We start from the raw sequence: 72,089 nt of genomic DNA, 5'->3' as shown, positions 1-72,089 counted from the left end.
CTCTAATTCCCTTCCCTATTCACCACTCAATCGACAAATAGAGAGCCTCTTACATCTCTGCATTGTACTCTCCTCACTGTTAAAAAAAACTAAATAAATAATAATAAAAACTCATTATCCCCAATTTCAATCTCTTATTTCTTATACGATTCCTAAGTTTAGTTGCGCCTCTGCTTGAGAGTTGTGTAGAGCATCATCATCATCATGTGCATATACTAATTGATATAAATCTTTCTTGTCATTGCGCGGAACTCAGATGGTGGTTCCCCTGAACACATGGGTGCTGATCTCCAACTTCAAAGTGGCCTACAACATGCTGCGCCGGCCGGACGGCACCTTCGACCGGCACCTCGCCGAATTCCTCGACCGCCGCGTCCCCGCCAACGCCCTCCCCACCAACGGCGTCGTCTCCTTCGACCTCCTCATCGACCGCCCCACCAATCTCCTAGCTCGCATCTACCGCCCCGCCCCCAATTCAAATTCCAATTCCAATTCCAATTCCAATTCCAATGATGATCATGATCCTCCTTCCTCCCTGCTGGCCCCCACCGCTCCGCTGCTCGCCGACCTCCACCGACCGCCGTCCCCCGACCCTTTCCCCGTCATCATCTTCTTCCACGGCGGCAGCTTCGCGCACTCCTCCTCCAACACCGCCATCTACGACTCCCTCTGCCGCCGCTTCGTCTCGCTCTGCAATGCCGTCGTCGTCTCCGTCAACTACCGCCGCGCGCCCGAGCACCGCTACCCCTGCGCGTACGAGGACGGCTGGGCCGCGCTCAGATGGGCCGCCTCCGAGCCCTGGCTCCACAGCGGCAAGGACGCCGAGCTCCGCGTCTTCCTCTGCGGCGACAGCTCCGGCGGCAACATCGCCCACCACGTCGCCGCTCGAGCGGGCGAGGCCGGAATCCGCATCTCCGGGAACATCCTCCTCAACGCCATGTTCGGCGGCAACCGCCGCACCGAGTCGGAGCAGCGGCTCGACGGCAAGTACTTCGTCACCGTCCAGGACCGCGACTGGTATTGGAAGGCCTACCTGCCCGAAGGCGCCGACCGCGACCACCCCGCCTGCAATGTGTTCGGCCCCAGCAGCGTGCGGCTCGACCGCCTCCCCTTCCCCAAGAGCCTCGTCATCGTCTCCGGCTTGGATCTCACCAGCGACTGGCAGCTCGCCTACGCCCAGGGCCTCAGGGACGCCGGCCACCACGTGAAGCTCGTTTACCGCGAGCAGGCCACCGTTGGGTTCTATTTGTTGCCCAACACTGACCATTTCTACGAAGTCATGGAGGAGATCAAGAACTTCGTCGGCTCTAACTGTTAGCAGGCGCGCACCCGCACCGCACCGCACCCCGCCAAAAAACAAAACCAAAAAAAAAAAAAAAAAAAACATATACTGCACTACTACTCCATTCGATCCATTCGATACCTTCTTCTTCTTCTTCTTCTTCTTCTTCTTTTACCTACACATATACTTCTCCTATAGATAATATCTAAAGCTTGACTTATACTGGCTTTGCCTGCGATCCGGGAGCAGAGGAGTTCATCGGTCGCGGGCGCAGCGGTGTGCGCCCGCGCAGCGAGTCGTCGATTTTAATGTAGTGTGACTCCCGGTAGAAGCTGCTCGGGTGGGATGAATTTGCGAGCAAATGACTGCTGCAGTAAGAAGCTTCGTGTGTGTTCGGGTTCTGATCACAGGTAACTTGGTCTCTTCGGAGGAATCAATCAATTCATCGGGGCGGCGGGTCGATCCGGAAAACGGCGTCGGATTATAGGTGACTTACAATATATATATATATATATATATGCGGAAGAAGAAGAAGAAGCAATATTTGCTCTTTGCTGATGTTCTTTTCAGTGAAAGTATCCTTCTTGCACCATGTGTATGTATTATAGTGAGGTGAGAGAAGATGATTTAACTAATGCTCTGTAATTTGTGTTGATTACTATACCCCCTGATGCTATTGTGAATTAGTATATTTGGTATCACCAATGAGATTATTAGTAACATAAAAAAGATGCTCCCTCCCCGCCTCCCTCTTTTTCTTCTTAAATTTTTGTCATCCTTATGGTATACTCTGATACACTGTAACTGTTTCTGAATGTGATCTTAAATCTAATGCGTTGCTGAAGCATTTGTACTTGGATTGTACTTGCCTGTTAGACTCCTTGGTATCTGTTACTTGAACATGATCGTTGCATAACCCTTCTCATTTTTTTCTATCGTCTTTAGCATAATCCTTTCGTACACTTACAACTAGTTTGGTTCTCTATGAAAATGTGTTTCTCTCTCACCTATAAGAGAATCTCTCTCTCTCTCTCTATTACATCTCAGTGCGGCCGATCGGCTCTTTTCGAGCTTTTTGCAGTGGTATCGTTTGAGTAGAGTTTTTCGAAGAAGCTCTTTGACAGCTTTCATCAGAATCTACGAACTTGAGCTTCTGCAGTCGGAAGCTTCACAAATTATTTTGGTTAAGTGCCAAGGTCTGCTTCGGGAAACTATTTTAGATTCTGGATGGAGTTGAGTGGAGAGTATTGTTCTCTGAAATTGATTTCCCATCCTTGCGGATGGAATCGTCGACAAGATTAAACCTGAGACTTCTCTTTCTCCGGTCGTTGTTTCTTCGAACACTTCTGCACTTTAGGCCGCAATTTGCTCGAAACATCGCATTCAGATGCATCCAGAAATTTGAATCTCTTACTCTACGCATCTTGCCTAATAATTGACAGGAAGCCTTAAAAGCATCCTGGCCGGTGGATTCGCTGCACATCTAAGCGTGCAGGAAATCTTTTCACGCAGCAATCTTACCGTCCATCTAAGACACGAATCGGTTGAATTAATCAGTGTGCAGAAATTTTCTGATCACGTGATCTACGTAGAATCCCCGCCCGAGTTTGCGGCTAAATTTGATATCATGCAATGGGTGAAAAAGCGAAGCTCGTGAGATGCCTTAATGGACCCATGGACAAACCTCGTGATCCCTCGGAGTCGAGCATATAGCTCGAGCTCTAGGAATTAACTGGGCTTGCGCAATAATCTTACAACTTCAATTCCACACTTCTATCTAAATTTAGAACTGCATGTAAATTTTCTTTATAATAATTATTTCAAATTAAAAATTTAACGGAAACTAATTTTATAATTTTAAATTGAACCGCGTGGAAGAATCCTAAAAACCAGGGAAAAAGGTCAAAAAAAGTGTGTTAAAAAGAGGAGGAAAAAGAATTAAAAAAAAAAGAAAAGAAAGAAAGAGAGAAAGCGTGGTTGGGACAAAAATGTCACCACCAAAAGGTTAATTTAGCTCTGCTCCGTTACCTTTTCTTTCCTCCAATCTTATTTAACACACTCGTTGTCCAATTTCAAATGGGAGGAGTTTTCGTTTAAGGGTTTTTGTGCTGCTTCGCTGGACCAATCGTTTTCTCCCTGTCGGTCCCACCAATCCTTTTTTGGCGCCCTCTCGGGGCTCCAAGTATATACAGTGCTTTTATTAAATATTATTATATTATGTATTATAATATAAATATATATGTAACAATATATATATATATATATATATATATATATAGTTCAGCTATGATGTTTGTGAAAGCACCAATCACTTTGTGCTTGTAGATTTTTAATCGTTAGATCAGCACTGTTGATCATTTACACCCGTTGGATTATATTATTCAACCAACCACCCACTCAACCCTATGGGGCCCACATCATCCTAACCANTCCGCAACGTAAACTAAGCTCACAATGCTCTCACTCCTCATCGTCATCATCATTTTTATCATTTATTATTATTACTATTTCCCTTAGCTTTAGCTTAGAGACACACTTTGGTGTTGTGCATATATATCCATATATAGAAACAGTAAGAAAGAGAGAGAGAGAGAGTAAATACGTAGTAGAGGACGTAGGAGTTTTTGGAAGTTTACGTACCGATCGTTGTGAACGAGAGGGGAAAGAAAGAGAGAGAGAGAGAGAGAGAGAGAGAGAGGTAGAGAGAGAGAGAGAGAGAGAGAGAGAGAGAGAGAGAGAAGGGGTTTTTGTTTTCATGTGATGGAGAATCCAACTAAACGCTTGGAATTTATTGCGTACGCTTCCTCATTAAGGACAAAATGAGATGTGGCTTTTTCTCATCCCCTCACCCCGTTGTTATTAAATGCGCGTCCGCAAAGCTCTCTTTCTTTTTTGTTGGTGGGGACGTGGAAACCTCCTCGTTTGACTTCTCCTCCCCCTCCTCTATATTGCATGTTGGTTGCCCCGGCTTTGGGGTTTTGATGGTTTAGTTTTGTCCTTTACACACCGGCTAAAAACTTAATAAAATTATTATTAACATTATAGATATAGATAGATCAATATTTAAGGAGTAGTGTATTTAATGTCCATGTTATTGTTAATAATAATAATTTAAAATGAAACAATATATATTATCTGTGCACTCAAAAAAGAGTGTAGTAATAGTTCTTCTTATTATTATTATTATTATTATTATTATTATTATTATGCCTCTTCATTTTAGAGTTAATTTTTTTTAAAAAAAATGGATAAATTTCTTTTACTAGTCAGAACAGGTGACTAGTGAACCCGTTCCACTTATTGGATGGGTTAGAGTGTATGATATTTATAGATCCCGATTGCCGTGTATATGTAACATTTTTTGAAAAAAAAATAAAAATAAAATAAGAGGCCATTATGAGCCGATGAGTAAAAAGATATATGATTTATATTGACACGCCAATAATTTCAGATTAGATAAGAACGGAACCGTGATTGAGAATATAAAAGACAACACATCCTAATAATAATAATTGAGTTTAAGTATTTTAGGTCAATAGTTTGATTCCAACGAGTTATTAATGTTAGCAGATTGGTTTGTAACAGCTCTGATTAAAGTGGTTAATTGCATCTTGATTGTATATATCCCTTCAAAGCAATCAAATTGTATATTAATTATATTTGTTCCTGTAAAGTTGTGTTGTTTGCAAATGTATCTTTTTCTGTTAGTTGACTAGCTAGTTAAATTGGTTTCTTTTTTTTTTTTTTAAGAATGACAAATATATTTTTGGATAAACATCCTTTTAAATATACTAGTGNATATATTTTCTATCAACTTATTGTTTAACAATTTTGCATACATCTAAATAACTATAAAAGAAATTGAAAAAAGCTAATAGATAGGGTAGTTAAAAAAAAAACATTAAAAAAAAAGTAAAATACAAAAAATTCCTGATTACTTGATTATCACCATATATATATATATATACTATCAATAGTAAGTTGATTATATATCCATACACTCTCTTCCATTTCTATCGTCGCTACCGCCGCCGCCGCATCCAATATCTTCATCTTCTACCACCACTGCCATCCCGACCAAATACACGACGGGATCTGCGGATTCTATGAACTTGATGCGATGCGACAGTAATGAAAGCGAGCGACTTTTACGGGAGAGGGAGAGGATGAAAGAGATTTAGCAAAAGTTGAAGAACGAAGACATTAATGGAGACATGGGGGGAAGAAAAAATTAATTATTAATTAAATACAATAATAAAGAGAGAAAAGTGGGGTTATTGGAAGGTAAAGAAGTGAACGTTAAAGAAGAGAAGAAGATTTAGAACTTTTGGAAGAAAAAATTAATTTTGAATTAATTACAATAATAATAAAAAGAGAGAAGGTGGTGTTATTGGAAGGTAAAGAGTTAGACGTTAAAGAAGATGAGGAAGAAAAAATTAAAATTAAAAAAATAAAAAAATGAGAGCTTGCCACATCATCATTGATATTGGGGATTCATATAAGAGTATAGATATTTAACATTATTTACCATCTCTATGACATTGTTATCCCTATTGTCATATCATTTTATGTGAACCTTAAATTATAAATCTAAACAAATTTTTAGAGAACTATATTTTATTTTGCAAGAAATTAAGGGTCCAAAGGGTAAAATTTAGCAGTCAACCAATTGTAGCTAGTCAATCTGCATTTTGCAAGAATTGAAGCTTTAGGCCATACTTGGATGTCGGAACAAGCTATTCAATGATAACTTATTTAGTGTGAGGATATTCTTATATGATTGAAAGTAGGGAGTTTGATTTTTTTCGCTTCTTGTAATTTATGATTTTGGAGAATATATAACATATTTCACCCTTAAGATGTGATTTGTCTTATTCAGAAAGAAAAAAAAACTTGAAAATAGAATATCATATTCCCTTCCCTTTCAAACATTGGTCATACTTCTCTTCTACCAAATGCAACAAATTTTTTGAATATATCAAAGTAGTATGCTGAATAAGACCTTCACATATCCAAACAGGCCCGAGAGGAATACCGTTTGATTATTCGCACTTCGCAGGGGTAAATACGTAATTTTAAAACTTCCCAGGAATCCATATTATGAATTTATAAATGAGTAAAATATGCTTATTAGAATATGTAGATGCTAATTAAGGTTATTAATTAGAATAATGCTAACAACAAAGCGTAAATTAAGTAAGACATTAATTGTGCATATATGCTGTCTTTTGCATTGGACTGTTAGTGTCGTTTCTGGAGTCAGGTAGGCCGGTTAGCCTAACTCGGAACGTCTGTATCTGCTTAGTCATTATCAAGCTCTCACATGAAGAGCATTAAGCTTACAAGTACCCTATTCATTCATGTGAGAATATTCAATCAAATGCTTTTTTGGGAACAAAAAAAAGATTGTAAATTAATTGCAGCACGATAACCACTTTCTCGTGTATCGATACTGGTCAAGATTGCGTCGCGACAAATTAACTAACTAACTAAGAGCTTGTTTGGCCTATCATCTGTCAGCCGTTGCAGAAGTGCTGTTCGAAGAATTTGCTGTACGTGAAATATTGTAATCATCAGAGCTAGAAATGTTTTTTGGTTCACCTCGTTGAAGAGGTTGTGTTTGATTCGGAAATCAAGTGATTTTTTGTGTTTAAATGAGTTGCCGATTCTTTGGAATATTGCTGATATTGTTGAAATGGACATTTTGTACATTGAGGAGAGCAATTGTGGAGAGAGAGAGAGAGAGAGAGAGAGAGAGTATAGGGGTATTGATCATTCAGAGATAGAGAGAAAGAGATTTTGTATCAATTTTATAGTAAAATTAATTATTTTTGAACTATTTTTTATTATATAGTTTTTTGGGTTGACACGTGATATCTAACTTTTAATTTCTGAAGCCCGACAACCACTATGTAATATATCAAACTGGAGCTGATATCATGCTACCCATAAGATCGATCAAATAGATAAGAGTTATATAGAAATTAACTTTAATAAAATAAAGTACTATTTTATATATAATATCAAATATCTAACTAGTTTATCCCATTAGATTAGAGAGAGCCCATCCAACAATGCTAGAGTATATCCTCACTTGATCAGGTTAATTACTTAATTAGTTTTTCATCCAAATTAAGCTGATCTTATCCTGACTCAAGCTCAAATTTGGGTCTCCACTTGCTTGGTTTGGGTCAAAAATACATTCACCTTTTGTGATTTTGAAAATATGTAGAAAATCTCTCTCAATCCTCATGTTGTTATTGCTTAATCCCTCTTTATTATTTTATCATTCAAAAAATAGTAGAAAATTCTTAAAATATCATTTCAAATACAAACTACAGAGTTTGTATATATGATGGAAAAGTCTTATTCTAGCATTCTATCTTGCCCTTTTAACTAGTATAAATTATAGTCAGCTTTGGCTCTACTTTCGCTTTTGGTTTGAACTATAGCCACCACTGCATTTATATCTGAATCCGAATATATCCGTCAGATTTTTATTTTTTATACCGTATTCGAAACCATATTTATTTAGTATCAAATAAACCTGCTCAGTTCGTGCTCAGGGTCAGATAAAATTTTTGCCTGTTGAGATTCCTAACGCCACCATAACCAACTAATACTCTATTTTTCTTGAGTAAATTATAAAGTATATGTATTTCTGAAAGAAAAGATGAAGAATAACCACTATCTAGGTTTTGTAAATATAAAAATAGAAAAATCATTATTCTATACCGCCTTAAGTTTTCGAAGAAAATAGTTGTTTCACATTATTTAACATAATATCGAAATAAAAGTTCATGAGTTTGAGTCACGTCATGATCCTAGCATAATTAATTAGGTGGATTGTTAAATATTAAAAATATAAGAATATCATTATGTACTAACTTAAAGAGCTGGTTGAAACGGCGATGCAGATTCAATTGAAGATAGATTATGAGTACCAAATGTGGTTGTAATAGTATATTATTCAGTACCAAATGTTGTTGTAATAGATACAAGAATTCGAGGAGGAAGCAACAGAAGAGTTTAGTAGAATCATGCATCAACCATCTGGAAATTATAGGCAATTTCTGAACAATAAATCTATGTGGAATCTTGCTGCATCATCATGTGCACAGGGGGAGCAGTTTGGAGGGAAGGTGAGAATGATGCAATTTGGTCATCTATTTTTGACTTTTTGAATTAGAATTTTAAATTTCAAAATTTTAAACTTTGATTGTTTCGGATTAGTTTGGGTTAGCTTGTCGGAAAAGAATGGCTTATTTTTGAAATTTTGAACTTTTAGCTAAATTTTTTTATATCAAATATACAATAAAATTGTCTACGTACCCAACAGTATCTCAATAATAAGACACATGGGTAGAACAGAATGTAGATAGTAGTCGATCTAAACTCTATCGTTAGGTTTGCAGAGAGCCATACTCCAATTCTTACATAAAAGGTAAAAAAAAAAAAAAAAAAAAAAACAATATAATTTTATTAGTTTGGAGATTAAATTGTCGGTAATTTTAACAATAAAAGTTTGAGTACTTAGAGAAGTTCTCCATGATTCGTCCTCTCGCTGAGTTATTCTCTTACAACAAAATAAATGACCTTCAAAGTGGAATACATTATCTCACATAATCGTTGCTAGTCTCGAGCTCTTCTACGTACGCACACAGTTCACAATAAGAGAATAATAAATTCCTTATTATTATAGCAAATGCTCAACAAAAAATTTCATATGATCACTCTTAAAGGAAGAGAAACTGGTTATATAGAGCAGTTGTTTTCTTTCTTTTCAGATTTTTTGTGTACCCTGCTCTTGTAATATTGAAGATAAGTTTTTCAAATAAAATTTTTTATTTTCTTTGTCGATCGATACCCCACGTTGTATCTGTAGAGAAATCTTGTATGATCGCTGAATCCTAAATTATGCAATTTGATTATTTATCGGGTAAAAAACTGAAACCAAAGTACTTCATAATATTTTTTGTTTTTGCTTTTTAAACCTGCAACCCTCTTTGGGTTGTAGATCAAAATGCATTTTTTCTATCTTTACTGCTTTCAATCTAGGATTTTCTTCCGAATGAATTTAAAATAAATTCTGGTTTACAAAATAAAATAAAATTTAATTTTTTAAAAATATATATTAGAACTAACACATGATAGCAGATCGGAAGTTTTCCGCCTTGATATAGAACTTCCATTCTTTTTTTTCTTTTCTTTTTTTTTTTTTTTTGTTTCCTAGTAACTATAGATTAATTAGTCACAGCATAAACACCCACACATAACAAAAGTGTAGCAACTGGTTGATGAACATGCATGCATCTCTCTTTTACTCCTTTTTTTTTTAATATTTTTTTTTCATTTTTATATACTGCATGTGTTCTGATCTGTTAAATTTATAGACCCAATTAATCGAATCATTTTTTTTTTTATAATAAAGTGGGCACGTGGCTACGTGCAGATTATGGCACATGTGGTCAAATGATAGCTAGCACAAACTCGACACGCACCAGGGTGACAATTTGCAATTAATGCTTTGGAATATTAATAATAATAATAAATAATATAATATATATATATATATATATATATATATNGAAAGTGTGAAATCACAAAAATGGTATATGAAGTTTTCCCTCAAAAATATAAATATAATATACACTGTAGTACCCACTTTCCACTTATGAACAGAAGTTGCTGTTGAATGATCACTACAAAAAGTTTGATGGGTGACTCTACACCATTAGTCACTAACCTTTTTCTTCTTTTATTTTTTTTATACTTTGGTTAGATCTGAGCCGTCCAAAATTCGATCAAGTTTGATAAAATAAGCAACATTACGTACACCAATAAATTTACCCATGGTTCAATAGTTTTTTGATTAATTTTGACGCTAACTTTTTCGAGTTTTTGAACAAGTTTGGATAGCACATAAAAGTGTTAGGTAATCTAAAAATTTTTTTGATAATGCAGTGGTTAATTGGTGTTTTAAAATCTAACTAGCCACTTCCATCAAAACAAGTTTCTATGTGAAATATAAAATATGTGTAATGCAAATCGATCGTATTATAGAATCTTATTCATCCGATATATAGAAGCCTAATAATTTGGGTTGATTTGAATTCCAATTTTTCTCTTTTCTTTATTTTCATTACTACTGTATCTAATAAGAATCTATAAATCTAAATGAAAGCACAATATTTCTTGCCACGTGGCAAGCTACCCTTCATCCTCATAAATAAATAAATGAAACCCCTTTCTCTATCTAAATATCAAATTAACAAAATAACGCACTTGGTATTAATTTTATTGCTAATCAATGTAGATTCATTGAACCACTAAGTAATAGTGACATTAATCCTAAAAAAAAATGCTTTGTATTTTCTTTACTCTTGAACTTTTACATTATTAAACCAACCCTTTGCCTTCCCTTTACATATAACGTTTAGTTAATGCGTCAACTCAATTTAATCATATCTAAACCGTAAACTTAGAAACCCATCCAAAAGGCCTAACTCTTTGCCTTCCTTCCGCATATAACGTCTAATTAATGTGTTCACTCATTTTAACCCTAATATTATCGTAAATCATAAAAACTAATGCAAAAGCTCTATTCTCTCTTATGCATGTCATGAAAATGAAAGCCTATTTTGTTTCTTTTAATAAATTACAACCTTCTTCATTTAGCAAGATGTATTAAATCCATTTATTTTTTTTCTTTTTTTTTAAATTCCTAATTTTGATATATTATCCTCTTCTCATTTAGTATGAGGTGTGGGAGATACTTCAGGTCATAGCGTTGGCAGAGACGGTAAATGTCATGGCAGTGGAGACCAAGACGGCTGCGGAAGAAAGCACGGACAATGACAGTGGAGATCGAGGCGGCAGTGAAAGCAGTGGCAAGCCTCGCTCTCTTAGAGACCAACATTAAGTGAGAGTTTCTCTATTTTTTATTTTTTTCTCTCTTCTTATTTTCTATTTTTTTTAATCTAATTTTAATCTATTTTACAGTATTTTTTGTAATTATTTGATAGTTTCTATTTAAAATGAGTTGGATTGAATTAAAAATCTAATATTTCGATAATATCTGCCTGCAGCATCGCGCGGGTAACTATACTAGTATATAATAAAGGAGGTGTACTAGGAGGTGTCCTCCTAAAACACCATGAATTTCGTTTTTTTCGAGAGAGATGGATAGCACACTACCCGTTTCGTTTATTTCATTTAGAAATAAACTTAACTGGAAATGTGAATCAACTATAATTCGAACTTGGATCTCGGATACCAACTACCAAACCCTTTGCCACTTGCTCTAGGGACGGTCAATAATTTCGTAAAAAAAAATATTATTGTATATCTTTCACCATATTGCTATTATATATATATATATATATATATATATATATATATATATAAACTTAGGAATATTATCTTATTTTTGCCTGCATGAATGCCAATGTGATACGTAATCTATTTCCTCCCGTGAAGCTAGTGATGACCAATAGTGACCGTTAGTTTATGTAGAATTTTCAAGGTGGATTTTTCAAAGGTGGAAATGCTAACACATCATCATGGGGTGCATGCCATTATATTCATACTAATATTAATAAATAATTTACTAACTAAATTAAATATTTTATACATCTTGTATTGCCAAATAAACTGTTCATTATGTTTTAATAACCTATATAAAATAAGGTACAAAGAGAGCTTATTCTTTCATATATGTTTAATTAATGTTTTATGTTCATAATTTACTATCCGTATATAACACTGAATTTTTATTTTTTTTTATTTTTGAATTTTTTGAATTTCACCCGAACCTTACCAAGTAGAGCCCCAGAATTTGGGTCTATGGTTATGGCCTATATATTTCTAAGAAAATAATTATCCTCCATATATTGTGTATAGCCCATCATCAAGCTATATATATATATAGTTGAATTAACCAACATCAAAAGTTTCACTCTACTAATTAAAAGTAAATTTGTTATCGAATTAGAAATAGAGTAAGTAGTTTATGAAAGTCGCAATCCAAAAAAAAGTAGATAAAGGAAGAGAAAAGACACGTTAGGTCCTTAATAAAAGGACGGTTTGCCATTTTGGATGCGTAGTCGCATTTACTTAAATTTCTAATGCATATATGTTTGGTTGAAGAAGCCACCAAATTAAACAATAAAAGAACCAGCATGTACAAAGAAAAGTTGATACATTAATTATTGTGTCCGAGCTAGTAATTGACTTACATATACAGCGCATTAATCAAATTGTGGCCTTCAATAGTTGCTGCACTTATAGAGTGGACAAGAACCATATTCTTTGGGTCGATGACATCAAATTTCTAGCAATTTTCACATTTTGTTGGTTAAAAAAGAATTATATAAATACGTGCAAACATATTATTCNAAAAAAAAAAAAAAAAAACTAGAATACAAACTTGGGACCTCGGGTACCAACCACCAAGCTGTTATATAGTGTTGGTATGTCGACACTATAATTCAAAGGTTTTTGATTGATTTATGTGTGTAATCCAACTGTATCAAAATTAAAGTATCAATATGTTATATCAGTTATAATATATGCGTCGAAAGCACGCATTTTCCTTTGAAAATTGGATTAACTATTTTAAAGATAGGGTAAACTTCAAATACCACTCTTGAGATTTTGTACTTTCTCATTTTTGTACCTGTGGTTTAAAGGATATCAAGTTAATGTCCTGTAGTTTCATTATTATTTTTTGTCAACTTTTTTGTTAATATTTCGTTAGATTATATACAAAAAATTTTTAGGTACTCTATCTAAATTTATCAAATATTTATTTTAGTACTCTTTAGTTTTAACTTTATCACTGATTTAACAAAAAAATTAGTAAAATCGATAATAAAAAAATAAAAATAAAATCACGGAATACTAAAGTGAGAAAGTGTGAAATCACAAAAATGGTATATGAAGTTTTCCCTCAAAAATATAAATATAATATAAATGTTTGATAGAATAAGACAAAAAAGAACCAAATTCGAAAAGCCTTTCCATAATCATCTTTGGGAAAACTTCAAATACCCCCTTTATAGTTTCACTCTTTCTCACTTGAGTATTCTGTAGTTTAAAGTGTATCAAGTTAATACCCTGTGGTTTCACACTTTTTCATTTTAATATCCTATGGTTTAAAATGTATCAAGTTAGTACCGTATTGTTTCACACTTTCTCACTTTAGTACCCTGTGGTTTAATATTTCATTAAGGGCCTGTTTGTTTCGAGGGAAGTGGGGTGGAAGTGGGACGGGGAAAGTGATTTTCGGTGAAAACTGACCACTTCCGTTGTTTGGTTCACCGTAATTTTATTACACCCGAAAGTCCAGTTCACCTAAAATAATGAACTTGACTTCGCCCTCCCATTGGGCGAAGTCAATTCCGGTGAAGTGAAAAAAAGGCAAGAATGGATTAATGTGTTAGGGTTACCTCTTCTAAAATATGATCAAATTTGATTAGGTAAGCTTTAATATATTTTTTGTTTAATTTGTACATTTAGAAAATGATGAAAAATGAATTTGTTAAATGTTAATAATTTTTTAACTTTAGAATTTTATTTGTTGCATTATTATAATTTATATGCAAACAAATAATATAATATTTTAAAATTTTATTTTATAATTATACATATATATAATTATATACATATATAATTATATTAATTTTACAAAATAGACAATAATATCACTTTAAAGGTAAGTATACCGGGGGTGGAGAGCTACACTTTTTACGTCATCTAATTCCTACCAAACAAACAACAGAACTCGCAGAACTGCACTTCCATGGTTAGAAACAAACAGTAGAAGTGAACTAATTTTCACCCCAACTCCACTTCAACTCAAAGTCCACTTCCACCCCAAGTCTACTTACGTTGAAACAAACATGCCCTAAGAGAAAAATAAAACCACAAGGTACTAACTTGATACAAAAATAAAATCGCAGGATACTAACTTGATACAAAAATAAAATCATAGAGTACTAACTTGATACACTTTAAATCATATGGTACTAAAGTGAGAAAGTGCGAAACCACCGGATACTAACTTTATATATTTTAAATCATAAAGTACTAAAATGAAAAAGTACGAAATCGCACGGGGTCTGTGAAGTTTTCCCATCATCTCTCTTTCAGTTTCCGTCCTCAATTAGCCTTCTCAGCTAAATACGTAGACGGAAAATCCGCCAGGTGACAAATAATAATATAAAAAAATGAAATAAAAAAGCTCTAATTAACAACAACTTTGTCCATATACAAATACTATTTATTATTATTATATATAAAGTAAATGGGTGACTTGTGACTTAATTTATATAATAATATTGTTTCCCAATCTATTTGTCTTGTTCCTGATTCATTTTGCAACTTTACTTGGTGGTGCATGAATTTGTATGCGTCACGAGATAATTATATTCCAGATTAATCTACGCACAACTAACATATGTTTGAGATGCTAACTTTTTGCGTGCTCACGGGAAATTGCCCATAAAATGACAAGGGGAGAATAAAAAGCTGAAAATAACCTCTTTTTTTTAAAAAAAATCTTTGTGTGTGTGTGTGTGTTGTGTGTAAACGTGCTTGATCTGAATGAAAAGAAACTCAATTATCAGATGCACTACTTCACATGGGAAAAGGAAAAAAAAATAATAAAAAAAAAACTCACTGAGTGCATCATTCTAAATCATGTGTTATTCTATTCTAAACCATGCATGCTCGGTGGAATCGTCCTTCTACATCTCCCTTGCTTTTTAGAAATTTGCTATATATGCACATAGCGCAATTAATTTTGTGCGCAATAAAATTATTTATATATCCATATGATTTGGGAGGCTGAGATTCACTAATAAGGGATTCTTTGATTTCTCAAAAAAGTATAAAAAAAATTTCAAGAAAAAAAATTTTCATGAAAATTTGCCTTTCCAATTTTTCGTCCGTTTGAATCTTAAAAAAAACTAGTTTTTATGAAAAATCTTTTTTTTTTCTTCATATTTTATGCACAGCTAGTGTTTTTGTTTTTTCTAATATAAAATTTAGAAAACAAAAATACTAATTTTTCATAAAATATAATTTTGTTCAACAAAAATACTAAGAGCCAGTGTGACTTGGATACCATGTAAAACGACTGAGAAGAAATTAATAATGCTAGGAGCCAGCATGAGTCGAACTGAAAACCTCTTACTCCGATACCAAATAAGTTATCCTGCAGCTTCTGAACAGGGCATTCGACACTATTTGGATGTCAGATTAAGTTGTCCAACAACAACTTCTTCAGTATGAAAATTTTCTAGTGTGATTGTAAAAAAAAAATTTGATTTTTGCTTCTTGAAGTGTCTTGAGATCCATTATTTAGTAGGATCGTACATTTCGCCTCCGAGATTATTTATTTTTTGAAAAAATAAAATAAAATAAAATAAAGACCGAATATGGTATCTAATTCTAGACATTTAGTGCTCTCTTCCAAATGTATAAATCTCTCAAGTAAATTAAAAAAACATACTGAACAAAATATTCATACGTCCAGAAAAAAAAAAAAAAAAAAAAGCCTTCAAGAAGTAGAAATCAAACTCTTCGCTTACCATCACACAACAAAAAACCTCGTACCAAATATGTTATTATTGAATATCTTATTCGGACATGTAAATATTGAACTCAAGATACCTTTTAGAAAAGAGAAGCCTTATGACTGAATCATGCAATGTAACCCAACAGATCGTTCTGGTAACTGACAAGGATTTACACAAATAGTCTTCTTACAATTGTAACATACAAGAAGACACCATAATAGTTGTAACTCTGTATAGTTACTGCCGACCTCACATAGACTTTTGACTTTTATAAGGGAAAGCAGATTTTGGCTTACATGACTCACCGCCATTGTTATGAAAAGAGAGATAATAATAATAATAATAATAATAAAATAAGTGAAAGGGGGGTTTAACCTTCTCAAAGGATTAATACTGTCCTGCACTAGTGGATCCTCAACAAGAAGGACACCAGGCAAAACAAGACAGAGGATCTATCTATGCAATAGCTGGCCTTTGAAAAGTGCCATGAGTCATCCAATTAATGAGACAAAGAAACGTAAACCCTAATGTTTGGCCCTTTCTCCTCTGACACATCTTATCACAGGAACAAAAATATTAGGGTAAATTGTACTAGTAGTCCCTAAAATTTCTATTTTTGAGTTTTGGAATTCGAATCTCTCAATAATATTTTATTTACTATTATTGTAGTTCTTACCTTATAGATTCTTTGTTACATCCCCTACACCATATGTCCATCAGTCCCCTATCCATCTTTATCCATCTTATATTAAGTTTAATTCCAAGATCCAACTTTCACATAAAGAAAAAAATTGTAACTCAACAGCTCTCTAGCAGTAAGTATGCATGAGGAGTAAAACAAAGTTCTCAACTTTGAGGATCAAAGTGAAGCATTTGTTCAGGGACTAGCCGTGTGAATTAACCCAAAATATTATGCAGGTTATAAACAGAAACAAACCAGTCATAAGAACAAGAACATATACTTGATAGACAATTTTAACAACAAATAAATCAATATTTACTAATTTGAACAAACATACAAATCAAAATCTATGTTGCATTGCATACAACTACGGGTGATGATGTATTACAAGAAAACAAAAGGCTATTACAAGCACGAAGACACTTCGAATACATTGGGCAGTAATGTAAAAGAAAAAAAAAATTTGATTGTGTAGTTCTGGTAATTTGGTTATTAGTGTTTCCATCTAGGGTCCAATGTTGTAGGGAAAAGAAAATTGGACCTGGCCGCCAAAGAATAAATGGGATGAAGAAACCATGTTTTAGAACTGCTTTTCCCGCATGCTCCACCTCTCAACCGAAAATTTCCAAACCATGCATTATGGGAGATGTTAGCCTTCAAGCTGATAGAAACGCACAACAGATATTTTTAGGGGGGAAAAAAAGAATAAAAGGATTTAGTTTCTGAGTACTGGAAGATGAGTGGTGCAACGCCAAACATGATTAAATTGAACTACTTGTGCCAGTTTGGAATCAAGTAGTTAGTTAAATAGAAAGACAATATAGACAAGTTCTTAAGATGATACAAATCCAGGCCAACCGCGGCCTAGTTTAAAAATGTGTTATTTAGACACAACCGAGTCGATGCTTTAAGAGTTCCAAAAGCTCTTTGAGGTTTCATTACTTCAATGCCATGAAATAGCAGCAAGAATCTCCACCGCAGAAGCATGGCATGATGCTTCTCCAGTAAAGGTTCTTGCCGCCATTTTGTAGCATTGGAGCCAATCTTCAAAGCACTTCTGGAAATTTTTTTGGAGCTATCGGCGATTTCATTTGGAGAAAACATTCCGGAATAGGGATACATAATGTCAACCTGCATCAGTTCAATCTTAATCCCATGCTAGGTTGGTCAGAAATATGAATTTTCAGAAGAAATTATAGGTTTATAATAATTGGTGCTAGAATAGTTATGCCAGAGGGATGCCAAAAGCTACAAAAAGATCAGCCAAAACAAAAACAAGCAACCAGTCTCGCAACATTCCTCGATTCTATGATAAAAAGATTACAGTAAACAAACTAACCCAATTGAAGTATCAAGTAGCGAAAAAAAGATAATATGTCAAGTTACGGTTTGCTATTGAACTGTAAAACGGATTATCGTGGTACTATAACAGGAAAGAAGAATCACCAACACAAAATTAATTCTGAGCCTTTGACAAGTACGGTAAGGGTTAGCAGGGTGCATGTATTTTCAGGGCGATGACATAATAATCCTAAAGCAAGAACAGTTTGAATCCTGACTCCATTCAACCCAACACTATCTTTAGTATCCAAACACTGGTGCTCATTGCTAGTATGGTAAAGATATACTGAGACTGCCTCAACTATAGGCCCTTTAGAAATAAAGTGCTATCTTCATTTTTTTCTTTTCTTTTTTTGACACCATCAAATTTGGATTCAGGATATGTTTTTCTAATAGCAATTAGCTGTTGATAGTTGGTGGAACCTGCAATTCTGTGTTTACTTAATGGAAACATTATCAGGTTTTACAAAATCACCATTTTAACGGACTACATTATCTCAAATCAAACCAATCAAAAGTTGGGGAAAGGCAAAATTAGGGGTCTGTTTCACAATGGCCTATAGTAAAGGGTGTATGTACAGTTTTACCTAAAAAAGAACTAATTCAGAATGCAGTGATTTGTTAGCAGGGTGCTCAATATGATCAAATAGTTGAGATAATCATTCCAATATCATTTAGATCATGCCTACGGGATAATGGTTCTCAGCTAACACCATCTTCACTGTCCTAGTATAAAAACCTGAATAGCCGCTTATTGTACTAATAAAAGAAGCTTGAAGATTTGCAAAATAAACATATTAACTCTAGCCCTTCAAGAATTACATATTGTTGGCACGGTACCGATCTTTTCAACTCCTTGGTACCAATACACTATCAGAATGCTTAGATCCTTGCCTTTTGGTATCTGGAAAGTTTCATCTAACTCAGATATGTAAAATCGTGAAAGATACTCCATTGAGCATAAATAACAACCTATCATTAAGTTTGTATCTGGAAAAGTCTGACCTAACTCAGCTATCGTGAAGGATCCTTGCCTCGTGGTATCTGGAAAAGTCTTAACCTAACTCAGCTACATAAAATCATGAAGGCTACATCAGCCACAGATGACAACCTATCTTTAAGTTTTCATCAGCCGCGGGTGCATTTGCGGCGTGCGACTCTGCAAATAGAGGGTTTTGCGAGAGCTCTGGTTTGGAGCTTTCCCAAAAAGCCCTCCGGTCTGGGCTACTCATTGACCGCACTGCAGGGCCAAACAGGCCCTTAGCTAGTGTAGTCAGCAGCGATAACTCTTCAGAATCAGAATCACAGTCAGCTTCTTTAGCACAAGGAGTGTACTATGGAATATTCTATCCAAGTAATCAATATTTTCTGAATAATATAAAAATCTAAGAGATGAAATCATATTGGTTTGTAAGTCTTAATAGAGTTCTCAGTAATCACTGGTTATCTAGGAACCAAGAAATATAACTGCTTGAAAATAAACCGCGTCAAGGCCATGAACCATTTATTGAATAGTTGGATGGATAATTGAATTGTCATTTTATCATATGAGAATCGAAATATGTCCCTGACGGTTTGTATGATAATCGAAATACGTCCATGATGGTTTGTATGATAATAGAAATACATCCCTGACAGTTTGGTTAGACAAACCCATCAAAAAGTGGGGGTCTAATTGGACCATGTTTATCACGAAGACAGCAATTTGGTTTAAACGTACCAGATCAAGCCTTTCACAAAGATGGCGATCTAGAGGAAGCGAACCCAAATTGAGCTGAGCCTATCACGAAGACAGCGAGTTTAAGTTGAACCAAAATTAAGCCTATCATGGAGACAGCGATTCAGTGGAAGTGAATCCAAATCAAGCCTATCAAGAAGATGGCGATTTGGTTTAAACGAACCGAATCAAGTCTATCACGAAGACGGCTCAGGTGAACTAAACCCAAATCAAGTCTATCACAAAGATCGTGATTTGGTTTAAGCCAAACCCAAATCAAACCTATCATGAAAATGGCGATTTGGTTTAACGAACCAGGTCAAGCCTATCACGTAGACGGCGACCTAGTAAAAGTGAACCAAGATTAAGCCTATCACGAAAACCGCAATTGGTTTAAGCCGAACCAAAATCAAGTTTATCATGAAGACGGAATAGGATCAAGCCTATCACGGAGACAGCGATCAGGTGAAAGCGACCTAAATCAAGCCTAAACGAAAACGGCGACTTGATTTAAGCCGAACCCAAATCAAACCTATCACAAAGACAGCGATTTGGTTTGAGTCAAACTAAATCAAGCCTATCACGAAGACACCGATTATGTGGAAATGAATCCAAATAAAGCCTATTATAAGATGGCGATTTAGTTTAAGCCGAAACCAAATCAAGTCTATCACGAAGATGGCGATACAGTGGAAGCAAATCCGAATCAAGTCTATTACAAAGATAGGATTTGGTTTAAATGAACCAGATCAAACCTATCACAAAGACAGGGATCCGATGGAAGTGAATCCAAATCAAGCCTATCACGAAGACGGCGATTTGGTTTCCTAGATCGATCCTATCACGAAAACGGCGATTTGGTTTAAGCCAAATCGGATCAAGACTAACAAAGACGGCGATCCAAGACAAATATTTATTATTTCATTTTTATTTTTATTCATTTTATTTTATTTTATATATGTTTTGAGGTCCAAATAAGGATTTGACCGTGTCGAGAGCCTATCACAAAGATGGCCGCTTGGTATAATAAACGTAAACATGGGTTCGACAAGGGCAATGATCCGATATCGGATTTGATCGTGTCGAGCCTTATCACGAAGACGGCCGCTCGATCACCCTGACATAAGGATCGTCATCATACCGTTTGTGTGCACATGTTGATAATAGTGGGGTCGATATCAGAATCACGACTACTTGATGATAGTGAATGCATGCTTACAACAATAATAATGGCCTAATATCGTTTTTTATCGTGTCAAGCCTATCACGATAATGGCCGCTTGATCAAACCGACAATAGGATAGTCACTATATCATTTTCATGCATTCACCACCCCATTGTTGTCGTGGTGGACGAAATAGCCTTGGAAAGCGGGAAAAAAAGGACAAGAGAGGCAGGAACCACCTTCCTACACGTGTAGAAAAAAGCCTTGTTTTCTCTTTTTATTGCTCATCTTTTTTTTCTCTTTGTTGGAGATCTCTTTTTTTTCCTTCGATCTTTACTATTCTTCTTCTTCTTCTCTCCTCTTTCTAATTTTCTAATCTTTTTTTTAAGCCCATGTTTAATTTATAAGAGTTCCAGAAATTATTCCTTCTAAAAAATAAATTAAAAAAAATCTAGTAAAGAAAAGGAACTTCATTATCCTTATAGTTTATAAGGCATTTGATGCCAATCAAATCATCTATACCAAATTTTTTTATGCATCTTTTCTTTTCAGATAAATTTCAGAAAATCCTTTACCCTTTTTGCACTTTCCCTTCCCGACTTTCAAAAACCTACATTTTGCCCCCTTAAAATTTCAAAAACGTTTTCAGGGGGTATGACGTTAATGCAGAAGGCAAAATGACCAAATTGCCCTTACTTCTTCTACAAGTAAAAAAATAACTTTTTAATATATTTCTATCATTTTAAAGGGCATTTTTGGTATAAATTATAAGAAATAGGTGTAGGGAAGTAAAATGGGCCGCTCGGCCTAGCACGGCTACTGTAGCATCTATGCCGAGCCGGACCTGCCCGACTCGGCTCTCCAGGCCGTGTCGGGCCCAGCTTTTGCGGCTCGTAGGCCTAGCACGGCACGGCCCGTGTCGGGCCTAGGCCGGAAGGTTGGCCCGCAGCCCAACATGGCAAGGCCGGCATGGGCCGTGCCTGTCGGGCCGGCCCTATTCAGTTTTAAATTATAGACCTGCTAAGCCAATCCTATATAGCCTGACTTAGCCGTACCTAATTTATTAGGATTGGGATAGACCTGCCCCTGGAGGCCTAACATACCCTTGGAGGCTTGGAGGATGGGCCCAACAGCACTTAAGCCATTGGGTGCCTTTTTTTTTTTGAAAAACATACTTTTTATTTTTGTTTTTTCAAAAAAGGGTTAAAAAATTAAAAAAGATATTTTTTTATCAAAATGACCACAATGCCTTCACTAATATTCAAAATTTTGACAGCTAGAGAGGGCATTTTGGTCAAAAAATTAAAAATATTTTTATATTTTTTAGAAAAATTAAATTTCTTTTACATCTACAAATACTCCTATGAATCACCAAATTCATTACAACAAATAATTCTTCATTCATTTTCTTCTACAAACACTAATTCTTTCTACTCCTACACTTTTAATCTATACTTTTTTTCCTCTCTCAAGTTTACTTTGCAAATATTTTTAATTTTTTCCAACAATTTTTTTCTTTTACAAAGTCTCTCCACAATCTCACCACACAAAATTTCAATTTCAACACAATAATTAATCTCTTATTTGTCAGTTTTAATTTTTTAAAAATATTTTTATTTAATTATTTTGAGTATTGTTTTTTTTATTTTTTATAATAATGTCAGGTAAATTTTCTCATATAGATTTTTCTTGCACTAATTATACTCCTGAGTATTATATTAGTAATCAATCAGAAATTGTAGCCGGTGGCTCTACACAAAGTGACGAAAGGCTCACAATCTAAACAAAATTTAGACGCAAGTTCTAAAAAAGCATCTAAACGAAGAACAAGTGAAGTATGGAAGTACTTCAATATAAAAAAAAATTGAAGGACAAGGTTTGTGAGCTGTTTGTACTATATGTAGGGTTCATTATTCTTGTGATAGTTCTAGTGGAATAGGTCATCTCAACAGGCATATTGAGAAACATCAGGTAAAGAAGGTAAAGAGACAAAACAGTCACAACTTACCTTTACTTCTAGTGGAATCAGCACATTTCAATATTCTCATGAACATAATAAAAGAGAACTTGCATTATATATTGTAGGAGCTGAACAACCATATACATTTGCCGAATGTCTATATTTTGAACATTATGTGAAAACATCTTTGAATCCCGCATATAAAAACTTCTCGAAATACTAGTCGCAAAGACTCAATAAAAGCATTTCTTGAATATAGACAAAATTTAATTTTAATTTTAGAAAATTTGAATTTAAAAATTTCACTCACTTCCGATATTTGGACGTCAAGAAATGAACGTAGATTTATATGCACAGAGTGGGTACATCGATTCAAGTGAAGAAGTAACTTAGTTGGCTCGTTGTAATTATGGTCATACACCTTTGAGTTTTTTTTTTTTTTTTTTTTTAAGCAAAAACATTTTAGGTTAATCTTAGTTAGGTTACACGTCATTANAAAAAAAAAAAAAAAAAAAAAAAAAACCCTACATTACAAATACGTCAGTTGATTGGCCATACTAACGTCGACCAGGAAGAAATTCCACCCATTGGTACGTTAGCTGTTTAACCTTTCGGATTCCAAGAAAAGGATCAAGCTTAATCATTCTGAAAATCATACCGTTTTTGATCTCCCAAATGACCCACCAACAAGCAATTAAGCCTATTGTCCTGGGGCTAGGATGGGGCGAGCTTTTCCTGCGCATCCATCCATCCCAGATCGAAGTCACATCATGACCCAAATCTCCTGGCTGAATATTCTCCAAGACCATAACCATAAGAAATCTGGAAAACACACACCGAGTAAACAGATGATCCACGGATTCTTCTGCCGTCCCGCACAATACACAGATCGTGTTACCAGTCCATCCTCTCTTAAGGAGATTATCTACAGTCAGGGGTCTTTTTTTGAGAACGAGCCAGCAGAAGACTTTTACTTTTAAAGGTATGCGGAGTCGCCACAACTCGCTTGCACGAGCGTCCCTCATTCCACCGTCACTTAACACTGCGTAGGTGGACTTCACTGAGAAACACCCAGCCGGGTTCCAATGCCAATGCACACTGTCAGGGTTCTGGTCAATATGGATGTTACCAATCTTTACCTTAAGTGCCACAATGCTAGAAGTTAATCCATGATCATTACTATTGGCCCGCCCCAGAATCTTGCGCCAATTCCATCTGCTATTCCTCATGCAATCACTGATCAACAAGTTTTTTTGCCTCGAATCTTGAAACACCTTCGGGAACAGCGCTTGTAAGGAAAGTATCCCCGCACCAACGATCTGACCAGAAATCGATGTTACGACCGTTTCCTAAATTGTGGTAAGTTCCCCATTTGAAGATATCCTTTAGACTTAGAATTCCCCTCCACCAAAAAAATGGAGGTTCAAAAGATCTACCCTCCTTCAGTGGTTTTCTCTTTTGATAAAACAAAGCGTGAATTATCTTGTTCCAATACAACTGTAGCAAAGTGAAGAATTTCCACCACCATTTGACAAGAAGAGCTTTGATTCATCATGCTTAAATCTAGGATGCCGAGTCCCCCCTCTTTCTTACTCCGACAAACGCTTTTCCAAGAAATTAGACAACCCTTGCCCGGTGCATTGTGTCCCCCATTCCAGAAGAAGTCTCTTCGCAGTGCCTCAATACATTTAACGACCCATTGAGGTGCCTTAAATACCGAGAGGAAGTAAATGGGAAGGTTAGTAAGTACAGCGTTCACTAAAATGAGCCTATCCCCCCTTGACAGAAGTTTCGCTTGCCATCCATCGATTTTACTTTGTATTTTACGGATGATCCCTCGCCAATCCTCCTTTGAGAGAGGTTTGGTAGACAGTGGCAAGCCCAAGTACCTTGTAGGTAAACTGCCAACTCTGCACCCAAGGGAAGAAGCCAACTTAGTCGTTTTCCCCTCAAACCGGCCAATATAATAGAGCTCCGTCTTCTCTCTATTGATTCTCATTCCGGACGCCCATTCAAAAAGTTGCCACAAGAATTTCAGGTTTTTCATGTCTCTTTTTGGCCTTCAAGAAGAAGAAAGTATCATCCGCAAATTAGATGAGGGAAATCGTAGATGCCTCATTAGGGCCAAGGCCTTTTAGGAGATTGTTCGAGATTGCCTCATTTGTCAATCGGGCAAGGCATTCCGCTACCAACAGGAAGAGAAAAGGGGACAGCGGATCCCCTTGTCTTATCCCCCTTTTTGTTTTAATCCATCTGGTTGCCTCACCATTAGATAGTACAGCCACTTTGGCAAAACAGACGCATAATTTGATCCAATTGCACCACTTATCATTGAAGCCCCACCACTCTAAAACACGGAAGAGGAAAGGCCAATAGATTCGATCGTAGGCCTTTTCAAAGTCCACCTTAACTCCAACTCCCTCTACAGATTGCCTATCTCCCCAACCAATCAGTTCGCGCACCGCTGCATAAGCATCAGTGATATTCCTCCCCTTAAGAAAAGCCGATTGGGAGGGGGATATCAGATCACTCATAATACACTCCAACCTATTAGCTAAAACCTTTGAGACAATCTTCTGTATTCCAACCCTAAAAACGAATTATTGATTTTCAAGAATTTGAGTTTCCACATGTTGGTATTCATATTGCTCAAGCTATTGAAAATGTTTTGCAAATTTATAAAATTAATCAAAAAAATTTTCAATTAGTTTTGATAATGCTAGCAATAATAGAACCGCAGTTCAAATTTTGAAAAATAATTTGCATCCCATCGTAAATGGAAAATTATTTCATAATAAACGTGCATGTCATATTATAAATTTGTGTGTACATAAGGGATTAAAAATAATTAGTCCACAAATAAAAAAATTAAAAGCTCGTACTATGTTTATTCATAGTTCTGGTCCAAGAGAGTAAGATTTTAAAAGTTTATGTAGACAATTGAACCAAAAGTATAAAAAATTTATTTTTGATGTTCAACAACGATGGAATTCCATATGTAAAATGTTGCAAGATTGTTATGAGTATAGAAATGTTTTATCTATATTTTGTAATGAGAAAATGCAGTATAATACCATAACTAATGAAGAATGGAATATTGGACAAATTCTTATGACTTTTTTACAACCATTCTATGAGTCAACCAAACTTTTGTCAGGTATGTATTATCCTACTTCATGTCCTTTTTTTAATCAAATTTTACTTATAAGTAGTTATTTTGCTGAATATAGAAATTCTCCTCTTTTAGCTCAAATTGTTTTTATAATGAAATCTAAATTTAAAGAATATTGAGAAGAAATTCCTATTGTACCTCTTTTAGCCTCTGTGATGGATCCTAAAATTAATTAAATGGAGTAGAAATTGCTCTTATAAATTATAATGAATTTTTGAAAATTAATTCAACAAATTATTCCGATAGGAAAAATATTTTTCAAATAGTAAATAGTTGCTTATGTGAAATGTATAGTATTATCCAACTACTTTCAATAGTAAGCGACCATATTTTTCACAGTTACAAAGCAGCAGCAGTAGTGGTAAAACTAGTAAAAATATGATTTTATTTTTGTTAAGAAAACAAAAACAAATAGATTTTAACGCGCCTTCTTTTAATGAACTTCAGTTTTACTTGCAAGTTGATTTTTCAAATCTTTTTAACGAAGATGAATCAGATAAATTAGATATTTTAGCCTGGTGAAAAACATATGAAAGTACATATCCTGTGCTTTCTGCCATGGTACGTGATCTACTAACTGTGTAGGTTTCAACAGTGGCATCAGAGTCTGCTTTTATTATAAAACTCAACTTAAGGAGGATGTGGTCGAGATTTTAGTCTGTTTAAAAGATTGGCGAGTTGCAGAATTTAGAATACAAGACAAAGGAGATCATGAGCCTACATTTTCAGATGAAACATAATCAACTACCAAAAATTACACCAATGCTTGCGGCATGCTAGAGTACAATCTCCCTGATCTCCTCACTATCGCCTATTACTCGTTACGCCTCTCCTTTTTTATTTGGTTATCTTTCTTTAGTAGGTGTCTCTTTTTTTAAGTAAAAAAAATGATGTAATGAAGAAAAAATTTTATTGGCTTTTTTTCTATTATTTGCTAGTTGGTTGTATGAATAATACAATTTTCTCTTAGATATATTTTTTTTATTTTTTAAATTTTTATACTTTCTTCCAATGTAATTATATAATACGATTAATTCAAAATCTTTTTTTTTTTGTAATTTTTTTTAGAATATCAATTTCTCTTCAAATAATAAAAAATTATGAAAAAAAAGTAATATTAATTTTATATTAGTTGGTTATTGGATCAAACAAATGTAAATTAAAACATTTATATTAAAGATCTATAAAATTGGAAGTGAAAATTATTTATCTCTAAGCTTTAAATTTTATATAATATTAATTAATAATATTAAAAAATTAAATTTATTGTTAGTGTTTAATTATTTAAAATTTTTAAAAGAGTTTTAAAAAAGTTGGGTATAATTGTGTAAATTATAAACTATAAATTCAAAGGTTATAATTTAAAAACTAGTTGTCTCGTTTTCTTCAAAAAATAATTTTAAAAAAAAATACAAAAAAATGACAATTGGGAAGAAATGGAGAAAAACCCTAGTTGGCACTAAGCCCGGCCCGGCCCAGGCAAACCCTATTACCGAGCTGACACAAAGCCCGACCTGGCCCGACCCGGCTCATGCCAAGCAAGCCAGAGGACTGGGCCGAGCCTTCCCCTCTAAGTAAACGGGCCGGCACGGCCTGACCCGGCCCGGATTTGTAACCGAGACGGGCCGCGCCGACCTTTGACCCTAATCGGCCCGAGTAATGTAGGCTGTGCCAGCCCGGCACGGCCCATATTACACCCCTAAATGGACGGAATAGTGATAGAACCCTAACGGAGAGGGCTTAAATACAACAACTTGAAATGTTGATAGGGTAAAATGTAAATTTTGAAAGCTTGGGAGAGAATGAAAAGGCCGGTATTTACAAGGAAGTTTTCTGTAAATTAGCCTTTCTTGTTATTTTTTATTTCCTTTCTTCTTTTCTTCCCTTCTTTGTTTTTTTTTTTAAGGAAAAAGAAAGGCCCGCCTCCCTCTGGTACGAATCAGAGGGAGATGTAGCCCTTCTCTTTTTGTCTCTTTCTTTCCTTTTTTTTTTTTTTGTTTCCTTTTTTTGTTGGAAGATCGGAAGAGGGGGAGGGAAAGGGGAAGGGAGAGAGAAGTCCTCGGAAGAGGAAGGCGCACACCCATCCTCCCTCTGCTCGAAAACAAAAGAATAAGAGAAAGGGGCCTCCTTTCCTACACGTATGAGAGAGCAGTAGAAAGAAAAAGGAAAGGCATTTTTTCTTCTATTTTTCTCTTTGCTGTTGGAGATCTCTCTCTTTTTTTTCTTCCTCACTATTTTTCTTCTTCTCTCTTCTTTCTAATTTTCTAACTTTTTTTAAAGCCTATGTTTAATTTATAAGGCTCCGTTTGGTTCGGGGGATAAGCGGGGATAACGAAAGTTATCCCCGCTATTCCGCCAAACGGGTTGAAATTTGGCCGGGATATTTTATCCCGGTCAAATCTCACGTTCCGAATTACTCGTTTCTCCGGGCACGCCGACAAATCCGCCGTATACAAAGAAATTTTTCCTATATACGAAGCGATAACTGTACCTGTACCTGTAATCATACAATACTACAACCAGCAGAATTATTGCGAGTAAAAATGCCGCAAAAATTCTGCTGCTATCTCCCCGCGTTTCTTCATTATATCTTTCTGGGAGAAGTTCAAGTTCCACCCCTTCTGCAAGTATTCTTCGTATGTTAAAAGGAAGATTGCACAATCATTTGATTGATCTTTCATCGGGATGTCGTCCTTGTTGATCATCTCCCAGTCGACTGGACGGGTACCGCGGCGAAGAAGCAAATCGGGAAATTTATTTTGCAAAAAATTACCTATGTATTTACACTGCATAAGAAAACATTGGACTAATTAGAAAGCCTGGTTTTTATTGGACGATTTTATATATATATAAAAAGAAAATACTTACCGCTGTCTCAAACCCAGCGTTGTATTTAGGTTTCTTAATGGACGATAGGNTAATATTATTAATTTTTATTTATAACTACCCACTTTAATTCTTATTCCATCTTACCAAACCAAATGTTATTTTTCTTATTCCCAGAAATAACCCAATTTTCATCCAAACGTAAAATTGATCTAATCCCCGCTTGTACCTCAATTTATACCTATCCCTGGAATACCCACTTTTTGCTTATCCCCGAACCAAACGATACCTAAGAGTTCCAAAAATTATTCCTTCTAGAAAATAAATTAACAAAAAAATCTAGTAAAGAAAAGAAACTTCATTATCCTATGGTTTATAAGGCATATGATGCTAATCAAATCCTTTATACCAAATATTTTTAGCCATCTTTTCTTTTTTTTTTCCCCTTATTCTTATTTCTTTCTCTGTTTATTTTTTGTTGGAGGAAAAAGGGAGATGCACCTCCCTCCAATACAGATCAGAGAGAGATGTGGCTACGTTCTCTTTTTGTCGCTTTCTTTCCATATCTTTTTCTTTTGTTTTCCTTATTTTTTGTTGGAAGATCAAGGAGTCACCCCCTCTCCTATATGAATTAGAGAAAGGGTGTAGGCATCTCTTTCTTTCTTTCTTTTTTTTTTTTTAACTTTCTCTTTTTTGTATTTTTTAAAAATATAATTTCTAAAGAGAATAATATTCTTATTCTATTTTCCTACCTTTTTTGCTCTTATAAATCTTTTCTCTCTTTTTTTAGACTACCAAATTAATCATACATGGACCAACTAAAACATACAATTCAACAGAAAACTATAAGGCCCTATTTGGATGCACCCAAAAATAGAGTATAGTATAACTATACTCTACTCCTAAGAAAATAATCTTATAATTCTTTTGAAAGCAATAATAAGACATCGAGAAAATACCGAATAGTTAGACTATAGGAAAAAAAAAAATGGGGTAAAACTTTAATATACTAAATTCTCTAGAAAATATTCTCTATTCGTCAGGATCTCCCCTCTCCTACGCAGAAAAGAGAAAACAAAAATCCTACCCACAACTTTGTGCTTCATCCTCCGCCTCTCTATCAATCCCTTCCACCAGCCCTTTCTCTTCATCTCCTTCCAACCTCCCTTCTCCATCACCTTTTCCTCTGTCAACCTCCTCGCCTTTGCCTCCGCCGGCTTTCGCACTTCCAAGCTCTCCACCTTTTCATCCACCTGCCCCAACCTACACCACCTCCGAGTCATTTGTGTATTCACCCCCATTTCCTCAACTTCATCGGCAACTCTGTCCTCCTCTCCCTCGCCTTCCACTGCCCCCGCCTCTTCCTCCACCTACTCGACCACTCCACCGATGACGGATCCCAATCCCTACCCCGATCCAACCCCCAACAGCCAACACCAACACAATGACACTCGGGTCACCCTTTCAACCTCGAGGCGCTCTTCGCTACACTCTCGTGCGTTGAGGAGCTCACCCTCAACCTCCACCATAGCCTCCGCCACACCAACTGCGTGCTCGAGGCTCTTGCTCAAGCTTAGCCGAGGACTCCATCTCCATTGCTCCCTCTTCTACCACCGCTGACTTTATCTCACCATGGCCGATGCTCCAACGCCAGTCTATCCTCCAGTAACTACTAAACGCTCAAGCTTAGCCGAGGACTCCATCTCCATTGCTCCCTTTTCCACCACCGCTGACTTTATCTCACCATGGCCGATGCTCCAACGCCAGTCTATCCTCCAGTAACTACTAAACTAGCCTCTCTCTCTCTCTATCTCTCTCTCTCTCTCTCTCTCTCTCTCCACAACTCTTTATTTAGAGAACTTTGCTTTTTTCGGGGTTACTTTCCTCTTTAGTTAGTAGACCAATGAAGTAGGAATTTTTGCTTATATGCAATAGACCAATTTTTACTGCTCTAAGCTGGAGTTTCTACCCAGGTTCATATTATTAGTGTTGAGCATTGCATTGTAACTTGAGCAAAAGAATTGTTCTTTTGCATTCTTCTCCACTAATAGGTAGTCGAAATTCCAGGCAAATGACGAAAATGTGAATTTCAAATCTCATTTCTTTTAAGTTTATCCTCAAACCATTTTACTAGAAAAAATAAATTGAACATGGGACTTTGGCAATTTTGGAGGTTGTGTGGGTCTATTGGCATGATATTGGATTGGATGCAATTGAAATTGGATTCAGAGAGTAAATCGTCTACCCAATCATTCAGTTCAACTTGTTGCTCTTTTAGATTTTGATATAAACTGCATTCAATTAAGTGTTAGGATTTTTGCCTATATACTTGTATAGTGATGCAAATTTCTAATTTAAATCTCTCTCTCTCTCTCTCTCTCTCTCGCTCTCTCTCTCTCTCTCCCCCCATCTGTAATTCAATTCTAGTAAAAAGCATTTGTGTTATGTGTTGTAATTAAAGTTTTTGTGTTGTAAAAAAAGAAAGCAAAAGAATAAAAAAAAAAGCAATTGAAGTTCTTGTGTTGAATTCATTTTTGAGTAGTGTGATTTATTTTTTTGATATATTTTCATATTATGAGCAATACCAATAACAATCCAAAGAAGTAATCAAGGCCAAAATGGACGGAAATCCATTGAGCCTATTTAGTATAACTTTTAAAAGAATGTAATGAAGATAGATGAGGAGGGAAAAATGGATGGAATAAAAAGGCATGACGCAGTATACATAAGGCCATAGAGTACTAAGTATTCCCATTCCAATTACACATTGAAACAAGTAAAAGATCAAGAGCAACAGTTGAACAAACAATTTAAGGCCGTGAAGAGCTTAGTACAGATGAGTTGCTTTGGTTGGGATGGAGAGAAGAAAGTGGTTTCTACTCCATCAGAAATTTGGGATCCATTGACTAATGAGAGTATAAACTTGCAAGCATTGATTAGTTATATTATTTTGCCCACTTCTAACGGCAAACATTTTTTGTATTTGAACTTTTGAAGACAAATATAGAAGTTTGGGAGTCATCTGACTGCCAGTTTTTTTAAAATTTGATCTCCCTAACGGCTATTTTTTTTAATTTGAACTATCTAACGGCTAGTTTTTTAAAGCTGCTAGAAAATCCTGTGAAATTATAAAAATATATCCAAACAGCCTAAAAAACAGAGTCGTGGAATCCTTTGGAGCTACAAGATTCTCTATTTTAGCCAGATCAAAACCACAGTATATAAATTCTACAGAGATTTCTAATTGCACATCCAAACGGAGCCTAAATGATATAAAATATTGAAATTCTTCTCAAACAAATTTCAATTTCACAAATCCTTTTCTAAAAAAAAAAATTAATGTAAATTGACTAATCTCAGAGGTACATGTTGCCCGGTATACTCCCTATGGAGATAGTGCAAAACAACTACTGTTGAGGCCATTTGGACATATATTTAATCGGTAAAACTCACATAGGGCTTGTTGGATCCTTTGAAAGTTAGTCTATATTATGAAAACACACTTTATAGCCATTGGCATGCCTCCATATCCCAGGACATTCTAATTCATTTTATACTTGTTGTTCGTATATTTGTCACTTGCTCATTTTCTATGCCGCATACATGTATCCTACCTATCCTATTTATTGAATTATTCCTAAAACACATTCACATATTGGATCTTTAACAAATGTTTGTAAAGAAAAAAAAGCATACTTGAGTATGTACGTTAGCTATGCTTGGCCACACCTTAGTGATGCTAATAGAAAAATGACAGAAAAATTACTACCTAATGTCGATTGTGTTTCGAGTAAGATATACTAAAAGGCCTTTCGTATAATTAAAAACTTAATGATCACTTAGTATCATACTTAGTCATCAAGTTCATAATCATACGAACGGAGGTAAGAGCTGCATCCAAAAGGCACAGGAATGAAAAATATACTAGAGTAGAAGAAAATTTTAAAAAGAACCAAAATTGTGAGATATCAAGATGCGTTAGTTTCAGATGCTGTGGTTCTATTAAGCACACTTAAAAAGATTATTGTCACTGTTAATTTGAGGGATGATTGACTACTGAGCATGTAAAATTTCCTAATTCCTACAATTCATGTCGAAGATACTCAACTATAATACATGGTATACTTGCTTAAGCACATTTGATGTAGCAAATACTATAGAGCAAATTAGACACAATGCAACACAATGAGTGGAGCTTATTTTGATGCAGGAAGCTCACCTGAGTTAATATCTCCATAGCTAAGGGAATCAAATCTCCCTTTCTGTCAGCCGCAATATAGTATGAGAAATCCTTCCAGCAGTCTTCACTCACTAGTTAGGCAAAGAAGCCATCCGGGTCAACGCAAACCCATGCTTCCACATCATCCCAAGCACCGTGTCTGCTTCCAACCTCCTCCCTGCATTGGAATAAGCCTTGTACAAGATCACAAACGTCCGTTTATCCCTATCAACCCAATAATTCTCCATCTCATCTATAACCCTGTGCATCTCCTCCAAACGATTCTGTCGAGAATACAACACCATCTTGCAATGATATAAATCTCGGCATAGCCTCCAACCGGCTACCTCAGCTTGCCAAATGAATCTAGCCAGCCGATCAACTGCATTGCACCGAAAGTAAGTAGCCAAAATCGACCTCACCACACCTACCGATGAGATCTCCATGTTCCGCTGCAGGGCCTCGGATATGAGCCGCTCCATCACCTCGACCGAACCCTCCTGTGCATAAACCCTGATTAAAAGCACATGGAGCCACGGCCTGTACTCATCCTCGTTTAGTAACCTCATCAAGTCCTCAATCTTCTGGATTCTTTTCGGGTCTTTACTCTTACAATACGCGCAGATCATTACAGGAATCAGTGCCCTCTCGTTGCTGTTGACTTCTTTCCGTACCATCTCATACATCCTCTCCATCTTCTCCAGATCACCCGCAAACGCATAACCACGGAGCATCAAGAAATGAGTGCTCAGCTCCGGCTGCACGGGCCCATCTTCCATTGCCCGAAAGGTGCTCTCCATTCGGTCCCACATTTTACCAATCAGGTAGCCTGCAATCGCAATATTGTAAGTTTCGAGCGTGCGGGAGATCCCGGACTCGTCGATTGTGCGGAGCACGGACTCCATTTGATCTATCAGCACGTGGCGACCGTAGAGCGAGAGCAAGATATTGTAGGAGACGACGTTGGGCTCGCAGGCGGGGTCCTTCCGGAGCTCGTCGAACACGGAAACGGCTTTGGTGATGTGTCCGCTGTGCATGTAGGCGGCCATGAGGGCGTTATACAGGGAGGAGTCGCGCCCAGCCGCGGCCGCCTCGGCGAAGAGGTCGGCAGCGAGGGCCACGTTGCGGGCGCGCCCGGCGAGGGCAATAGCGGCGGCGAACTCCTCCGGGAGCGGCGGGGGGGCGTCGGGGAGCTTCCGCCTCCAGTCGAAGACCTAGCTAGGGCAAGAAGCAGTTGCGGTGAGAAGAAGCAGGGGAGAGCCAAAAGAGGAGGAGGAGGAGGAGGAGGAGGAGGGGGTGTGTGTACCTCGAGGGCGAGGAGGGGGCGGGGTTTGAGGAGGGAGAGGAGGCGGAGAGGGGCGGAGGAGGGGGAGAGGCGGAGGAGGGCGGCGGCGGAGGGGGAGGCGAGGATGGGGGCGGGGTCATCGGCGGCGGCGGCGAGGAGGTCGCCGGCGAGGGCGGAGACGGCGGAGAGGACGTGGTCGGAGAAGAAGGAGGAGGTGGAGGTGGAGGTGGAGGTGGAGGAGGGATTGTCGGGGAGGAGGTGGATGAGGTGGGATAAGGAGGAGGAGTAGGAGGAGGAGAGATGGCGGAGAGGAGGAGGGGAGTGTGGGGAGGGGATTAGGGTTTGAGGAGAGGAGGGGAGGAGGAAGGAGGAGGAGGAGGTGTGGTAGCGACAGCAGCGGGAGCGGCGTCGGCGTCGTAATAACAGATGCGGCAGAAGCCGCGGCCTCGCCATGGCGTGGACGGGGGAGTGAGGGGGGCGGGCCTGTTTCGTTTTGTCGAGGATGGACGGTTGGATGGGTATTTGGTAAGGAGGGATCGGACGGTGGAGGTTGAAGTTCACGGCGGAACGGACGGTTCATAGGACGCGCGGGACCGGCCCTATTCCCGCCACGCTTTAACAGGAGCGTCCTTCCGATAGTAGAAGTGGCCTCTTTACCCCCCCTTCTTTTTTCTGATTTCGGAGATTTAATTTACAATAATAGGAAAATTCACAATTACACGAATATCGTGCTTTCATCTTCAGTGAGTGGGGTGGGAAACAAGATGAAGTTCACGAAGCTTATAAAATTTCTTGCCTTCAAGCTTCATGCTTTCTAAACAGTCCTAAATAAAATTAGGACGGAAGTAGAAAAAAAAAAAAAAGGTACTCCTTTCGCAATAGTCTTTTTATAATATCTTTTATATTTTATGATGGAATTGTGAGAATTATATCTCAATCAAATTAACCTGATTTGCATAACGTGTTACAATTACAAAGAAAAAATGAACTAAAAATATTTTATTATTATTATATATAAAGCATTCTGCCTACAGCCATACGGGTATAGAAATTTACATGGTAGAATGTCTCAAACGCATATTTTATTATTATTATATATAAAGTATTCTGCCTACAGCCATACGGGTATAGAAATTTACATGGTAGAATGTCTCAAACGCATTTGAAGAATCCAGCTAAATGCCTCAGCTTTTATGGCTATCACAGTTCGGTTACTTAGTTGCCAGGGGAAGCTAGAATTCAAATTCACTACTTATACCGTGCTTTTCTTTTCTCAAATCCTGATTTTGGGTGATTCTGTCATCTAGAGCTGCCATGAATGGGGTTTTTCTGACTTTTTCTTCGGTTTAAACCTTGCCCAATGTCTTTGGTGTTTTCATGTAGCCTGATGGTGGTTCAGGAAAAAGCCGGCATCCATTGCTCGCAGGATACTGTATTGGTTCAGGGGTCTAATCCATTTTCTCCCCTTCCTAAACTGGGTTATTATTACCCATCAGTTGTACCAAGCTCTTTACTTCAATGAAATTGCCTTCGTTTCCTCGAAAAACCATTTTTCGCTCAATCAAGCTCACAGCACAAACAAATAAACCAGGCTCACGCTCAAAATTAAGTCAAGCATAGAAATAACCTGGCCTGCTGAGGCCCTAAGTAAAACCAAATTGAAACCTTGTGCCCAGCGGCTGGGCAATCCTTAAAATAACAATGACAAGTTTTTAACTAAGAATCAAATACCGCACTCGATATCGAGTGATTCAAAGCTTTTACAGACAGCCGAAAAAGAGACAAATAAAGAAGGGATTTCTTTATCTCCGAGAAAAAGAAATAAGAATCAAATAATCAAGGGCTACAGCATATGATCCGCATGTAACAATTGCATAAGAACAAAATATCTATTGTACATCAAGGGAAAAGAAAAAAATGCATCTCCTGTTATTTGCATTTCTTTTCTCTTATTTGGTGATATAAATGAGGAGCCACATCGTCGATTGCTCTCCTGAGGTCAGTGATGTCACTACTTAGTAGCATGAATAAATAGAAATGTAGCAACTGCTTCTTGCGGAACTAGCTTCATCCTTGAAATAAGTTGTTGAGATAACCTACCTCCCTTTAGCACTTGAGCCTTCTTGTTGTCACATTCTTTTGACAAGTAGATATACAACCAAAAAGTCACTTATTCTTCCTAAATTGAGCAAGTGAGCAGAGTTTAGTATATCTATACACTCTCCAGTATTTTGTATCATGCCTGTCTCAAAACCAATGTTCCCCTAAACTAGGCTTATTGGCTTCTACCATATCTAGCTCGCTATTGGTGTGCATCAAAATTCTGATCAAAATTATCATCTACAGTAATATTAGGCCTCACAGTCAAAATTCATGCCAGTAAGCTTATCAACCTCTGCCTCTGGCTGTGTCAGTGCAGTCAGAGCTGTCTAGTTTCAACTTATCTTCTTGGCACAGAGTATGGTCTTGGCCGGACTACGGTCATAATCTTGCACATAATCGTCAATGCGTCATACCATATCTGCAGCGCTCATGAACCTGCAAGTGAACAGATGTTTGTTAAGAAAAGTTTGTGGAGACATAGCTTTAACACAAGTTTCATTATACAAATAGAATAATGTTATGGAGACATAGCTTTAACACAAGTTTCATTATACAAATAGAATAATGTTATCATGAGTGGTAAAGGTGAATTTTGCCACCATAGAAAGCTTGAGTACATGTATGAACAAATATCTCTTTTTAAACATCATATAGCAAAGTGAAGCATCACCAAAGAGGGAAGGAACATAAAATTACAAAGCCATGTAAAGGTGCTGCATATGCTGCAGTGTTTTTGCATTACAAAATATGTATGATATAGCATGTGCAATTCTCCTTGTCTCTTTTTTGACTTTCATCATTTCCCAAAGCCTTGTGCTAGCATTTTTCAAGAAATTCCACAACAATAGTGAACTTAACCACCAAACTACTCCTAAAGAAATATTTTCTTGCCGCCCATGCTGATGGACACCAGTTGGCAGATACAATGCCAGTATTCTTCAAATAATATCACCAAAGTGCACTATTCATGGTGCTGAATAAATTTCTCAGTTCTCTTCAACTAAAAGGGTTCAGAGTTCCTTTTTCAACCTCTTACATAAATTTTTGATTCATTTAATTGATTAAACTTAAAAAACCTTAAAGTCGAAGCAATCCTAATACTTTGAAGAAAATTTCACAAAAATTCCTAACGAAAATTTGAGAAGATCGTTCACAGCTAGCCCTGATGAGAATTACTTGTGTACTCATAAGATAAAATATAATGAAACTCATGGCTTATTTTGAGCTAGGCTCCTATAATATCTATAGTACTGGGGCTCCGGTACTATAGTCTCGTTTTTAACCTTAGAATGTTCAAATCAACGATCCACACTGTTAAAACTGATCTAAAGTAGTTGATGTTTTTAGGAATAAATTTTTATAGTTTTTCGACATTGTTTACTTTATAATCAAACTATTTTAAAATTGTCAATTTTCAATGGATACTATAACGAGTTTGTAATTTAACGGTGTAAAAGAATCTAAATTTATTCAAATTTTGATAGAAAATACTTTAAACTATCTAGATCAAGGTCAGCAACCTTGATCTTAAATTCAAAAGTCCTATCGTCAAATTTTAAAGATTATTCAATTTCCACCGTTCATTTTTTACATGATTTACTTACTAAGTAAACAATGACAAAAGAATTAAAATTTTATTCCTAAGAACTCCATATATCCTAGATCATATTTAACGGTATGGATTATTGATTTGAACAACCTCAAAACTAAAATAAGTCTATAGTACCAGAGTTCTGGTAGCATAGATAGTATAGTAGCCTCGTTCGCTTACTTTTATATATAAGCCATGAGTTAAAAAAAATGTATTAATCTTAAATAAAAATCAACTAGTTAGATATGTTAATTATTATTATCTTTAGATTAATGATTTTTAACATAAAATTAACCATGATTATATCTTAATTTTAGTAATTTAAAAAATTTAAACCAAACAAAAAATTTTTATTGGAATCAAATAAACCAAACCAAACCAACCCGAGCAAATTGTTTCAGTTCGGTTTAGTTTGGTTCATGCTTCTAATTCTGTTTGGTTCGGTTTTACAAAAACTGCAAACACCGAAGCAAACTGACCAATGCTCACCCTTACCGTTAAGTACGCTAGACCCACAACAAATTATGACAAATTACATGTACATTTTTAGGGTTCCACAGGTAGAGTTTCCTTCTTTAAATTATGGAAAGAGGTATGATGGAATCAAGATGAAATTAATGGGCTGTTTGATTCAAGGTTTGTAATACTCCGGGAATGTTGTATATTTTACATTTGGAATGGCAAATTTGTTACTAACTTATTAAGCCACTAGGGTTGAGAAGTTGTTAAAAATTAGTATGTTCTTATTAATGGACTACTAATGATTCCCATCAAGCATGGAAATGATAATACCTCTAAACTCATGATAATCTAGTATTCCTAACACCTACGAATCTACAATGATTTCAATATTTCACTAAACCTTTTACAACTATCCAACTTGAGTTGAATGGTAATGATTTGAATACTAAACCTTTCAATAGAAAAATTAGAGGATTACCAGAATATTACAAACCATGAACTAATCGGCCCCTAAGGTTTAATTTAATTAATAGTCAGTCTTCTCGAAATTTTAACCCATATTTCAGTGATGCTTCAAAGATGATAAATTACATGAAGTTAGTGACAAATAAAAAGTAGATCAATTTAATGCAGGAATTGAAAACTTTGTTCATGCATTTGTATGAAAAAATAAGATGAAACTTGCAGTTAAATTTGAAACATTTTATGAAATTTGCATGCCAATTGTCATGTACCATGCCCAACACTCTATAAAATGTCAGTTCGAAACCATCTCAATACACCCTAGGTATCACTACCACCAAAGTGTTAATGAATAATATATAATAATATTGCATAGTTTCGTGCCATACAGTGTCAGTTGAATTTCTCTATCATGCAAAATCTAGCTAGTAAAACAACAAGGTCACAAACATATTGCACATATGAGCAATTTCAAGTAGGTTCGAGCTCAAAAACCCAGTCACCCTATACAATTCAATACATTTTCTGTTACTATTCTATATTGAACTAGTTAAATATCGGCATTCAAGTCACGAATAAGTGTAGCAACTACAGGAACAAGAAGAATGAGGTGCAGCAGAGAGAAGCAAACATTTTCCTTTTAGAATTTCCCTACTCAACAAGAACTAAAAACGATAAATACTGAAACCAAGAAAATGATCTATTTTAGTAGATCAAGACATATTTGGTTTTGATTAGGTTAATCTGATTCGACTAAGTCAGCAATTACTGCAGATTGACATTATTTGGGCCAATTAATAAGTTTGGGGCCTTTGGGCCTAAGAAAAAGCCTACATTGGGCTTCGTCAAGTTATTTAGTTGCATTTTCCTAATATTCTGGATTCTTAGGATGGATAGTCCTCCATGTTAATTAGGAAAGCCGATTACTGTTCGCACTTGAGATGATTGAGTGCTCAGTTGGAAGGTTACCTCTATAGATAGACCTATTCTCGAAAGATAGCAAAAGCTATTTGGATCAGATAAAAAATAGAAAACTCACTTGGACAAAAATGGTTAGAGTATGACTTATTTGTCATATTCATTGCAATGAGATACCTGATCAACAGCCCTTCATTGTATAAATGGAATATAGGGGGTGTCAAAATTCAGAATTCATGAATTTAATTGATTAAGCAATGAAATTTCATTTCGGCAAGTCAACAACTATTTCTTTCTCTATGTATCTTCCTTCTCTGTTCCTTAATACCTCTATTTCTTTGTATATGCATTCTCTATGTAACTTCCCTCTCTCCACTTCTTAGTATATGCCTATAAGGAGAGTTCAAATCTACATTAATTAATCATGTGCACCTCTCTAAATAAGAAGGTGCCAGTCAAGCACAGGGCATTATAAAAAAGAAAGCTGCGCAAAAGTTGTGCTCATATATGAATGTACTCACTTCTTAATATTATTCAAACAATCTGTATAGAGCCTTTGTTATACTAGTGCAATACTTCCATATAATTATTCTAGGAATTTCAAAATGCACAAACAATATAGTCATATGACTGGTCATGATTCATAAATAATTCCCTTGTCAGCTTTAAAACCAACCAAGTATCCTTGCCTAGAACTTGCGATAATTTAAGAAATGGGAACTTTTGCACCAAGTAGGTAAGTACTCACTAAGTGAAAGGGAATATTAGATCTCACTGCATAAGAGATAAAACAAAGAAGGAGCCAATGTTTGTGCGAATCTGTTTTGGCGCGCTTGTGCGAATAGATGGGTGTATGCTCGAGTGTGTGATCATTCACGTGTGTGTGTTGGGATGGGAGTGGGTGTGTTTTCTCCTGGGCATATCTGCAAGAATGTGTATGCGCCTGCATGTCTGTGTGTGCACATGCATTTTCATAGGTGTGGGAAGGTTTGGAATTTGTAAAGGAATAGAGAAAATGAAGTGAAGGAGAAAAACCTTCCTACTGGCTCAATTTCTGTACACCAAGCACCCACTGCACATGCATTTCCTTCTTCCAACCGACTTCTAAAAATTTCTTCCCGTTATTCATATATAATTTTATTGGTGATGATAATTAGGTAACCGCAAGATAACCGAGGAAAATTGGAAGCATTTTTATTGCCGGACAGAGATTCATCACCCTCTTGACAAAACCAAATTTTCTTTTGCGAGACAAAAATGTAGAACAAGACTACTTAGTAGTAAGGCAGCAGAAAAAAAAATTTCTAGGGCGAGTATGCTATCTTAAAAAAGGGCACGAGGATTATCAATAACTGCATTCGCTTAATGTAGCAAGTGATATAAGATTCTAAAAGAAGCACCATGTAAGAAAGAACTCATGGCAAAATATATGCAAGAACACTTACCGAGTAATTACCTCAATTGTCGATAGCCATCGACATGGATCAAAACACCCTTCGAGCTGGACATGCAATCGTGGATAAATAACCAAAGCTTCAGTTAACTCAATCAAACTTCAGGAAATGAAGGCATCTTGAGGGCTTCCAAGTCCCTGCTTCCACATCATACCTATCACTGTCTCTGCCTCTGACCTCCTCCCAACATTCCAATAAGCCTTGTACATAATCAAGAACGTCTTCCTCGTCAGGTTAAACCTATAATTTTCCATCTCATCCAAAACACTGTGCATCTCCTCCAACCTATTCTGCTTCCCATACATAACCATCTTACAGTGATACAAAGATCGGCACAGCCTCCATCCAGCATACTCAGCCAGCCTGACGAACCTCGTCAGTCGGTCCACCGCATCACACCGAAAATAACTCGAGATAATGGAGCGCATCACACCTACCGTTGTGACCACGGTGTTCCGCTTGAGCGCCTCATCTATGAGCTGCTCCATCGCCTCCACCAAGCCTTCCTGTGCGTAAACCCTAATGAGAAGCACATTTAGCCAAGGTCTGTACTCATCATCTTTTAAGCACTTCATCAACCCCTCAATCTTCTGAATCCGCTCCGGATCAGAGCTCTTGCAATAGGCGCATATCATCAAACGGATCAAAGGCGTCTCGTGTTCACTGACCTGCTCGCACACCAGATCGTAGACCCTCTCCATCTTCTCCAGCTCGCCCGCGTGAGCATACCCGCGGAGCAACAGAAGGTGCGTGCGCGCGTCCGGCTTCACAGGCCCTGCCTCCATGGACTGGAATGTGCTCTCCATCCGGTCCCAGCGCCACGCGGTAACGTAAGCGGCGATCACAGTGTTGTAGGTCTCGATCGAGCGCCGGACCCCGGTCTCGTCCATGGCGCGGAGTACGGCCTCCATGTGTTCGACGAGGAGGGAGCGGCCGTAGAGTGAAAGGAGGATGTTGTAGGTGACGACGGTGGGGGCGCCGCAGCGGGGGTTCCGGCGGAGGTCCTCGAACACGGCGACGCACTTGCGCGTAAGGCCGTTGTACATGTAGGCGGACATGAGGGCGTTGTAGAGGCAGGGCTCGGCGGCGACGGTGGAGAGCGCGTCGGCGAAGAGGGCGGCAGCGAGGTCGACGTTGCGGGCGCGCCCCGCGAGGGCGATCGCCTTGGCATACTCCTCCGGGAGGAGAGGGATCGCGGCGTCGCCGAGCTTCCTCCTCCAGCTGAACACCTGGGGCAAAGCAACGACAACGAGAGCGTAAGGGACGACGATCCCGGATCGAGAGGGCTAGGGTTTGATTTACCTCGAGGGCAAGGAGCGGGCGGGGCTTGAGGAGGGAGAGGAGGTGGACGGAGGCGGAGCCGTCGGGGGAGCGGCGGAGGAGGGAGGCGGCGCCGCAGGAGGAGAGGATAGGGGAGGGGTCAGAGGCGTCGGGGGAGGCGAGGAGCTCGGCGGCGAGGACGGAGACGGCGGAGCGGAGATCGTCGGCGTCGGCGTCAGAGTCGGAGGAGGAGGAGGAGAGGAGGCGAAGAGAAGAAGAGGGGATTAGGGTTTGGGGGAAGGATAAGGCATAGTGGCGATGGTGGTGGCCGCGGTGGCGGTGGCGGTGGCGGTGGCGGAGAAGGAGATGGGACGCCCTCGCGAGGGAGGAAGGCGACGGGCGCATTGCGGGGCGATGAGTGAGGTTTTCTCGTTTTGGACGGCGGAGATGGAATGCGACTATGCGAGCCGACGAAAGTAACAAGATCGCACGACTGCTGCATCAGGCATTTTGTACGGTTGAAATTTTTGGTTTTATTATTACGGGTGGTCGAGATGGATGAGAGGGAGCTGGGACTAGCCTGACTGACCGCTTTGCACTGATCGAGTCGTGCATAGCGGCGCAGCGGTGAGCAACATCAAATATCAAATCAAATAGAATAAATGAATTGGGAATTCTCAAAATGAACTTTCTGCATTTTCAGATTAGGGCACCTGTATCATATGCATTCTCATTATTACTCATTAGAAGATGTCCTCTTATGGTACACATTCTTATTGATACTCATCAAAGAACTTCTTCTTATGGCTGCTTCTTTTCGTTTCCTTCCCATCGTCTCCGTTGTGGTGGTTCACCATCTCCTCATGAACGCAGCCATCCTTTCATATGTCATGGCGTTCCCTCTCTCTATTCCACGTGTGCTATTTTGTGAGGTTCTTGGCACTTCCAATTGTGCTGCGCCATTAATGCATCGCCAGGCCGGTGAGGCGGTGTGTCCTGTGGCCGTCCTCTTTGGCGGCGCATGCTAGGGGTTAAGCCCTCTCCGCATTTTGTGGTTCTAGGGACTATGCGGTACCGGTCCTCCTTAATGCTCATCCTTTTTTCCGTCGTTCTTTTCCTTCCTCTTCGTCTCTGTCATGCTGTCCAGTCAACGAAGTGCTGTGTCCTGTGGTCGCCCTCTTAGGCAACCTATGTTAGTATCTTCTTCTATGAATGGCAGGTGTTGTCCGATCGTGATGGTAGGCCTATACCCTACCCTTTACTGTTGTCTCAGGTTGTCCATTTGTTCCCTCATGTTGTCATCATCCCTTTGTACTTTTCTTTTGCTGCCTTTTCTCCTTTATTGTACTCCACTCAGGATATCTCTGCTTTCTTGGTGATAAATAATGGTTCAGTGTTGCTTTATCTGCACCTTACTATCGCTCTCTGTTCTTTTTATTCTCTATTCTGTTGTTACTGTGTTCTGGCATTTTCTATGGTTCCGCTAACTGATATCTAGAATGTTCTTTATTTGTTTTCCTATGTTTGATTCTCCTGTGCTTATTCTTTTATTTTTCATGATGCATGCAGGTGTGTGTATGATTGGTTAATGGTTATGAAACGATTACGAGGGTTAATTTGTGCAGTTGCAAGGTAATTTTTTCTCAGATTGTCTTATGTTGTAATTTCTTGGTTTCTTTATTCGATACTGTTGAGTCACACGCAAATTTGGCCTGGTGTTCGTTTTGGCTTTTTTTCATTGTAGCGATGGTAGCTATTTGTTCGAAATTGTTTTCATAATTTGTTGCGCGCCATCTGCCAGCGATTCTCTATGCCGGCACCGGCTTATAGTGTTCCAATTGAAAATGAGGGGCTCCTTAGTGTGTTTGATGTTGAGATCTCCAGAGGAGATTCTGTTATCAAGGGGATTAGGTATTGCAGCATGCCGTCCTCTACTGTCGATGAGGCAGAAAAGGATGCTGTGAGCCGTTGTGTTGGCACATTGCATGACGAGTTCGCCTTTGAGGTGAAAGATGCTAATCTAGATGAGCTAATTTTTTATGAGAACCTATATGGGCAAATTTCTATAGACTATAGCACTCTCCCCAGTGAATATAAAGGCCTCAAAGGTGATTACAAGCTCTTGAAAGGTTACTATTGTGGCCTGTTCGCTAAGAAAGAGCAACATATTAAGGGCATGTTTGGTTCATGATTGGAATAGGAATAAAAACTGTCACGCCCCAAGCCCGTCTCTTGGGTCGGATTCGGGCATGCCGACAGACTGCCGAACGGACAGGGTTTCCCCTGTACCGCAGACAGAGTCTCACCTGTACGTTCAAGGCGTCACAATCCATACAATGCGCGAGGTTCCAACCATGAACAGCATACAAACATAGATTGCATAAGGAAGATATCGAAAACATAAATACATCTATGCTATTACAAGCATTCAACTCACATATTACATTTTACATATTACATTACATTTTACATTCTTGATTCTTACTTCCAAATACAATCCAATTCTTACAATCTTATTACAACTTGGTTCTTTTCATTTTTATACCCCTAAGTAGCCGACTCAGGGTACTGCTATCTGGTCTCAGTGGTAGGGCGCTAATTACGGAGCTACGCCCTTTCCTCGCGCCGTCGCGCCGCTCGCGTGTAAACCTGTACCCCCAAAAATAACACGGGGGTGAGAACTATTGTCCATAGTTTCCAATGGGTATGGCCACCCAAGGGAAGAGCTCGACCCACCAGGTCCAAAAGAGGCACTGCAACATATTACTCCAACAAATATCCACAGATATAAATGATTCATGCAACTAACATTTATCATGTTCATGCCTCACAATATGCAATATGCAAATCATGCAACTCATGCAACTCATGCAAGTAGATTAATTGATTCTACTCTTTATTCTTAATCATTCTTTACTCCTAGCCATTCTTTATAGCTAATCATTCTTTACATTATTAGCTATTCTTTAGCATTTACTATTCTTTATTATTTATTCTTATTCACACTATGCTCATTGGCCATTCTTTCCTAAGGTTACTTTACCTTAGCCAACTATACCACTCGACTAGGTCTTGAGTCAATTCACCGCGGCTAGTCCGCGCTCTGTCAGGCTCAAGGTGAAGGAACTGTCACACGCACCTCAGCCTTAAATCCTCTCGACTATAGGTCTACCACGGGGTGAGGAATGCCATCGAACCCTGGACCCCAAGTCGCTCAATGGACCTATGGGCGAGGAGAACCAACATACCCGCGTCCATATTCTCATGGCGTACCGGGCAAGGAGAACCAACATACCCGTTGAATCACTGCCGGGCGAGGAGAACTAACGTACCCGTAGTTATGATTCTCATTAGCCATCTTTTTTACCGGGCGAGGAGAACCAACATACCCGTTGAATCACTGTCGGGTAAGGAGAACCAACATACTCACAATTCAGATTCACTTGCGCTCGGTCGCAAGTCTTATTCGCTGCACTAGCAGCCTTCGTTCCTAGGGATTCCGGAATCCACATTCATATCTCTAGAGTTGGTCTTATACCCTGTAGTGTAGACCTATCTAGGTCCATGCCATTTTCAACCTATGTTTAATACATTAGGTTCAATGCCTTTATGCTCATAGCCTAGGTTCATTAACACTAGGTCAATGTTCTTTACTACCTAGGTTCATTTGACTCTAGATTCAATGTCACTATATTCATAACCTAGGTTTACTTGACTCTAGGTTCAATGCCACTCACCTAGGTTTGTTTAACTCTAGGTTTCATCCTCAACCTATGTTCGATGTCACTAGGTTCAATGCCACTCATCATTCACCTATGTTGAATAACACTAGGTTCCAATGCCACTCATCATACTTGTCATCCTAGTTATCCATACTTAGGATTCTTTACATATGACACTTGTCGAGTTCATTACTTTGCTTAGAGTTCACCGACTCAATTCAACATTCATGTCATACTAGCATGTTCTCATGATATGTAATCATGCCTATATACTTTAGCATCTCAAGCACATGCCTATGTTTTTCTCAAAATGATAGTCGATGTACACTTTAACATACAACGCATGCATTTTTACTTAACACATATCTCATGTATTCTTTATTAGCATCTCAATCATGCATTCATTTCTTGATCATGCATCTAGCTCATGTTAATTAACATCTAACTTATGCATTTATTTAGCATATATCTTTCATACTCATTTAGCATTTAGCACTTGCATTCCTTAGCATCCTTCACATGCATTTACTTAGTATCTAACTCATGCCACTATATGCATCAACAATACAACCATACTCCACTTCGACATGGAAGTGAGCTAAACATTTCGGTGAGCACAACCCACCTCAAATCGCTTTCTGATTGCTTGTAGTCACTTGCAATCGGCCTCCCGCGGCACACGCCGCCCGGTTCGGCCCAATCTCATGCTCGACCACCAAACGACCACCAATCCGCAATCCGAAAATTAAAGGTCTATAACTTGATGCCACGATGCTCCGGATCCATTCTTGTGATTTTTGGACGTCGCCTTGGCCCTACAGGCGGAAACGAAGCCGAAACGTCTGTTTCTTCAATATCTTCGCGTAAGCTCGACGAATCGCCAAACCGACTTCGCCAACACGTCGAAATACCTAGCAATTAGGTTTACGTAGTGTTAATTAAGATCAAACCCTAACACATAGCAAAACCCCTATTTGGAGCCCTAGATAAATACTATTGCAAGAATACCCAAAATTGAAACTTGATTCATGCAATAAACATCTATTTAGCATCAATGGGTTCCACCAAATCCATTTTTAGAGCTTAGGAATAAAACCCTAGAGTTCTACCATTATTGAGCACCAAGGCTTACCTCAACAAACTCCTCTAATGGCGAGGAAGAAGATGAGAAGAAGAAGCTTCTTCTTCTTAGCTTCCTTCTCCTCCTTTCCCTCATTCTCTTGCCTTCCTTGATTAGAGAGAGAGAGAGAGAGCTCTAGAGAGAGAGAGGGATGTGTATTAGGGTGAGAGGGTGAAGAAAATAGGAGAAAACAAGCCCTAGACCCCTCTTGTAGCTTCCACTAATGCAGAATTGCATTTAGGCCCCTCAACTATGCAATTAGTGCATAGTCCACGCAGGGTATTTTCGGGCTACAGGAACCGGACCTTGAGAGACCGGACCCCGAAAGTCCCGAAATTCTGCATCTTCCAGACTTAGCTAAAATTTCAGCCTCTTTCCATTTCTTCTCCGTTTTCGCTCGTTTTCGCTCGTTTTCGCTCGTTTGGTCTCTGATTCTTTTCAAATCGCACCGAGACTCTCAAAATATATTTTTGAGCGTGTTTTTATCATCTTTTCATCCACACTAATGTCGGATTTAGTTCATGGTCCAACATAGCCTTTCGGGCTCCGTTTTCGCGCCTACGCGCTTCGAAAATGCCCGAATGCTTTCGAACTTCACCGGAACCATTTCAATGGCTTTCCAAACCATCATACACCGTAACTTCATAATCTTTGAAGTTCGGTACCTTACAAAAAAATGGAATTGGATTGCTTTGGAATGAAAAATAGAATGACGAATCATCCAAAAATATTTGATTCATTATTAGAATGGAAATCGAAATGAAAATTTAGAATTTTTTAGTGAGGGTTTTGATTAAGAGAGAGAAAAGTGATGAAGGGAGAGGATGTTAGTGTTGGTGAAAGAGAATTTTGAATAGTTTACTTTGGAATCCAAATCCAAGATTCAAAATCGGATTGGTTATAAATGGATTTGACCATTCCCATTCCGGAGTGGAATGGGAACTGGAATCCGATTTCTATAAAATAAACGACAATTATCAAAATCAATGAATTCTAATCCGATTCCATAGTCCAAAATAGGTGAACCAAACATGCCCTAATTGCTAAACGGAGGAAAATAAAGGAAAATTTGGAAAAGTGGTATTTATGGATATTTTACGACATGTTGGTAATTTAGTGCTTCTTAATATGCTGGTAATTTGCTGTGTCTCAAATAATAGTAAGAAATAGGCTAAATTATAGAAAAACACCTATCAATACCCGCTTTTTCATTTTCCCCCCTGTTATTTAAAAACCTACACTTTGCCCCCTTAAAAAATAAAAAATATTCACAAGAGGGTATGGTGTTAATTGTGATGATAAATGACTAAATTGCCCCTCACCATCTTCGTCCCTAATTTTGCTCTACCGTTGCCTCGCCTCTTCTGTTCTTCGTGCCTCGCTTAACTGTAGCTCCGACTCCATTTCCTCTACCTGCTCTCTCGCTCCTTCTGTACCATCGTCGCCCCTCCATTTCGATGACGGTAGGAGAAGATCGGGATGGGCATGGACGGAGAGATAGGCGAGGGCGAGACGGCGAAGGAGCGAAAGCGTGTGTATGGGCACGAATGGAGGTATGGGCGAGGGCGAGGCGGCAGAGAAGGGCGAGGCGGTGTGGGCGGCGAAGAAGGAGGCGACAATGCTGAGGGAAAGAGGGTGAGGGTATTTTGGGTATAAAAAAATATAATAATAAAATATAAACGGAACTCTAACAGAATACTGACGAAAGGGGCCAAAATGAACATATCTCATTTTTCAAGAAGGCAAAGTGTAGATTTTTAAATGATAGGGGGGAAAAATGAAAAAGCGAGTATTGACAAGAAAGTTTTCTGTAATTTAGTCTAAGAAATAACTATAATAATGTCTTCTTGCCACATCACGCGGGCCCTTTAACTAGTTCAGTTTAAGGCACTAGTTGTGGGAATAGGTTATCTTTTGTCTAACAAATTTTTTTTATATAATTAAAGACAGAGTTTAATTTTTAAATTTTTTAAATCATTTGTTTGAATATTAGAATAACTTATCAGTGATATTTCATTTAATATAAATATTCTTTGTTGTGATTGAAAGTTAAACGGATGATAAATATTTAGAATGAAATAGCACATTTCGCATTCAAGTCATTTTTCGAATAAAACTGTTAAAATCTATTTTTTATGCTGAAATATGGATGAGTTTGAATGAGACACATAGCAATTACCAAAGGAGGGACTTCAAAAAAAATGGTTTCAGTGAGATGAAACTTGCTAAATGGCATAAGGCTTCGATTAAGTCCGAAAAGATAAATTAGGTGTGTGCTTGAAAATTAATTTTTAAATAGGAAATGCTGAAGAATCTAAAAAAATGCGCACAATCTTAGGACGGTTTTGAAATAAGTTACAATTATCTCACAGAATTACTTTAATTATAACTACACCAGGGCATAAGTGAAGATTATATATAAAAAAAAAAGATTACAAGAGTAGAGGAATCAATCAATCACCTAAGGTTTACCCTATTTTTTTTATTTATACGAGGAGGAAGGAAAATGTAAGCATAGAAATAGCATGAAAGTAATTATCCTCATCAAGTTGTCCATGTCAACTACATGCAATCATCCCAACCATCACAGGAACCACCTTGCATGACATTGGCGAACACATTGTCGACCGCACCCCTCCGTAACTTGTAGCACTTATAGAAGAAATTTTCATCAAAATAGTTGTACATGATGTTGGTGTAAATATTCAAAAAATAGAGGTTAGATTACAAAATAATATAAAAAGTGTTGACAAGTAGATCAAGCCGAGCCACGAAAATCTCACTCTATCTAAGGAGATTTAAGAACTCTACGGTTGGCAAAGCCTTTGAAACGATGTAACAAAACACTAACTTATCCCCTTCAGGATACAATGGCTCGACCATCGTCGTGTGGCTTTAACAACTCTGCACAAGTGGATGAGCTCAAAACTCTACCAAAAGAATATTTTTCTTTGGCCTTCTGTTTCACAAAAGTAGAATAGAAATATATATATTTTTTTGTAGCATTTATGCTGCATCTTCAAATATGAAGAGGAGCCCAATCTATAGGCACCATAGGCCTATAAGTTACAAAGCTTTAAGAGGTATAGGTTGCATGAATTAAATGGTTAGGGGTTTACATATGTTAAATCTCCATCAATTGCAAACCTAAGAGTTGCAAATATTATAGAAATTAAAGTACATGCGTAGCTAGGCTATAGGAATGTACTATGAATGTAAGTATAGGTTATGTCATCTTTATACAAAGGTTATTAAAATTAAAATTCATATTTAATAATAAAAATATAACAACATTCCCTCATTCATATTTATTATTAAAAATATATGAGAGTTTGATAGTTAAAGAGAGATCATTATACATAATGAAGACGTGCTTTGCATTGAACCTGCACTTAGTGAAATAGTAATCTCTACTTCAGAGCACAAGTGGTCTCAGATTTGAACTTTGGCTGCTTAAGAAAAATAGAGAGTCACTGCTCACATATAACAACCCTCCTTTTTATTACAGGATGAATGCACACACACTATAGAGATAGGTAAATGATCACATAAATCTATATTTTGTGCATTCTTTATGACTATCATATGATTCGTTTTTTTTCATTGAATCTAATTTTTTAGGATCTCTGATGATCAGGTTAGATATCCTCATAGATAGTTCATGATGTTATGGGCTTTAACCCTATCTTACTCGATGTGCTCCAGGTCCTTTCTCTTTCCAAGACCTTGGTTAATGGATCTGCTAGATTATCAGTGGATTTAATATAATCTATATTGTTAATACCATTATTTATATATGATCTCACAATGCTGTGTTTTCTTCTCACAGATTTGAATTTATCGTTATAATAAAGATTTCTTATTCTACCAATAGTAGCAGTGCTAGCATAGTATATCAATGCAGATGGAACTCGTTTTTCTAGAAATGAAATTTCAGATAATAAATCTCTTAACCTATTAGCTTCCTCGCTAGCTGAAGCTAAGGCAATAAACTCGGCTTCCATAGTTGAGTTAGCAATGTTAGTATGCTTTTTAGATTTTCAACATATAGTACTATGTGCTAATGTAATAATATAACCAGTGGTAGAGAAAGAATCACCTGACAGGGTATTCCAGTCAGCATCACTATAACCCTCAATTACAGCAAGATACTTTCCATAAAACAAGCCATAAGTTTTGATACCAACAAAATATCTCATCACACGTTTCATGACATGCCAATGCTTTGTATCCAGTTTACTTATAAATCTACTAAGTATTCCTACTGTGTATGCAATATCAAGCCTAGTACAATTAGTCGCAAACCGCAAGCTCCTAATAATACTAACATATTCTTTTTGATTCAAAATTTTATTTTTATTTTTAATAGAAAACAAATGAACACTCGAATCAAAAAATGTAGTCACATGCTTACAATTAAGAAAGTTATACTTTCTTAAAATTTTCTCAATATAATGCGACTTATCAAAAAAGATACTATTTGGTATTTTGGTAATTTTCATATCCAAAATAAAGTTAGCTTCATCAAGATCTTTCATTTCAAAATAATGATTTAGCATAATATTTGTCTTATTGATAATATTTAAGTTAGAACAAAAAATTAGAAAATCGTCTATGTAAAGGCTAACAATAACATGCGGCTTCTCAAATATTTTGTAATAAATGTATTCGCACTCATTTGTTTTAAAGCCATGCCTAATCATGTAAAAATCAAATTTTTTATGTCACTGTCTGGGTGCCTGCCTTAAGCTATAAAAGGATTTATTTAGTTTGCACACTTTATTTTTTGTCCAGATTCAATGAACCCCTTAGGTTAATCCATATAAATTTCTTCATCTAAGTCCTTTTTCAGAAATGCTATTTTTTACATCCATCTGATAAATTTATAAATAATTAATTACAGCAATAGCAATCAGAACTCTCATGGATGTCACTCTAGTAACCAAAGAAAAGATATCAAAGAAGTCTAGATCTTTTTTTTGTTTATAACATTTTGCGATAAGTCTTGTTTTATACGTATCTACATTCCCATTCAGTTTTAATTTCTTTCTGAGGACCCACAATCAAGTATTGTATAGCTTGGAGGTAAATTCATTAATTTTTATATTTTATTAGAAATTAGGGATTCCATCTTAGCAGATACAACATCTTTTCAAAAAACAACATCATTTGAAGATAAAACTTCTTGTAAAGAAATAAATTTTCTTCAATATTAAGAATAACATAATCATGGCCAAATTTTTTTTCAATTTTGTTTTGCTTGCTTCTTCTTAGTTCAAAAATATTTTCTTCTTGATTTTGCAAAAAAGAGTTTGAAGAACACGGTTTATTTGAAACACTTTCAAAATTCTGACCCCCACTATTTTTTGATTTACAAGAAAATTTTTTTTCATGAAAAGTAGCATCTCTTGATTCAAAAATCACATTATTTTCAATATTTAAAAATTTATAAGCTGTACTGTTCAAAGCATATTTAAGAAATACACAAATAACAATTCTAACAATCAATTTGGATCTTTTAGGGTCAGGTAGTCTTACATATACTAGACAACCCCATACTTTAAGATATTCCAAGTTTGGCTTACACCCTTTCTCTAATTCAAAAGGTGTCACTTTAGACTTCTTTTGTAGCATGCGATTCAAGACATAACATGCAGTTAAATAGCTTCACCCCAAAAATTTAAGGGTACACCAGTGTCAATCATCATAATATTTATTAGCTCAATAAGCGTTCTATTTTTTTCTCCCAGCTACTCCATTAGAAACAGGTGAATATGGAGCTGTAGTATCATGGATAATTTCTAAAGACTGAACAAAAGAGTTGAATCCTATAGATTCATATTTACGACCTCGACCACTTCTAATTATCTTAATCTTTTTATTGAATTGGTTTTCTACTTCATGGAGAAAATTTTTATATTTGTCAAAAGTATCACTTTTATTTTTTTAGTAAATAAACATAAGTATATTTAGAAACAATCATGATAAAAGTGATAAAATATCTATTTCCTCCACAAGTTAGAATACCTTCAAATTCACAAATATCACTGTGAATTAGCTCAAGTAATTCGGTACTTCTTTCAATACTCTTATGAGGTTGTTTAGTGATTTTTGACTTACTACGTATTTCACATTTGTCAAAATTACTATTCAGTCTGGAAATTAATCATAAACTACTCATTAAGCTAATATATTTGTTATTAATGTGACACAAGCAAGCATGCCAAAAATTCATAAAAGAGAGCAATAAGCATAAGCAGAAATGAAAATCACATACTGATTAGACTCGATGGTCTGTTTAAAGCCAGCTTTATTAAGAAGAAAACTTAACATCAAATTCTTCATAATCGAGGGTGTATACAACACATTTGTCAAGATAAACACCATTCCAGAAGTGTTATGAGCCGATTTCCTTAACCTTTGATCCGGTCCTGATCAAAGATCTCCCTAGGGAAGCGTGTAGGAATTTAATACGGCTTCACGTGGTGACCCTCGAAGTTTGCACCCTTCGACTGGATCAAGCGATTCGGCTGATGAGAGATCGGATCAGCCGAGTTCAAAACTCTCTACTGTAGAATCGGTTCGGCTGAATGAGCCGAATATACGTAATACACAGTGGTTTGGGTCGGCTGAAGAGCCGAATGCCTTTATATATTAAAACTAAATTTGAAAACTTGTACAAAAGAGTGTGCCTATGCGGCATACAGATTCCAAAAAATCTAACTTAAAACTACTCTTAAGAAAAGACAGTAAATACGGAAAAAGAAAAGATTATAAGTAAACTACTCCTAGAAAAACGATAAATGTAGAAAGTAGAAGTATTGAAAATGCATTGGTCTTCTCATTCATGGGAGAGAAAGACCCCTATTACAGGTTTCGAAATTACCATTTATAGTAATATCTTATCAGCCCACATCATTAGTTAGTTTTGGTAGTAGGGGGAGTGATGTAGCCATGATCATGAAAGTTACGCCCCACTTCTCAACTGTTCCCGCCTAAAGGTTCTCGACCTTTAAGCGCCTTATTGCCGACTCCTGGTGTACCACGTGTCCTTATTTCTTTAGCTCATACATGGGCTAGCTCGTCGATCTCATGGCGCGTTAATTTTTTGGCATCAACAATGCCCCCTCAATAGTCTTTCGAATAAACGTTCAAATGACTATTGGTGCCAAATCAATGACTTAATGACATAGCCGAGACCCGAACTTTAATTTTACTAGCCTTGTCGGCTTAAAGAAAGTGGCTCTTTACCATCCCAGCCGCATATACCTCGGCTTCGTCAACTGATTCTTTACTTTCACCCGATTGACTTGGCTCTTCTTGAACTGACTGTTCTTCTATCAAGAATCTCTCTTTACCTTTGCTTTGATTCTTATATCGGCTAGACTGCAGCCGATAGTCTTCATTTCCCTCCTGGAATTGCTCATATTGGTCAACCTGAACACCCAGATCAAATAGGTTAGGAAAATACTTATCATTAAAATGGCCTTTTGTCTTAAATGCAGACCATTAAACGCCATTTTGGCGAACTCTGATTCCGGTATTCTCACAAATACATAGCTGTGGATGGAGACGGCGATGAGGGTGCCAAAAAATTAACGCACCCGTCAACGTCAGCTTGGATATGGCATCAACACCGCACTCCTCTCTCTTACTTCGCCTGCATCTCCGTCAACGTCGGCTTGGATATGGCATAGATCGCGATGCGACATAATATATAGCCATGGATGGAGACGGCGATGAGGGTGCCCCAAATTTTGAGGACGATGAAGAGTGAGAGCGCGTCAGAGCAAAAGCGACGGCAGCTGCGGCAAATGGTGAGGGAGGAAGTGCGGTAACAAAAAAAGATACATAGAGTAAAGAAAAAAAAATAAAAAATTTTTTTTTTCCTCCTAAAACAATTATCTTGTATTATGGCCGCTAAAAATAAAGAAGAAAGAAGAAAGAAGAAGAGGACGAAGTTATACTGTTTGAGAACAAATTAGCATTACTTGAGAATAAATTGTACTGTTTGAGATAAAATTACATCATATATATATAAAAGAAGTTGCATTATTTTTAGACTAAATTGTACTGTTTGAAACTAATTGCACATTTAAGAGAGAGAAAAGAAAAGAAGAAATGAAATTGCACTGTCTAAGACGAAAGTTACACTGTTAGAGAATAAATTGTACTGTTTAAGACAAAATTATATTATTTAGAATAAATTTATCTCAAATAGTGCAATATAGGCTCAGATAAAATTGCACATCTCCCATCTCCTCGTCCTCGCTCGCATGTTTGAGACTAATTGCACATTTAAGAGAGATGATTCACAACCAATCTCGGATTAGAAGTCGTGCACTACAATTCGCACAACTTTGAAAAACTTTGAAATTGGGGCCTATAGACAATGCGGGGATTTCAATTTAGAGCAATGTTATTTATGCACTCACATTAAATGGATAAAATATAAAATTACACTAATTTTTAAGATACATAAGTAGCATTACTTTGCATCGTCGCACAGATGCACCATTCAGAAAAAGGGGACTTGATCTCTTATAATGAGTTAGCATATGGCGAGATAAAACCAGAGTGTACCAACTTACAAGATCTCTCCAGTACAAAACAACTCGTCAAATTCCAGCAAACAATTCCAACATCCACACATGTGCGTGTACGCCTCTCACACTGTATGCACACCGTTCCACCACCAAAATACTGCACTATGTACTATACGATAGCAATTATTAAACGATTACATGCTTAATTACTCATCAACACCGGCCCCCCCCAGCCAAAAAAAAGAATACCGTTGGTAGTAACAAAATAAATAAAAGAATGACAACACACTGTAAGATTATCATCTGGACTTTTCTTTTTTTCTTTTTTTTTTCTTTTTTTTTTTTTTTTTTTTGTATCGCCTAGTTTAGAAATTCGCAATCTCTTTAAACTTTTTGAGCTTTTTTTAAAGAAATTTAAACATGCTTAGAAACTTTTGCTCAAATTTTTTTTAGTAAGTACTAAAAATGTGATAAAGAGATTACGTTTGAGAATGCATTTTCAAAATAGGCCTGAGTTTGAATCCTGCATAATTTGAGATTTGAGAGCGAGCAACGAGGGCTCAGCCCCGCCACTCGGGGCATTGCTCGGCGGGCCGGGTCTTCTGCGTGCCGGCCTTGAGCGGGCACGGCGCGTCGACGGGCGGCACCATGCAGTTGTACTGCAGGCAGAGCGAGGCCCCGGCCGGGAGCGCGGCGGCGGCGGCGGGCGCGATCTCGACCCCGGTCAAGAAATTGTGCTGCAGGTACAGCACCTGCAGGCCGCCGCCCCCCATCAGCCCCTGCACCAGCCTGGCCGGCACCTCCCCGGTGAAGCGGTTGTTGTTCAAGTAGAGCCTGCCCGCCGCGGCGAGCATCGGCGACACGGGGCCCCACAGCCGGTTGTAGCTCAAATCGACCAGCGGAATCCCCACCTCCCCGGGCGGCGCGACGGGCCCGCTGAAGAGGTTCCGCTGCAGCTGCAGCGACGCCAGCGGGAGCGCGAACACGGCCGGCGGGATCGGGCCCTCGAGGCGGTTCATGCTGAGGTCGAGGTAGTTGAGGCCGGCGAGCCGGGGCAGGAGAGCGTCCACCCGGCCGGACAGCCGGTTCGCGGCGAGGGAGAGGTACTGGAGGCCGGGCGGCAGGTCGGGGACGGGGCCGGAGAGGGAGTTGTGCCGGAGGTCGAGGCGGAGGAGCGGCGCCGAGTCCGGGAAGGCGGGGACGGGGCCGGAGAGCTGGTTGTGGCAGAGGATGAGATTGGAGAGCTGCGGAAGCGAGGAGGGGAGGGAGGCGGGGATCTGGCCGGAGAGCTGGTTGAAGCTGAGGTCGAGGGTGCGGAGGCGGGCGAGGGAGGCGAGGGAGTCCGGGATGGGGCCGGAGAGGAGGTTCTTGGAGAGGGCGAGGAAGCGGAGGTCGGGGCAGAGGGCGAGGGAGTCGGGGACGGGGCCGGCGANTCGCAGAACACCCCCGGGAACCCGCACGGGTCCGCCGTGAAGTCCCACCCGCCGAAGAACCCCGACCCCGGCAGGTCCTCCAGCGACTTCCGGATCGCCTGCAGCGCCAGAAAATCCACCGGGTCCAGCGTCGCCCGCACCACAACCCCCGCCGCAGCCCAACCAACCACCACCATTACCATCCAAACAGCGAAAGCATTATTCCCCATCCTTCTCCTCCTTCTTATGTAACATACGCACCACAGCGGCGGCAACAATTATTATTATATATATGATAGATATGCTGCGAGCTATATATGTACGCCTCTGCTTCGTATTTATAGCGGTACTGGGTTATTGAGATTTTGGGGCTTTATCCGTGAAGAGTTGGAGGAGGAGTAGAGTAGAAAGGAAAAGTGGGGGAAGGAGAAGGTGGGAAGGGGGGAGGATTACAGCTTGCTTTCTCGTGGGAGAGCGCGTGAATGCTTTAATGGCAGGAAACAGTGGAGAGAGAGAGAGAGAGAGAGAGAGAGAGAGAGAGGAAGAAGAAGGAGACTTTGGGAAGAAGCTAGCTTCTGCTTTTTTCTTTTTTTCTTCTTTTTGATTTTTTTTTCTCTCTTCCTTTCACTGTATTTTTCTTTGGTTGATCATCATCATGCTAGCTTGGAGGAGAAGGCGAAAGAGAGAGGAGCGTAAGTACTCATTGCTCCATTCGCTCGCTGGGGTAGAGACGGAGAGTAATTAATTCTCTTTTTTATATATATATATCGTTCTTTATTATTAGTATTAGTGGGTGCAGGTTCGGATGCGCAAACGGCTGTCCGATCCTGAGGCTCGGACGACNCACGTGAGCCGAAAGCGACGACCGGGAACAAAAGGTAAACTACCGGCCGCCACGTCGGACGAGTAATCCGACGTGGCAGAGAGATGGAGAGGATATGGGGAGATTCAACCGGCAGGTGGAGGTCGCCGAAACGGTGAGTGCTTGTCGTGTTCTTTTGGATTTTTTTTATTCGGGTTTGGGGAAAAGCGCTACTACCGCTATAATAATAATAATAATATATTATGATGTTATTACCTCGGTTTCTTTTTATTGTTGGTGTGCTTATTAATGGGGGTAACGGATTACGTGGCTTTATGGAGGTTCGGGTTGGACTTGACCCGAGGGAGAGGGAGGTGTGGGGCCGCGGCAATCAACGGTCCTTTTCACCCCCCTCTAATAACGTAGTTTCTCTACATTCACGTGACAAGCACGTGGAGTGGCAAACGGAAGGAAAGCTTGCCACGTGGGCAGCGGGAAAAAAATGGAACGGCTCTCGTTCGAGCTAATTGAGTTCGCCTGCAGAGGGATATGGGCCGAACGCACAAGTCCCGTATGAGCATCCCAAATTTTAAGAGAGCTTGAATAGGAATGTCAATGAATATAGATATCCGAAATTTTATTCGAATTCGAATCAGAATAAAATGGATATATTCGATGGATATGGATATGAATATAAAAAATAAAAATCCAACGGATATGGATTCGGATATGGATTTTGATTGTACCCGACCCGACCTGAATCCGACCCGAACCCAAATTTATTTTGTATTATATATAATATATATATATATATTTGATGTTATATTTGGATTTGTATTTTAAAATTTTAAATTTAATATAATATATTTTGAAATATTGAAAAAAGAAATAATTATTTCGGGTTCAAATTTTTGTGTTCGGGTTCGGGTTCGGATTTCGGATTTTTGATTGGGTTCGGGTTTAGATATGGATTTTTAAAATCCGTTGGGTTCGGGTTCGGGTTCGGGTTCGGGTCTCGGGTTTGGAGTCGGGTTCGGGTTCGGGTTTTTAAAAATCCGTCCCAAATCCGACCGGTTGACATCTCTAAGCTTGAATCCTAGAAAATAATAATAATAGTATTAAATGGAAATAATTTTGATTTTGGGACCAGAAAAAAATAAAAAGTGTGACCATTTCGATTTCAGCTACATTATTTATTTGTATTTAAATCGTATCGAAATACAAACTAGAATACTATCGTGCTTATTTTGTAAAAATCTAATAATTATAAATCAAGTCATTTCAACTCATCCATCATTACTGACCATTTTTAACACAGATAGTTAAAAACTCAATATTTAATATTTAAAATCTCTAAAATCTAAAAATTTAATTGTTTCACATTTTCAGTTAAGCTCAAAAAACCCATCCATCATTTCATGACCTTCCATGGCACCATTTCATGTCCCTCTTCTTCTTCTTCCTCCTCCTCCTCCTCCTCCTCCTCCTCTTCTTCTTCTTCTTCTTCTTCTTCTTCTTCTTCTTCTTGGACACTCCACTGCCCTTTTCTTCTTCTTTTTTAGCATGTCTTGTATATTTTACCTCCCCAAAACCAAAACACAAGTCTAGTGTATTAGGAACCTATGTTGTGAAGGTTTTCAAAGTTGTAAAACAAGTCAAGCCTATCCCTAACCTATTTAGTTTAGGTTATGCTATTAGGATTACAGAGAATTTGAATTCAAGTCAATTTAAATTTAAAAACTGTGTTTATTTAAAATCTTTGAATTGAAATTTAAATATAATTTTAAAGTTTGATTTAAAATATGAATAAAATTTAAAATGTGAATTCAATTTTTGAATTTAAATTCAAAAAATTGAATTTATAATTTAAATTAAAAATTTGAATTTGAATTTGAATTTGAATTTAAAATTTGGACCAATAGTTAATTTAAATGTAAAATCTAAATTTAAATTTAACTTAAATTCAAACTATATATTTAAATTTCAAATAAATATGTGTGTAGGGTATTTTTGGAATAGTTTAAATTTTACTACGTGGATTACTGAAATATATAAAATGGATCAACCAGAATAATTTTATATGTCAAATTACTAATTATGTTGAGATAATCAGTAATAATGCTACATAATATGAACCATACAGGCTTTTAGAATACTGTTATAAATTGTAAAGAATTATAATCCATCATAGTCAATCTAAGGGCTTGTTTGGTTCAAGGGTGGAATTGGAATGGATAATGGAATTGGAATGAATTGAAATGGTAATTAGAATGACCCACTCCCCCAAGACGTTTGGTTTATTTGTGGATTGAGAATTGGAATGAGTTATTCACATTTCATTATTTGGTTCGTATAAACTAAAAAAATTATAGAATACTATAATACTAATTTTACTCTCAAATATAAATTTATATTATTTAAAATTTATGAAAAATATAATACTATTCTCTAATAAGTTTTCCAAAAAAAATATCAAATTTATTTTTAAAAATTTTTATTGATGTGGGTTAGGGATAAGGTTTTGAGAGAGAATAGGGGTTTTTTTTTTTTTTTTTTGATGAGAAAGGGGTGAAGAGAAGGAGGGTGAGATGGTCACATGGCTTCGAAAACTTAGTGGGCTTCCGGAATGAAATCTCAATCCGGGCTAGAAGACCAGAATCAAGTTGAAGGCTAATGGGTCATTCCCATTCCAGTCTAGAATAAAAATTTCAAACCGATTCATGCGAACCAAACAAAATTAACAGAATTTGATAAAATCGATTCCCATTCCATACCCAAAATGGATGATCAAACAAGCCCTAAATCTTCTAATAGCTAATAAGAGAATGATTCGAAAATATCAAAATTTCCAATAAAGTTAAAAACAAAATACATCTTGCACTAGAATATGGATAAATTGAAGTTTTCTTTGCGAAAGTACCTCCACTAATGGAATGAGCATGATCTAAGCGTCACAGGCATGGGACACGAGACATAACACTAATCATAAGAAAATTTAGATTTAATGATATTTATAAATATTGTTAAATGATCAAGAAGTTTAACGAAATCTTTTAACAACACTTAAACTTTAGTATTGCCTATGCTCATATTTTTGAATTTTTTAGCAAAATATTAGGAGAAAGTTGCTGATACTGAGATATTAACAACTATTAACAAATATTGGTATATAAAAAGTTAAAAAGAACATTTACTAAATAGTGGTGCACATTGTTTAATTAATTCCTACATTAATTAGTTATTTTTCTAAATTAAATGAAAATAATTTATTTATTATAACTATAATTATAGCTCTTGATATTAATTAAATTAATTTATTATTATTTTTTGATTAATTATTATAAACATAGCCAATAATAATCAAATCACGTATAATAGTATTTTTAATTATCGGTAGTAGTGTTCATTATATTAACATTAATTAATTATTATTTATAGAATTTATAATTAATTGGTAATAATAGAGTATATTTATGTTTATTAATAAAAAATTAATTACAACCAAAATAAAAACATTCTATTAGTTCTATACCACTCACAAATTTTACCAGACAACAACCATAAATACTACAAATCTTATGTATAGTATAAGACAATCAAAATTTGTAACATATTATAAATCAAATAACACACTTGAATATAGAAATAATTGAATTTTCTCATAATTGAAAATTTGGTCAAGAAAAGAAAAGAATTAGCCACTTGCTATACGTTGTAGAAATCTCCAAATTGCTTGAATGAAATAATTTTGTAATCTTTATATATTTACCTTGTAAAAAGAACAAGGTTAAAAATTAAAATTTATATAATTTGTCTTAAAATATAAGATATTATAAACTATTAAAAGAAAAAATATATTGCTCTTACCAAATTGTATGAGATCACCATACTTATTCAAACAGCTTCAAAATTAACTATATTAACATTTAACATTAACATTTTTTCTCCAATCTCACAAATTGAAAAAATTGGTAAAAAATTTGTTATGGTATCTATTACTATATATAAAAGTAGAAACCTTAATGAACCCTATGTGAGAAGCCGACAAGTGGCTTTCTATATGCTTGCCACGTGTCAAACTCAAATATGGATATTTGGTTACGAATTATATAAAATTATTGGTTTAATTAATTATTTAAAATTATTGGTTGCGAAATACGCAATAATCTGTTGCGAATTATTTTTTCGCGGTGGAAATAATCTGTTGCAAACTCAAATTTCGTATTGGCAGATAATTAATTATTTAAAATTATTAGTTGCGAAATAAGCAATAATCTGTTGCGAATTATTTGAAATGATTAGTTGCGAAAAAAAAGGCAAACTCAAATTTCGTATTGGTAGATAATTAATTATTTAAAATTATTGGTTCCGAAATCAATAATCTAACGGTCAAACTCAAATTTCGTATTGGCAGATAACAGTCAAACTCAAATTTCGTATTGGCAGATAATTAATTATTTAAAATTATTGGTTGTGAAATAAGCAATAATCTGTTGCGAATTATTTGAAATGGTTAGTTGCGAAAAAAATGGTCAAACTCAAATTTCGTATTGGCAAATAATTAATTATTTAAAATTATTGGTTGCGAAATACGCAATAATCTGTTGCGAATTATTTGAAATGATTGGTTGCGAAAAAATCGGTATAGATGACCAAAGTAAAAACGAAATGATTGGCGGTTGCTTTGAAATTATTCTTTGCGAAAGAATTTATAAGTAGTATAGATATAATTTTTACTTCGTAATTTTTTTTTCTCTACTGTCATTCGTAATTTTGTTTTCTCTACTGTCACTCCTGTAATTTTCTTAGTTCTTAAATGTTGATGCTTTAAAATAGAACATATATTTTTTTATTTTATTATTTAAATATGATGTATTAATTTTTTTATTGGATGTCTTATTTTTCTCAGGATATGGCACTTGGGTATGATTCAATACGTGACATCACTCCTCTTGGAGACAAATGGAAGATCAAAGTTAGAGTGATTTGTCTGTATACTATGCCTGAATTTCATCGCCCAGAGATGGTGAATAGTTTAGAGTTAGTTCTTTCTGATCAAAATGTAAGATACGATTTCATTTTCAAATTTAACATACATTTGCTTTATTTTTTTTTTATAAAGTTAGTTCTTTCTGATCAAAATGTAAGATACGATTTTATTTTCAAATTTAACATACATTTGCTTTATTTTTTTTTTTAAAGATACTACATAATTTGTTTATTTTCTATTTTAGGGAGATAGAATACATGCAACGATAAGAAAAGATTTTCTGAATAAATTTAAAGGCCTTTTTACGGAAGGAAAAGTTTATGTGATCAACCAGTTTGGAGTGGAGCAGAGCAGCGGCTCCTACAGGACCACTAATCATCCTTACAAAATCAATTTTCAATATTCTACGGTTGTACGTGAGATAAAAAATGTTTTGACCGTATCAAAGTATGGATTTATATTCACCCATTTTGATGAAATACTTGGTAATGTCGCTGATGATAAATATTTAGTAGCTAAAAGTTATTACATGCATCAAATATTTAATTTTAAAAATTTAATTTTTAATATGTGTATCTATTATATTGATTTTTATATTTTATTATTATATTATCTCCATTGGGAAGTTTTCTGGAATTAGTAGAATGGAAGAAAACTGCAAGGACGGTAAAGAAACAAAAAAGATTACGATACTACTTGAGGACGACGAGTATGTGTTTATAATTATAGATATATCTTTTGAATGTTTATATATTTTTTTTCAGTTGGCTGCTGATCTATAATACTTACAAAAACGTTAGTTGTGAATTTTTTTCGCTTTCCCAAAATACCGGTCCCTATTAATATAATATCTTCCGCATATATAATATTTAATCATATTTTTTTAAAAAAATATATATAAAAGTTATTCGTGCTTTTACCTACTAATATTTAAAATATTGGATATTTTATTTAAAACATTATAAAATATATTAACATATATAATATTTAATCATATTTTTAAAAGCAAATATATAAAAGTTTTCTCAATTTAAAATATTGGATATTTTATTAAATTATTATAAAATATATAATTCTTATCAATCAAATCTAATTGCTGACGAATACACAAATATCTGTCATTTTTTTTTATACTAAATTGTCCCTCAAATAAGTACGTATCAAATTTACTTTTTATATGCATGTCTTATCTCTAATAACCGTCGCCCACTATAATATCATATTTTATCACAAAATAATATTCGCATATCTTAAATTTTTTTTCTCACACATAATATCCACCACCTATATAATCCAATCACATAATACCTCTCCGCATATATAATATAAAATCATATTTTTTTTAAGGCAAAAATATATAAAAGTTATCTCAAATTACCTACTAATATTTAAAATTGTGGATATTTTATTTAAATATCTAGTAGAAAAACCTTAAATGAACCCTTTGAAAAGCTGACACGTGCGCTTTAATTTTTGCCCACGTGTCAAGCTCAAATATAGATTTTTTATTTAGAAAAAAAAATAGATTTTTAATAAATAATATCTTTACTATATAAAAAATCTACTGTTAAGCTCAAATATAGATTTCTTATTTTAGGGAATATTTCAAAGTCACCTATAATTATGTTGTGCGGATATTACTACTTTAGGGAATATGACTACTTAGAAAAAATAAAATAAATTTTTTTAAGAAAATAGTATTTTGACAATTATTAAAAATCACCTATAGAAAAGGTGATTTATTTCAAAGTCACATATAATATGTTGAGTATTGAAAAATTCACGAGAAGGTGCGAAAGAATTGCGCGGTGCGCGATATTAATTGCTTTACTGAAAAAATAATCTTACGTGTCAAGTCAAATAAAGATATTTATTATTTAGAAAAATATGAAAATAAATATAAATGCGAGGGTGAATATGTCACAAACAATACAGATATTTTTAATTTTCAATCATTAATAGCATCTAATGCAACAAGAGTGAAGTATCTTTTGCTATAGGGTTATTAAAACCCTGATACATGAAGGAGAGAACATTATTTCAAAGTCACCTATAATTATGTTGAGATATTTAAAAAATTCACGGATATTATGTGGCAAAAAAATTGACCGGTGCAGATATTATGCGTGAGAAGAAAAATATTTATCTTTATTTGGGAATAAATTACTACTTAGTTAATTATTTGAAATGATTGGTTGAAAATTTCTGTCTCAACCTCTGTCTCAACTCATCAAAGCTCTTTTGGCAATCCTCACTCCAGATAAACTTAATTCCTTTACGAGTTAATCGAGTGAGGGGTGTGGAAAGCTTCGCAAAACCTTCCACAAACCGACGGTAATATCGAGCAAGTCCAAGGAAACTCCGCACCCCTGTCACCGTCGTCGGTCTGGGCCAATCCCAAATAGCATCAATCTTCTTCGGGTCCACTGCTACTCCAACTGCAGAAATCACATGGTCTAAGAAAGCAACCTCCCGTAACCAGAACTCGCATTTCTTTAACTTGGCATATAACTTCTTCTCTCGCAGAAGCTGTAGCACAGTCCTCAAGTGCTCCTCATGCTCGGCATCACTCCGGGAGTATATCAAGATATCATCGATGAAGACTACCACAAATCTATCCAAAAACGGCTTGAACACTCTATTCATCAGATCCATGAATGCGGCAAGGGCATTCGTCAATCCAAAAGGCATCACGGTGAACTCATAATGCTCGTACCCAGTCCGAAAAACCGTCTTTGGAACATTCTCGGCCCTCACCCTCAACTAATGGTAACCTGACTGAAGATCAATCTTCGAGAAGACACAAGATCCTTGCAGCTGATCAAACAGATCATCGATGCATAGCAAAGGATACTTGTTCTTGATGGTCACTTTATTTAGCTCCCTGTAATCCACACATAACCTAAGTGAACCATCCTTCTTCTTCACAAATAACACCGGCGCTCCCTAAGGCGATACACTGGGTCTCACATATCCCTTATCCATCAGATCCTGAAGCTACACCTTTAACTCTCTCAGCTCTGCCGGTGCCATCCGGTAAGGTGCCTTCAAAATTGGTGCAGTTTCCGGAACTACATCAATCACAAACTCAATCTCCCTCTCCGGCGGCATCGTCGTCAACTCCGGGGAAAAGACGTCCGAAAACTCGAAGACTATAGGGATATCCTCGAGTCCCGGCACCGCCATAGGCATCTCCACTACCGTCGCCAGAAAAGCAACATATCCCCTACTCATTAGCTGTCGAGCTCTCGCCGAAGATATCAAAGTGGCAAATAACGTACTCCTGTAATCTCTAAAATTGAACTCCTCATGGTCTGGCTCACGGAACGTCACAGTCCTCTCTCCAGAGTCGATAGTAGCATAGAACCGTGCCAGCCAATCCATATCGAGCACAACATCAAAGTCCTGCAGTTGCCCTAAAACCAACAGATCTGCGTGCAAGATCCAAAAATCTAACTGCACCGAACACAACCAACAACACTTTGCAACCTGTAAAACATGGTCGAGGAGCTGCACCTCTCGTGCCTGTGACAATGACCCTAACTCTAGACTATGCAACAATGCAAATGCTCGGTTAACAAAAAAATGCAATGCACCGGTATCAAAAAGTGTACGAGCCCTAATGTCGAAAACCAAAATGATACCTGCCACCACTCGGTCGGCTGCGGTAGAGTCCTCCACCCGAGCTGCATATACCCTGTCGCTCGGAGCCTGCTGTCGCCGTTCACCCTGACGCGGCATAGATGCTCTGTCCTCCTAGCGGTAACTCGGTGCTGCTCCGAAAGACTGCTGAGATGCTGGCTGCGCTGATGCAGTGGATGGTGCTGGAGATGCTGCTCTCGGACAAGCTGACCTTATGTGCCCGGGCTGACCACATCTGTAACACCGGCCCTCTCTCTGCTTACACTGTCGGGGCCAATGCTGTCCACCACAAATGATGCACTACGGAGTCCTCGGTGGCTGTCCCTGCTGATGGGATCCCCTGGAACGCTGACGACCCGAAGACCCACCACCCTGAGAGCGTGATCGTGGAGGTCTCGGCGGATGTCTACTGCTCGACTGTCCTCCGTTATCTGGAAAGGGGCGCTTCCTGTCCTGACTCTGCCCCGGTGCCTGAGTCCTCTCCCGAATCGATGTATCACCTCTCTTTATCCAAAGAGCCTGCTCCATAGATGCATCCAAGGTCCTTAACCTCTGCGCCTGAACAAACCTGAAGATCTCGGGCCTCAAACCCTGCTCAAATAGGTATACCCTGTGCGCCTCGTCTCGAGCCACAAACGGAACACAGTTCAGGGGTCGAGTGAACTCCCGAATGTACTCCTAAACTGTTCGCTCTCCCTGCTGGATCCTCTTCAAGTTCTCCTCGAGCTTCTGTTTCACACTGTTGGGAAAATACATCCCAAACAGCATGCCACAGAACTCATCCCATCTCATCTATAAAGCCACCAGTCCATAGTTTCGCCTCACCCTCCTCCACCATGCATGTGCATCACCTGCTAAGCAGTGAACTCCCCGATGTACCTGCTCCCGCTCAGGGATGAACAGATCTTCAAACAGTTTCTCCATCGCGCTGGCCCAGCCCTCGACAACCCAAGCCTCAGTGCAACTGCCATCATAGGTCGGCAGATCAAAACGGCGAAAACGAGCCAGTCTCTCTGTCATCCGCTCCTGCTCAGCCTCAGTCATCTGTATCGGCCCTCTAGAAGGCGCAATTGGCGCTGAGGAAACATCCACTTGCGGGGGTACAGCTGTGGCTGGTGCTGCTGTTGGAGTAGTCGGAGGTGGAACTGGCTGCTCTGGTGCTCTCGGTGCCGTACTCTGTGGCGGAGCTAACCTCTCACACATCCTCTGTAACAACTCCCCCTGCTGCCTCGTCACCTCTGTCAGGGCTGCCTCGTCACCTCGTGTGCGACTTTTCTACGTCGCACACGAGCCGAAACGCCGAAGGTGGCTGCTGGAACTCTGCAGAATCAGCACTCCTCAAGCTTGGAATTGTGAAATTTGGTGTAATTTAGAAAAAATTGAGGGGTTAGAATGCAAAGAAGAGCTTCTCTGTGAAGCAGCACTCCTGCTCGCTCGTGTTCGGCTCGATAACAGCTCAAATACATATATTTTATATTTATATAATTTATTTAATTTATATTTATATATATAAATAAATACTTATATATATAATATATATTTTTATTATTTAATTTTTAGTAAAATAAAAATATAAAAGTGAACTCATAAATAAAAAAATTTATTTATATATAAAGTTTCAACCATTAGATCAAAGTCTAATGGATAAGATTTTATAAATTTATTTTTTATATATATTCAATTTAATCTTTTTAACTTATTGTTCGTTGGCCAGCTCGTGAGCATATTAACGAGCCGAACACGAGCTGAATTTTTCGGCCGAGCCGAACACAAGCTGAATTTTTCGACTCGATATTTTAACAAGCCAGCTCGTGTTCGGCTCGTTTATTNCTTATTGTTCGTTGGCCAGCTCATGAGTCAGCTCGTGTTCGGCTCATTTATTAACGAGCAGAACACGAGCTAAATTTTTTGGCTCGATACTTTAACGACGAGCCAGCTCTTGTTGGGCTGGTTTATTAAACGAGCCGAACACGAGCCGACCCAGCTCGCTCGTGTTCGGCTTGTTGACGCCCCTAATTTAGACGTGGGAGGTGGATCATGGAGTAGAAAGATAGGATGTAGTGATACCAGTCTGTTATGGTTTCCTATTGCATGATCAAGCCTCCATCATATTATTGCTTTTGGTCGCTACCAGTTATTAAATAAATTGACTAATTTCATATTAACTTTTTGAGAGTGCTAGTGGAAGCGACACATAAGACCAGTACTACTATCTTTAATAAGTGATTATTGCTTAGTTTCTACTTGCACTCCCCTTGCGTATAATACGAGAGCATTGGGCTGATTTGGTCAGTTTTTAGTGGAACGATGGATCGAGTAGAATTTTTCAATTTTATAATTTTTTTGAACTGAACCGACGAAACTATTACTTCAAACTAAAAACCAACCGAACCAAAAATCAATTTGGTTGATTTGAACCTTGGGAAGTTGGGCCTTCAGAATTATAAATATAGCCAACAATTTAAATTTATTGGTTTAAAGAGTTCAAACTGTTTATATTCAAATTTAATTTATATTAAAAATATTAAAATAAAATAGTAGCAAAAAAATTATTGGACTAAATAGAAAATTTTTATTTGACCTTTTAAAACATTTTTAAAGGTAACATATAAATTATTTTTTAGCTTAAAAAATATTTTGGCACATTTAATCGTTTAATCTTATCAGTTCGAGTTTCAAATTAGACACTCGAAATTTGAAACTTGAACTGAACACCAAAAGCCAAAAATTTAGGTCAAATAGAACTGTTTAAACAAAATAATTGATCGAACCGAACCTTATTAACTGAATTATGTCGGTTTGGTTCAGTTTTTCCATTGCTCATCCCTAATAGTATCTCCAAATGTGTATTTATTTTCTTGCCATATTATGAGTGGATGACCTATAGGACTTTGAGCGACAAAAATTGTATGGGCATCGTCCCCAAACAACTTGTTTGGGAATGATGCCGATGGGCGTCTCGTGGTGTGCGGGCGCCCATCGCACGAACAGAAACAAAAAAAAAGAGAAAAAAAAAAATTTGTGGCTCTAATTTTTTAAAGAGAGAGAGAAAGAAGCAGGTGAAAGAAAGGGAGGGCTGCGATGGGCGTCAGCACACCATGCGGCGCCCATCGGCATCGTCGGATGCCCATACAATTTTTGTCCAACATTTTGGTCCCATACACTCTATTTGTTTGAGGTATAAAGGGTTATCCCATCCTTTACATCCAAACGAAAAAACCCAAACGAAAAAAATGGGCACTCTTAACTGGTTATCTCGTTAACGGGTGGGATAGCAATCCCACCCCTCCTCTCTATTCCCACCCGTATTTAATTTTTAAATTTAAATTAAAATTTTAAAATTTAAATTATAAATTTTAAAAATTTATAATTTGTAATCTTAAAGTTAAAATTTATAATTATAAATTATAAATTTTAAAATTTAAATTATAAATTGATATATTCAATTTTTTTAATTTAAAATTTAAAATTTTATATTTCTAAATTTAGATTTGATCTTAAATTTGAAATTTGAAACTAAAAATTTAGAACTTTAAATTTTCGAATTTGAGATTTTTAAATTCAAATTTTAATATTGTATTTTTAAAATTTAAGAGTTATATATTTAAATTTAAAATTTTAAATATAAAATTTAAAAATTTTAATTCAAATATAATAAAGAGGGCAATATTGTTATTTTCTATTTATAACCACCCACTATCCTTCTTATTCCACTTATTCCAATCAAACACTATTTTATTTACTTAGATTAAACTCAATACTCAACCAAACACAAAATTACTCTATACCTACCTTATATCTCATCTAATATCTATTCCTAAAATAATTAATTCTTACTTATACCCGAACCAGACGAAGCCTAACGGTTGTCACGTCTGTGATAGTAACATTGTGATGCTAGGGATATATTATTAGTCTTGCATGATTCGAAATTTGAGTCAAATTGAATCAATTCTAAATTTTATGGCAAACTTGTCGCATCCTAGAAAGTTTGATATATGACAAACTGTGTGCAATCAAAACCCCATAAAGTCATTCTATTAGTCTCCATGAACAAATTAATTAAGAGTGACATCTCCTCATCCATGTATGCATTCATCACGGCTATGAACAAACTCATGCACCTTACATAAGAATACTCCACTGTTAAGAATTTTGACAACTAAGCCTTAGTTTGGTATTAAGGACCTCAGATAAAATAGAGTTGGGAAAAAAACATACAGGAATATGTTTTTGTGTTTTTCGATAAAACTATAGAAAATATATCGTAACTAACTCATCGTAATATACGAAATGCAATATTACGTACGGAAATAAATAATGTATTTTTTAATTGTATTTTCTCACTGCACGTAATATAATTTTTTCGCAATTCCAAACGCAACCTAAATATTCTTCATATATATGAGTTTTTACAACGAGGCTTAAGAAACATATGGATCTTATGGCAAATTTGGATACTTACATGGTCAACAATAATTTGGTATCATCTTTGTTTAGTTTCATAAGTATAAAGAAGAAAAGAAGTTGATTGTGATGTTTACTGAAATATAAGATTCTCAATTGCGAGATTTACAAGTGTGGGACGAAATTTGGTATTTGACCTAAACTTTAGAAAACAAATATGTAACGAGCCTGGTATTTAAGAACTTGGTAGATTTTATTTAGAAAAATATTTTCAGAAAGGCTAAATTACACTTTTGGTCCTCAAACTACAAGGGCGTGATATTTTGTCCTTTAAAATTTAATTTATCATAATTTTTTACTATAATTAAGTTCCATAATCTGATCTAATTGACTAAATATTAATATATCATCAACGTAGAAGTGATGTAATAGTATTACAATTAATAATATAATAGTAATTAAAATGACACATCATTTCAATATCAGCAAAACATTACTGTGACTTAATTATAATAATTTATAGAATTGTTGTTTTACATTTGGGCCCCTCAAAAAAAATTATTTTTACAAATAGGCTCACCAAATTTATAATTGCAATTTGGCCCTATTCCTGCCATGCAGACGCTACATCAGTGCAACGCGACCAGGGGTGGGGGAGGTGGAATAAGTTGAACACGGTGAATGATTCACCGTGTTTAGAAAAAATATATATGTATTGTGAAAAAATATAAGTATTGAATAGAAAGAATATAATTGTGGAAAACGGTGAACCATTCATCATGTTTGATTCACTGTGGGGTCCATTTGTTTTGGTGTAAGTGGAGTGATGGAACTCAAGTTCCATCACTTCCGTTATTTATTTTGGTGTAAGTCAAAAATATAATGTAACTCAAGTTACGTTAGATCTCCACTTTCCCTACTCTTGACTTTTTTCTCTAAAGTGCTGAATTTGACTTCCACCGCACTC

General features: G+C 37.0%; 3 protein-coding genes and 1 pseudogene across 4 annotated transcripts in view; 1 reads left to right on the top strand and 3 right to left on the bottom strand.

Annotated features, from left to right (window-relative positions):
* The window catches only part of LOC109709484 (gibberellin receptor GID1C-like), a 2,854-nt gene extending 728 nt beyond the window's left edge, over positions 1 to 2,126 (top strand). Inside the window, exon 2 of the mRNA XM_020231742.1 lies at positions 257 to 2,126. Within this exon, the coding sequence (XP_020087331.1) occupies positions 257 to 1,318 (1,062 nt within the window). The 3' untranslated portion in view covers positions 1,319 to 2,126. The remainder of the gene's footprint in view (positions 1 to 256) is intronic.
* On the bottom strand, positions 16,881 to 34,307 carry LOC109709186 (pentatricopeptide repeat-containing protein At2g30780-like). The gene is made up of 3 exons (XM_020231283.1): positions 34,253 to 34,307; positions 32,947 to 34,160; positions 16,881 to 17,207 (listed from the first exon to the last, which is right to left on the bottom strand). Exon 2 carries the CDS (start codon positions 33,993 to 33,995, stop codon positions 33,039 to 33,041), a length of 957 nt encoding a protein of 318 aa, XP_020086872.1. The 5' UTR covers positions 33,996 to 34,160; positions 34,253 to 34,307; the 3' UTR covers positions 16,881 to 17,207; positions 32,947 to 33,038.
* LOC109709628 (pentatricopeptide repeat-containing protein At2g30780-like) lies at positions 35,851 to 43,104 on the bottom strand. 2 transcript variants are annotated; one of them, XM_020231935.1, is made up of 3 exons: positions 42,524 to 43,104; positions 41,224 to 42,450; positions 35,851 to 36,769 (listed from the first exon to the last, which is right to left on the bottom strand). In XM_020231935.1, the coding sequence occupies exons 1-2, from the start codon at positions 42,884 to 42,886 to the stop codon at positions 41,323 to 41,325; spliced, it is 1,491 nt and encodes a 496-aa protein (XP_020087524.1). In that variant the 5' UTR covers positions 42,887 to 43,104; the 3' UTR covers positions 35,851 to 36,769; positions 41,224 to 41,322. The 2 variants fall into 2 exon arrangements, with proteins under 2 accessions (XP_020087524.1, XP_020087523.1); XM_020231934.1 differs by having other exon boundaries at positions 41,213 to 42,450; positions 42,524 to 43,103.
* Positions 55,921 to 58,027, bottom strand: LOC109708597 (annotated as a pseudogene).

This window comes from Ananas comosus, linkage group 4, assembly GCF_001540865.1.
Source record: "Ananas comosus cultivar F153 linkage group 4, ASM154086v1, whole genome shotgun sequence".
Lineage (NCBI taxonomy): Eukaryota > Viridiplantae > Streptophyta > Magnoliopsida > Poales > Bromeliaceae > Ananas > Ananas comosus.
Note: the sequence above shows the minus strand (reverse complement) of the source record. Positions and strands in the feature narration are given on the sequence as shown.

Excerpts from the sequence above, each read along its gene's own strand:
- LOC109709186 (XM_020231283.1), bottom strand. The coding sequence starts at position 33,995 with ATGGCCGCCTACATGCACAGCGGACACATCACCAAAGCCGTTTCCGTG.
- LOC109709628 (XM_020231935.1), bottom strand. The coding sequence starts at position 42,886 with ATGCGCCCGTCGCCTTCCTCCCTCGCGAGGGCGTCCCATCTCCTTCTC. Across the intron at positions 42,451-42,523 it reads GCCCGCTCCTTGCCCTCGAG|GTGTTCAGCTGGAGGAGGAA; the intron begins GTAAATCAAACC and ends GCTTTGCCCCAG.